Source organism: Microcaecilia unicolor, chromosome 9 (genome assembly GCF_901765095.1).
Source record: "Microcaecilia unicolor chromosome 9, aMicUni1.1, whole genome shotgun sequence".
In the NCBI taxonomy this organism is placed as follows: Eukaryota; Metazoa; Chordata; class Amphibia; order Gymnophiona; family Siphonopidae; genus Microcaecilia; species Microcaecilia unicolor.
The window spans coordinates 157,216,012-157,288,100 of record NC_044039.1 but is presented as its reverse complement, the minus strand read 5'-3'; the positions used below and the strand labels follow the sequence as shown (position 1 = coordinate 157,288,100).

Below are 72,089 nucleotides of genomic sequence, written 5' to 3'. Positions count from 1 at the left end.
TTGGTGAAGGCCCCAGTACTCACTTCCATGGCCACTATATATTACTCCAGTTCCACCCCCGCCCCAACACACACACACTTGCTTCTTATTATTCTATTCGTTTTCTTATAGTCCACACACTTTCCCACGGATTCCTGGGCAGATTACACTTAAAGAAGCCTTGACAAAAAGGGAATAACATGTCATAATAAACTACTGTAACTAAATAGTATATAAGTAAATCTTCAAATCTTTCCAAATAAAAAATAAGAAGAAATCTGTCTTATCCCATTGATCCCTCTCTTCACCCTGCAACTGACTCCCTTATCAAGCTAGAATTAGCATGTAGGCTTAGGGTGATGGTTTTTGTGTGTGCGTGGTGGTGGTTGGGGAAATCTGTTCTGTCCAGCATCCATACTTCTGTACCCATGTTCTTTCCCTTCCTTTGCTCCTAGCTTCCTTTTCCCTCCACCTATTATCATCCTTCTTCATTCCCTCTTCCATTCCTAGGTATTTTCCTCCTGCTACCCAAAAATGAACTTGGCCTTCTCTTTGTCCTTTTCCCTGTGCCTGGAAATCACATATTCTTTAAATCTCACTCTACTTGATGTCATAATCTTAACCTGTACCCCAGTACATCTGCTATCCAAGTTTAAATCTTAACAAGAAAATAAACCATCAGAGGTGTTCTACCTCACTCTTGAGAGGAGAATCAGTTTGTTCCACCTTAAATCTTCATCAATCCAGTTAGCTCTTAAATCATTTTCATGTGACTTAAACACCCAGCATAGATTTGTTTTTATAACACACTTGTATCATTATCATAGTAAATTGTACTTAGCTTTATATATTTTTTTAGGGGAATCGGTGCTGACGTGTTTTGCCTGCTGCTCATTCTTACAATAGTTCAATTCTATAATGTTATATTTCTCTGCTGATCCATTTACCTTAAATAGTCCCACAAACTGCACTCTATATTTCTCCTGTATAAAACATGACTGTGGCGTCTTTGAATATTTATTAAAAAACACCCCAGTCACATGCTGTTGCGCATCCAATCCCAGAACCTGGTTAGACTAGTGTCATCCACTCTCTCTCTTTGTTCAGTCTGTTTGGTTCAACTGTGTTAAGCTTAAATATCCAATTCTGTTCTTTCTAATTCAAATGATACTCAAAATTCCCATCCTCCCCCCCCCCCCCCCCCACACTGCTCACTGAGTCAGTAACTCTCCATATCATTGATTGCATGGCCTTTGCTCCACCAGTGTTATACCAAAGGTGTCTCTTTGTTCCTGGTGGTAATTTTAGATTTATGTTCATTTAACCTAATTTTCACAGGTCTGCTACTTCTACCCACATAAACTTTTCCACAAGTACATTGAATAATATATAAAATATTTTTGATGCACATGTAATATTGGCTATTGAATATATTTTTAATGCATTTATGGATCCATCCACTCAGAACCTTGGATAGTACGATCACACCATTGGCAAGACATACAGCATTTATGTGAAACATTGTTTGGTCTATCATCCACCATTCCTCTATACTTCACCCTTTCCCCTATCATGCGTCCTTTTTGCAGTGCCAAGATCGGGTGATTCTGAAAACCAATTCTTATGATTGGATTGTGTTATACAGCCAGATATATGAGAAAAAGGTAAAACACATGTTAATTTATCATCCATAGGAGTAAGTTGGTATTGAAGCAATAAAGAGCTTTGTCCATACCGTGCCCTCAAATAGGCTTCCCTGATTACTTCTTCGGGATAACCCCTGCTTAAAAATCTAAGCTTCAGTTGTTGAGCTTGCCATTTGCAATCTTCCTCACTCGAACAAATTTGGCATGATCTCAGAAAGTGACTTATTGGAAGACTGGTCTTCAACCTATAGGGATGAGAATTATGAAATTTTAGAAAATTATTTCGATCAACCTCCTTCCAATAAATTGTAGTAATGAAATGGCCATTTCTCTTGACAATTAAAAAAAAATTTCCTGATGATAACGCACCTCAAACTTAAGATTAGAACCAGATGATTAAGCCATTCCACAAAATCCAGTAGTTGTTGTTCTGTACCATCCCATTGAAAAAATATCCAGGATATCTCTTCCACATGTGAATCTGTTGAAACTGTACAGCCATATATATTGTGCTTCAAATCTGGCCATGTATAATGTGGCAATTGAGGGGGCCAATGTTGCCCTCATGGCTACTCCATAGACTTGTTCTGAGTAATCGCCTTCAAACCAAAAATAATACTTATGAATAACCACCAATTCAGCTAATTCCAGTGTGTAGTCTGGATGGACCTACTAGAGCATTCAATGTTATTTCTATGATGTCAAGTGCGGACTGTTGAGGAATGTTTGTATATAGAGCGACCACAGAAGAGTACAGAGTGTAGTCTGGGACCATTTAAGGTAAATGGATCAGCAGAAAAATGTAACTTTATAGAATTGAACTATTATAATTGCACAGTGGAGGCCTTGGAAGCTGCTTGACATTTCCAATGGCCATGGAAAAGGACAAAGAGGTGATCATAGAAGAAAATTGTTTATCGTTGTCAAATAGAATAGATGAACCACCTTGGGGATAAAAAGAAGGAACCATGCAAATCAACATGAGCCCTCTGAAAATGAGAGGAATAGGTTCCTACACTATAGGATCTGCAAGACTTTTTGAGCTGAAGTAATTGCAACAAGGAAGACTGCCTTGATTGCGAGGTCCTTAATAGTGGCTGATCTCAGTGGCTCAAAGGGAGCCCCAGAGATCACTGACAGAACTAAGTTTAGGTCCCATGATGGAAAGGAAGGTTAAATTGGAGGACGCAAAGGTGCAGTCCCTCTTCAAAAACTGGGCTATCCCTACTGTGTACAGCTAGGGAAGTGCCCAAGATCCTTCCCTGAAAACTGGAGAGGGCAGCCCCCTGCACCTTCCATGAACTTGGCACTAAGCTCTGTTCCAGGCCCTGCTGCAGAAAAGCAAGAATGTTGGGGATCTATGCCTTTCATGGAAACATCACCTGCCCAGCACACCAATCTTCGAACACCTTCCAAACCCCCACCTAAGCCAGGGACTTGGAAGACGTTCAAGACTTAAACATAGTAGAGAAAACTGTGGGTGAGAAATCACAACTCACTATGCGCCTCCTTTCAAGTGCCAAGCCGTAAACCAGAAGGAATCTTGATCTTCTATTTCTACTAGCCCTTGCTGGCGAACACCATGTTCCCAGGGCAGCAGGAGTGGCTCTGCCACCAACAGATACATCAGGTCTGCATATGACAGCTGACAAGGACAATCTGTAGTTGCAAGCAGGAGGAAATGATGCAACACAATCCTGTGCAAGATCCAACCTATCAGAAGCCACAGAGGGAGACATAAAGGGGCTTCTCTGCCGGTCATGACTGGATGAAGGCATCCATCCCCTGAGGGCCACCTCCCTTCTGCGGCTGAAGAAACACACTTTCTTGATACTGGAATGTGTTGCCATCCAATCAAACACAGGTGGATGAGGTGGAAGGCTGCTACCCCCATCCTGGATCCTGGAGAGACTGGCTGAGAGGGAATGCCTGAATATTGTTCTCGCCCAAATGTGGACATAAATACACAAGTACATAAATATTGCCATACTGGGAAAGACCAAAGGTCCATCAAGCCCAGCATCTTGTTTCCAACAGTGGCCAATCCAGGTCACAAATACCTGGCAAGATCCCAAAAAAGTACAAAACATTCTATACTGCTTATCCCCGAAGTAGTGGATTTCCACCAAGTCCATTTAATAATGGTCTATGGACTTTTTCTTTAGGAAGCCGTCCTAATCTTTTTAAAACTCCGCTAAGCTAACCACCAAGAGAGCCTGCAGATGCTTCTCTGCCTACCCTGCAGTGGAGCTTTGCCTCCAGCACCACCACCTGGCTCCTGGTGCCACCTTGCTTGCTAATGTAGGCTACCAACATGATCTTATCTGCCATCACTTGGACTGCCTTCCTCCAAACCATGGGAAGGAACTTTCAGAGCTAGGCAAACTGCTTGAGTCTCCAAGTGGTTGATGGCCATGAGGCTTCCAGCTTGGACTAAGTTTCTTAGGTCACCTCTCCCCTTCAATGGGCTCCCCATCCAAGGAAACGTGTCAGTGATCACTACGACTTATTCAGGAGAATCCAATGGGACCCCCCCCCCCCCCCAAAGATTGTGAACAGGATTGACCCACCAGCACAGACCGGCTGGTGCTCGAAGTACTGAGAGCTCAGGGCCCAGTGGGATAGAAGACCTGACTGTAGAGGCTGTAAGTGTGCTCATTCTCAATGCACTACCTCCAGTATCACTGCCCTAGAGCCGTATATAGTCCCAAACCCTGGGAGTTGACAGCCCACCCAGTCTGCGCTTCTGGGCCCAAAGTGGTGCCCAAGCACACAAAAGCAGAGGTACTGCTAGTGATGGTCCACTATGGCAATGTGAAAATAGGGTTCTGTGAGGTCCAAGGAAAGTAAGAATTCGCCTAGATGTACCAAGATGATCACAGAATGGAAAAACTTCATACAGAAATGTTGCACCAGAAGGCAGGCATTGATCCCTAGTAAATGAAATGAAACATTGTAACATAGTAAATGACAGCAGATAAAGACCTGTATGGTCCATCCAGTCTGCCCAATAAGATAACCTCATTTTACATTGTATGTGATACTTTATATGTATACCCGAGTTTGATTTGTCCTTGCCATTCTCGGGGCACAGACCGTAGAAGTCTGCCCAGCACTGTTCTTGTACTAAAAGTTCTGAAGCTAACGTTGAAGCCCCTTAAAATTTACACTCCAGCCCATCCATATCTATTCAGTCACGATCAGGGCACAGACCATAGAAGTCTGCCCAACACTGGTTTTGCTTCCCAATTACCGGTGTTGCCACCCAATCTCTGCTAAGATTCCGTGGATCCATTCCTTCTAAACAGGATTCCTTTGTGTTTATCCCACGCATGTTTGAATTCTATTACCGTTTTCATCTCCACCACTTTTGAGGTTCAGAACAGGACAAAAAGAACCTGTCTTCTTTGGGACCACGACATAAAAGGAAAATGTCCCAGCCTCATTCTGCTTCTGAAACAGGCTCCACTGCCCCCAGCATGAGGAGATGCTTTAAGGAAGAACAACAGCCTGCCATTATAGCACCAAACCACAGGGAAACACCCCGAAGGCATTGGGAATGGGGCAGGCCAGCTTCAGGGAGAAGCCTTTTTCTGATTTGAGGTGATGTGGGCCCATTCATGGTGGAAGAGAGACAATCTGTCCCCTAACTGAACCACCAAGGGGCCTGGCACTCCCTCATTGGGCAGGCTGAGCAGCTCTGGTCTCGCTACAAGAACTGGAGTTTCTGGATCTTTGGGACTATGAAAGAAACTCAGCTAAAAGGGTCTACCTGTGCCAGAGGCCAGGGCCGCCAAACACCTTGAAACTGGCCCACCCCCTTGGGGCATCCTGTAGCCACCGAGGATCACTGAGAACCTTTCACTTGAGCTTAGGGAGTTAGAGTGTCCTTCACAAAGTTCTCCAGGTCCTCCCCAAACAGCAACCGCCTTCGAAAGGGTAGTTGGCCGAGGAACTTCTTGGAAGCTGTATCAGTGGCCCAATGGTGCAACCACAAACAACAGCAGTCCACCACCGAGACGGCCACTGACCAGGAGCTGTACCAAACCATAAAGGACATCAGCCAAAAAGGTTGTGCCTGACTCCAGGTGAGAGACGTATAGGGACACTGGCAGCTAGTGTAACCAATGTAGAAGAGCCCTAGCTATGTAACCTCCACTAATGACTGCTTGGACACTGGATGCTCCAGCAGAGAAACCCTGCCTAAGCTGCTGCTCCATTCACTTCACATGTAGCCCCTAAGGGCTGAACTGGTACAGTGGTCTTTCTCATGTCCACTGTGACGATTGCATGTACCCTGGGGTACTTCTAGAACTGTTCAACTTCCTCATGAACAAGAGTGAATAAGCACTTAAGGGCCTTAGCTCCCCTGAAATCCCCATCTGTGGACTCCCACTCTGCCAACATCATGCAGGAAGGAGCCTTATGAATTGGAAAATGCTTCAGAGGCCACATAAGCCCTGCCAACAGGGGGCCCTTGTCTGAGGGCCAGTTGTGGGGCTCCGGGGAGCCTGAGAGCCTCTCAGACCGCATCAAGACAAGATAGCTTCCTTGCTTAAAGAGTCTGAACACATGAGCGTTCCTCTGGCTCTTCTCGCTGAGGAGGGCCCTGATCTGAATTAGAATCTGAGGGGAGGAGGGTCTGAAAGACTCTCTGGATCTCCCAGAGGACCACCCAGCACCACTCGGAGTCTCTGAACCCTTGTGGTCCCCCTACTGATGCTTGGCCTCATCATGGGGGCCAAGCCACTCGGGGCCCCTTCTGGTCAATGAGCCAGCTTCAACTTTCAGGGCTCACTTGACCATCTGGGTCAGCTCTGCAGCCAAAAGGCAGGAACATTGCAGCAGAATAAAACACAAAATACAAGATGGCTGCTTTTCCTGCCAAAAACAGCGGGACTGTGGGTCCTAATGACTCTGTGCAGGGAACATGAGAAGTGGGGTCGAGCTAATGCCTCACCTAGTGGATGTTAAGGAGTGCGACATGGGCAGTGGAACCAAGCTCTACATTGGACCAGTTCCAATCTGGCACCAAGAACCTGGGAGCAGTCATTAGGCTCAACCTCGCTGTGTGGCTGTGACTGGTAGAGCAGGGAGCTAGGCCAGGGACCATGAACACCAGCCTGAGAGACCTACTGTCAGCTAGAGGTAGAGAAATACTGGCATTTTCCATCAAGCACCAGTGAGATCATTGAAGAGAATTTTTTTTCTCTGCTTCCATCTCCTGGTAGGAGGGGATGACCCCAGCTACTCCAGAATGGTATGGCCAGACACTATGGAAGATTGTATTGAAACACCCTCTTCCCACACTTGGCATGCCTCCTTCCCATGACTCCTCTTCACATTAAGCCTCTCCCAATTTTCACTCTTCCCCCTAGCCTGAACCCACTATACCTCCGTTCCCATCACCATCTCTCTGTCTCCTATCCTGCTTCTGAAGCTCTGCTGAGTCCCTCCTCTAGTCTGCATTGCTAACTCGGTCAACTGTATAACTTACTGGAGTCTGCACCCCGTGCCTCTGCTCTTGCTTGGTATGTTTATTGCAGGCCTTTGGGGCTATATGACTCTCTGTGCTTTTGGGTCATTCAAAGGCTCTACTACCTTGTCAACCCCTGCTTCTGGCCATACGAAGATAAGACTACCATCTTACTACTATCCCTGTGGCTCATTCCGGGTTAACTGGGCAGCAGGATTACTGATGTTGGAGGGCGTACCCATTTGAGCATACCTTTAAACTGGCAGTCGATAGTGCCCAAAGAATCAGTGGTGTTTAGCAGATCAGAGCCTGTGTGGTGGGATGATGTGTATGCACATCCAAATCATCCTACTTTGTGTGCCAAGGTTGTATGGGAAAGAAGCAATAGCAGAGCAGGGTGTGCATGTGCACGCCACACTTTGTACACAGAGCTACACTCTTACTGCTTATATATACATGAAGAAAAAAAAAAGCACCAGGCATAGTTTTGTCTGCTGTGAATCTTGGGTAGGTTCATCTGGGGAAACTACAATTTCAGAGCACATCAACTAGAATTTTAGATGTGGTTGAGTAAGAGCAACATACCAAGATGTAAATTGGGCCATTAGGTTGAAAGTATTGACCTCCATCCAAGTATTTTTCTGGGGTGACGGTTTGAATCAGGATCTCACTTTTATGGCCTAAAAATATGTGACTATGGAGTGCGACCTAAAATAGAATAAAACCCTACAGAATGTATTCAGATGGAGTTTTTGCCTTAAAACCAGCACCTTCCTAATTCTGCAGAGTAAGAAAATGCAAGCTACCAACATCTAAGTGAGGGTACATTGCTTTAGTACATTACAATCTCTTTTACTGTTTATTTGCTAGTTAAAGCAAGACATTGTTTTAACTTGCTGTGTTGCATTGATGCTGGTACTATGGTCCTTGTAAGCTGATATCTGTAGTAAACATTTTTTATTTGATTAATAGTATAATGGCCAGTGTACTTTCCTCTTCATAATACTCCAAAAATCTGCTATATTATCAAAGGTGCAATAATCTGTACTGTCATTTAAAAAGCCATTTATTTATAAGTATATTGTGTGCTGTTAAGAAAGTACTTAATTTATTCTTTTTTTACGTGTGCTCCTTTCTATATAAACTGCAGTCTAGGAACCTGCCAGTTTTTCCTTGTTCTTCCATTAGCTGGCAGATTTACACGGAGAAGATTCCTGGCACTGTCTATACCATAGAAATGTCAATCATGTTTAACAGATGTTTACATAAAACATGTAGTCCTGCCTATATTCTTCAAGGTAAAATTAAGTTAGCAGAATTTAGCAGGGCCAGTAAGCAAATAAATTTTAAGATGAGCATTTTTTTGATATTGCTTGTTTAAATGTATGTGTAGATACATAGCAATAATAGCATTAATTTATTAACAGAATGTATTAGCAGAATATTTCCAGTGATATTTCTACTAGCGGCACTTTTGAAAGTGTTGTGGATGCTTGGAGAAAAACAGATTTTAAGACCGAGACATAAATGCTTGTGAACAACCCAATTCATTGGAGTCTGTGGATTGCCTTTCTGTTTGTAATCTGTCCAAGGTTAATGTTTACATGTGCTGTTTTGCTCTCCAGTTGCGATTGCACAGTGTAGAGGTAGCACGGTTTTATTGTCCGAACTGGAGAATGTTGTTCCTTCATCCCTGTTTATGGTAAGAGATTAGGATACTCAAGGGACCATTCTGCAAAATGTTTATTTATACATGGTAAACAAGCTTGTGCCTGGTGAATTTTGCAGCCCTTCTGTAATCCTACTTAAAAATAGACTTTGGTCTTAAGACTTTGCGGCTAGATCTAATGTAATTTACTTGTGTTAATCATCAGTGGGAGTCGTGTTTTTGAAAACATTGGTAAATTATCAACATTCACAACAAATAAGAATTGGTACTGTTTGGTTTCTGAGTCACAACATGAATAATCGACTTTGGCTTCTCTATATGTAGATACAAGGGCAACAAATTGAAATGCACTGTGCTAGGCATTTAGACTAGAGGAGGTGGTTAGAGCCTCTTTGCTGAACTGAAAGTGGTAACCAGCTTTAATACAGTTTTGTTGACAGAATAATGGAAAATGTCCTGCACTGGTTAACAGGAGGATGCTTGTCCTTCTAGGTTATAAAACTGTTTGGCTAAATAAAAATTGGCTTTTTTTCTTCTCCAAGAGACACGAACTTGTAGGGTGCAGAAGACTTTGAGGATATCCTCAAGTTGAGTCCTATTTTATAGAAGCTATTAGAAATGTTTGTATGAAACATACCATTTCTGTTTTGAGCACTCATTAATCATCTTTTTCATCTAAGTGCTCATTTGAGGAAGACTGGACTAAACAATCAATGTAATATTTAAATATAATAAACATCTCCAAGGCTGCTTCTTTCTTGCAGTCTCTAAAATGTAACTGATTCATACAAGATGTCACTTTTCCAATTATCATCCAGTTCTAGTTTTTCACTCAAATTGTTTTCTTGTGCAAGCACTTTAAGCAGGTGTAATTTAGTTTGTGGACAAACACAAGTCAAAGTTTCAAATAATTGTTTCTAAGTAAGTAATTGCACAGTAAAAATGAATACATTCCAGTTTTGACAGGCATGTTTCTTAGTAGAAATTAACTCTGGGAAATATCCATTTGGCTCTCGTGTTTTCCAACATGTTATTTTTTATATTATGAATAGGTACGATTAATTATAGTGGGAGGTACCACGCTTAGCTCTGTGGCATTACCATGTGTAAGTCCCATTCTTTGTTTGAAATACAATGCAAAAAGATCCCAGTTTGCCTTAAATTCACAAAGACGTTTTAATTGAAAGAACTGGATGATAATTCCTATATTTTGCCTTATGCGCTGTGTTGTACTTTAAATCCAAGATGATATTTAATTTTTAACAGGATTTTGTAGATAGAGTACTACATTTGTACTCCAGTGTGTGACGCTGAGTGATCTGGTTGTGAACATTCTGTAATATGTTTAAATGTAATTGTGTCTGTACAGTGTTGTGTACATCTAGCAGCAAACGGTTTTGTTTTTTTTTTACTTAAGTAGTATGTATGTGTGTGTGTGTGTGTATATATATATATATATATATACACACACACACACATTATTATTAGTTTTTTTTTTTTTACAAAAACTGCTGAGTAACTTTTTCCCTTCTTTTTATAGTTGCACTCAGGATGTGTGTGCTATTGTTGTAATGCTATGTACAAATTATTGTTGCAACAGTATTTCATTTAGTGTGAAAAGTTTACTAAATAAACCTGAGAAAACTTCACCTTTGACTGGTGTTTGTTCTAATGAAGAATGTTCTCCTGAAAGGCAGATGGACAGGTATAGTTAGGCCTTTTCCCATCCTCCAACTGCTTAGACTTTTAGCCCAAGGCAAACTTGCCCCAAACTCCTTTACAATCAATGTAAGTGAGATATCCCCATATTTGTAACCAGAAAGTAGTTCAAATTACTCCCTTTCTTCTTTCTAGTGTGGCTGCAGTCCTCGACTGAGGAGCATGCACTGTAACACCTTTCTACATCTGGTACAATTATAAACAGATGTCACTGCTGTGATGGGTGTCATTTTTCAAAACATTTGCAGTATCTGCTCTCCCTATGAACTGATGTTGTGTATGAGACTCTTAACTCAATGCATAGTGCTGCTCTTCAGCTATTTAGCGGTCCTTAATATTTAAATCAACAGTGTCAGGTCCACTGGAACCAAAATAATTGGGAAAGAATGGCATGCAAAGGAAAACACAGGATTTCTTTTTTAAAAAGCAACGGGCAGGAGAAAATGCCTTACAAATCTTTCTGAAACATACAATAATTCCTGTAATAATATACATAGTTAAGATGAAGTGGAAATGTTAGCTTTGAATCTGCTACCTTCAATCAAGTTTCCTGTTCCTCTCCCCTGCCATTTATATTCTTACAATATTAGTCACACATGTGGCAGGTTAGACATGAGGCCCCATAGAAGCTGTCAGCACAATATTTAAAGTCTGAGAAGGTAGTGACCTCAGCTCTCACAACCAATGTCTTTATTTGCTATTTCACATGCCAAGCAGTATATCTCAAGAATTTTGCTGTGGCTCTAACAAATAAGGATGGCCATAAGTTAGCTACAGCCACCCAGGGTTACAAGACAACTAAAAAAGCTGCAGTAGTTTTAAAATTTATATTCAGAGTTTCATTATAAACCCCTGATTTTTTTTTCTACAGAGCTAAACTCTGCACTGCAGCTCTATTATTCAGATGAATATATGTAATCTCATAATGTTACCCACCGTAGAGTTACTTAATCGATTACCATCCTTGCTAGTTTTAGAGATGCCAAGCTACCCCATTCCAGGCTGAAGATTTTGGGAGTGTCCTGGATTTCCAACTGTCCCATCGGTGCAACATGGGACTTGCAGCACAGATTTCAATGGACAGGATCAGGCACTACAAATCCCACACTGCTTTATGATGTAAGTTTTTAAAACAAAGACTGGCCAAAAAGTCTCCAGCCTGGAACTGCGTAACTTGGCTTCTCTGGTACACAAGCACATCGAATTCTAATTACACCATATAGTTACTGCTAATAAAATGGAAGTAAATAGCCAGAGCAAACTAGGGGCCCTGTTTACTAAGCTGTGCTAGAGGTACGCTAAACCCTAGAGACATCCATATGGGTGGTTCTAGCGTTTAGCTGGTGTGAACACATACCTTTCACTTAAGCACTAGTGTTGCATGTGAGACAGTTGAATTATCTACGAGTATGTTTTTCACACTTTGACTTTTTTTTATTTTAGGTTTTAACTAATAAACCCTGAAACAGCTATTTTATTTATTTGCAGCAGGGGTGTTTTAATAGATAAATACTGGAACAAACCACATCCTCTAGTACTGTAACACCCCTCCCCACCTCTAATTTTGTGTCGTTTCCATACTTTTCAACTAGCAAAAATGTACCAACCAGCAGTACCAGTGCCACAAGAAGATTTAAACACCAATTTTTAACTCCCTCATGAATTCCTAATTAAGATTATATGTTTATAAACATTTATAAATAGAAACTCCATTTTTATCTAGCGATTCAATTTCCACTGAAGCTATCAGAAATATTTGTTTTAAAGATGGTGATGGGAGAAATGTATTCATTAGGCTGTCAGTTTTATTTTAGTATGGAATCAAGAGCAATTTAACCAAAACTCAATGAGGGAGCATGTCCAAGCGCACTGCACAGCAGTCAAGCTATAATACTACCCAATAAGCTGCTGAACAACTGCACAAATCTTAAAAAACTACTTTTGAAACTCAAACGCCAGAAGATACAAGGAAACTACGTAAAGAATTCAAGTCATTTGGTGCTTGATAGAAAAATATTTAATAAAATGTACAAAACATTTTGCATAGTATTCCCCTCCCCCCCCCATCTGAAACAGTTATATAAGCAAATCTATTTCAGAATGAACTGAACTACTGTAGTCCAAATTCTTCTTGGATGCCAAGTATATACGTATTTTAGCCCTTAATAACTTGAGGAAAAGATCAGAAAGTAACTTTGCATTATTAGTCTCTAATTCAATCGAATGGATCATTTCTCTGCTGCTCGAATGTAAACTAAGGATGATAACAGAAGAAATTCTGGAGGTTTATTTAATAAAATTAAGTTGAGGTGTCTGAGTCCATCATAATGCATCCAACAACCATCAATTTGGAAAGCTGCTGAATAATGGTGTTCTTCTTTACTAAAGAATGTGGCACCTTCCAACAAATATCTAAGATTAAAAAATAAAACATTTAAAACATCAAAAGAAACATTCTGTCCTTTCCCCCCACCCCCACTTAATAGCCAAATTAGTCTGATAGCATATACAAATTTCAGTTCTGTTTAAAAGAAAACTGGCCATTGATGTCCAAATACTATACCTACAAATAATAATTTTTACATTCAGATCAATTAAAAACACTACTACTATTTTCATAACATTAATTTCAGTTGTTGCTAAGAGGTAGATTGCTAAAATAATAAAAAATATTGCATGATGAAGCCGATTTATCAATACAACCATGACATCATACAAATTACATGAAACAAACAGTGCTATGTAAATTGAGGGTCTTCTGGGCAAACAAAGCAAAAGTAACACAGCAGCACAAACACAAAGAAGGGGGTAGACCAAATGTGGGTCCAACAACATGTGTTGGAACCACAATTGAGACTCTTCTACACATTGCAAAACAGCAACTTAAAAGTAACATTCAAATTTCACCTTTACACTTAATACTGCAAAGTGTTGCAACATATCACAGGTACAACATAGAGGGTATGCTTTCCTGTGAAGAAAGTTACCTAGTTGTTGAATTTTCTACTGTGAAACAAGTATCTGTGATTAAATCTTAAAATGAAAAATAAAAGTACAAAGGTCCAACATTAAGGCTAAAGGCCATTTTCTTTACTTGGTTTGCCACGGAAAACAACCCCCAATGATCTGAACATTCCTGAACATCTGAATTAGTTAATACAGGTTAGTTAACAACTCAGTCCTGAAGGCAATGTTCCATTTTAGATAAATGCCCACAAGAAACACAGTCCAAACAAATTATAGGAGTAAAAGGTAAAATATGTTGTGTGTATTATAAAGCACTTTACTTACTTGTGATCTGATAAACCTAAGTAATAAGGTACATATGCCAGCTCTTCTGATTTCCACTGCTGCATATTTAAAATAACAAAAGGAGGAGGACCATGACAGAAAATCCTCTGGGAGAATTCTCTTAACCCATCACAGCTACAGAAACAGAAAAGTGCAATTATTTCATTTATATCACTTATATAGTACATAGAGAAACTATTTACATATATTATGATTGATGTTTCCCATTATCCTTATTGTTATCCCATATCTATTCTTCTCCATCTTCCTACGCCTACCTCCTAACGCTCGTTTCCTTCTGCACCTAATTCCTCCTTTGTTCAATTTACAAATCCATTAACCCCATTAATATTACGTTGACCACAAATTGTATATTCTTATGACTTGTAATTTTTTTATATTGTTACTATGTAAGCCGCATTGAACCTGCCATGTGTGGGAAAGCGCGGGGTACAAATGTAATAAATAAATTGTGTCTGATTTCACTGTATGCTGTAGCCCAGTGGTTTTGAAACCTGGCCTGAGGAGACCACCAGCCAGTCGAGTTTTCAGGATATCTGTAACAAATATGCATGAGAAATTTGCATATAATGTAGGTGACAGGCATGCAAATTTGTCTCATGTATATTTATTACAAATCACTAGACTGGGTAAAAATATATATGAATAGCTGTACTCTGTGTGTCTAATTTTCAACCAAATATCAACAATTTTTTTAATTGCACTTTATTATATATCACAAATATCAAAACTTTGTAAAATCATCTATCACAAATAAACACACACACACAAATTCATCCACGCCTTGCACCGAACCTTACTAATACATCATGTAACTGCCTACTATATTAAACCCTGACAGTTAACTCTTGTTACAATTAACAGTTCCTTCAAAACCTTCATTTAAATGGTTTGCATGCTTGTCCATATTGTCAGCCCACGCTGTCATCACTGTTCTTAATTAACAGTTTCTCCAACAACTTTCCTTTAAATAGTTTGCTGATTGTCCATATTATTAGCCCACGCTGTTATCACTGTACTCGTTACCGCTTCCAGAACACTCTCCTCCACTCCACTTCCCATTTGGCTTTCCTCAACCAGCAGGCTTCACTGTAGTTTAGCAGATTTCAATACAACGTCTGGATCCTCAAAGTCAATCTTCACAAAACAACCCTTCATCGCACACAGTTTCCCGTTCCCTACACAGCCTGTGTTTCGCTACATGAGCGTCATCAGGGGTCAGATTCCTAAAACACATTAACCATCATAATGCATATGTATCTGCTAATGGAAGTGCTATGAGTTCCTGTCCGCCTGATATCCACGAATTGGATGGAATCAATAACTGTAAGTTGGGAAATGTTATTTACATAAAACGTTTGAGTGTCAGATTACCAGATACATAGTCACTAGTTTTCACAGTAGAATCTACAACAAGTAAAATACACACTTGAAACACCAAAAGCCAGCCCAGCAGCAATGTGGGAGTGAGAGTTGTGTGTGGACAGTAGAGGAAACAGAGAAATTGCATCTTTCAAATTGCCTAACTGCTGGGCTTCAGTACATCAAAGTTACTATTTTATTTTTATTTTATTTTTGTTACATTTGTACCCCGCACTTTTCCACTCATGGCAGGCTCAATGCAGCTTACATGGGGCAATGGAGGGTTAAGTGACTTGCCCAGAGTCACAAGGAGCTGCCTGTGCCTGAAGTGGGAATCAAACTCAGTTCCTCAGGACCAAAGTCTGCAGAAGCTGGAACTTCTCCCATAGAAATGCACTAGTCTTTTTTTTTTTTTTTTTTTAAGAGCCTATTTCTCTGGAATGCATCAGTGTCATATAGCCCATTTTCAAGTTAATGCATTTTTCACTATATTTTTCCTTTGCCAAATTTCATTCTGTTATATCCAATTTTCAGAGCTATTTTCAGGCTTTTTTGAGGGGGTACTTGGGAGTACTGAGTACCGGCACCTTTTCCATTATCTGCTAAAATTGACCCATGGACCCCAAGTTTTAATGAAAGAACTTAGGCTCTACACACCAATTCTGTCTTGTCATAGATTCTATGACTGGTTGCAGGGGGCCTGGCAATTGTGGGGTGGTTCCCTCAGTGATCACCCCACCGTTGAAGGGTGGCATAGCATTTGAGTACCAGCAACATTTTTGCTAGAAAAAACGCACTGGCTATTTTGCCCCTAGCTCAGGCTATTTTGTGCTTTTCTTGACTCCTTATCTATAATTTCTTTACAATATTCCATGGGTTTGGAAAGAATAAAATTGAAAAACACACAAATGAAATTAACACATATGCCCTAAAAAAAAAGGTCCATTATAAATGCCAAACTCCCCAAAACTTAGGCTGGTGCCAACATTTCTGAAATACTCTTTAGCCCAATTTCTAGTGTGCCATTGGCCTTATGGTTTCATGTATTGACTGCTATTCCATTAACTTGCTCACATCTAAGGATTTGGCATTTTTTTGCTTTGAGAAAGGACTACAAATAACCTTTTTATCAAACAATTGTTTTGGAAGATTTAAGAGGATTCATTTTCTCATCTTGGGCATCCCTATCAACCAGCTACAAGGAAAAGGATCAGCTGTCCCCGTTAGCACCAAAAACACATCTCAGTACCAAGCACCTAATCTTGTAAGGGGGGTGATGGTTAGATAACTCCTTTCATTCATAGCTCATCTCCTTTTAACACCATGCTAGCCTCTTCTTATTTATTTACATCTGTTTTTACCATTGTCAAAGAATACCGAAGTTTATCATTTTTAACTGGAACAGGTGCTACATTCAGTTATCAGAAAAGGGACCCATTTACTTAGCTGTATACTAACTGCATCAAGTTATCTGCCATTCAGTTAACACATGGTAAAGAATGTTTCTCTGCAGTAACTGAATAGCAACATGTTGGGAACTATCACAACAGTTAATATGGAAGCTTTGCAGTCATCAAATGTTAATTTTAGCTGCAAGCCCATTCTAAGTGCAAATTCTTACTGCACTTTAGTAAATAGGCCTCTACGTTTTTTCCAGAAGGATGCAATATTGTACTATCAACTCCATGATTTGTGAGATTTGACAATCTTATCTAATATTCCTGATTCTTTATGCAATCAAAGTGTACTAACAATGGTTTCACTCAAGGAATACCGTATATACTTGAATATAAACCCATCCAAATATAAACTGAGATAACATTTTTCCTCTAAAAAACAGAGGAACTTATATATAAACCGAAGTTTATATGCCAGCATTTCTCCCCTTCCCTCCCTCTCCTGCGTTGCTGACATTGACATAGAAAGCTTTGCAGTCATTCAGTGGGGGGCCTTGAGCAATATGCATGTTCAAGGCCTGCCAGCTCCCATCCTTTAATAAAACCTCCTGATTCAGAGGGGTGAGACCCAGCAGGCTGTGTCCAAAGTTCCCATCAATCTGTTCCCATATGGCTTATTACGGGAACATTGGACACTAAAGGGTTAAACGTGCAGATGCTCAAGGCCCTGCACTGGCCGACCACAATGCTTTGAGTCAGCATCAGCTGACCTAGGAGAGGGAGATAAAGGGAGAAATGCAAGACACCACAGAAGAGAGATGAAAGGAGAGAAATGCGAGACACCATGGGAGAGGGGGAAGACTCAAATATAAACTGAGACGCAATTTTTGATGTTTTTTTGGGAAAAAAATTTCTTAGTTTATATTTGAGTATATACAGTAATTAAGCTGAGGAATTTGTTGTCAGGGATGGTGGTGATGGCATTGAGCATAGCTAGGTTGAATGCCTTTCATAGTCTTTTAGTAATGGAGGCTCAGGATGTACATCTCACATTCAAATGGAACCCCCCCCCCCCCCCCCCCCCCCCCGTTTTGGTCCATTTGGGAACCGTATATACAATCTTTGCCCTCTTGTGCACATAGTTTAATAATAAATAACCTTGTGCTGCAATTTGGTTCTTGTAGTTTAGAAGGGTGGGATGGCTGTGTGTGTGTGTGTGTGGGTGGGTAGGTGGGGTAGAAATGATGCTTTTGCTGGTTTGATGGCATGTTTATGTATTGTATCTATTTGCAAATATTGTGGGGGAGCTATAAGAGCCCAAGCTCACCCGGGATTTTGTCAACTGCTTTCTGCTTTTTCACTGGATTCAGACTGTAGTGTTGGTGTTTACAATCTCAATAAACAGATTTCAATTAAAAAAAGGATTTGTTCAAATTCTTAGATGAGAAGTCCATAAACCAGGGGTTCTTAACCAGTGGTGCCCGAATCAAGAGGAAGTCAAACAGGGTACAGAGAAGTGTCCTGAAATCTGAGGCAATTTATTGAAGCTTTCTAAACAGAATGCAGGCAGTTAGTGGTAGTGTAACTGTGTACTATTGCAACTTTAGCAACAAAGCAGTTAGCACTATTAGCGGCTAACAGCACCAGATATAGCTGTCTGTAGTCACTAGTGGATATGTGGCTTAGGAAGGGGTGCATGGACTTCATTAATCAGTTAGGGCTCCTTTTCCTAAGCAGCGGTAAGCCCAATGCAGGCTTACTGCTCACTATAACGGAATTACCGCCAGGCTACCACAGCAGCCCGGTGGTACTTCCCACCCCTACCGTGCCTTCATTTTCAGCGCTACAAAAATGTATTTATTTTTGTAGTGCCGGACTGTACCTGGCGGTAAACAGGCAGTACCATGCGCTGCCCGGTTAGCATGGGAGCCCTTACTGCCACCTCAATGGGTGGCAGTAAGGGCTCCCCCCTTAAAATGGCCGCCTGGGCCTTGCCATTTCCTGCAGAAAAGCGAGACCTTCCCTTTTACCAGCTACACTGACGCCAGCCCCCTTTTTGCCGCAGCTTGGTAAAAGGGGCTTGTGGGAACCAAAAGAGGTTAAGAACCCCTGCCATAAACAATGATTAGTCAAATCTCAAAAAGCTACTGCTCATCCCTGGAAGGCAGCTGCAAGAAACAGATCTAATCATTAGGATCTGCTGGACACATCCTACTAACCTGGATGAGGCACTTTCTGGGACAAGGTGCTGGCTTTCATTGCCCTTTAGTCTGATCATCTCTTATGTTCTCTGGTTCAAGGACAAGGCAATATATTCAGCGCCCTCCCCAAGGAATCTTAATGTGAACTCCAGTTTCCACCCAATAAAAAAACTGCACACAGCACTGCAAATTTAAATGGCAGCCTCAGTTTACTACAGCCAGTCGGAAAAATATGTCATTGATTGGTCAGTGCCACAGACAGTGAATTCATGACTTTAATTACAGTGAAACAGTACTCTCTCATTCAATGATAATCCATACATCCATGTTATATCCCTTCGTCAGATATCTTTGGTGATGGGTAAAGACAGCCGACCGGGTAAAGACAGCCGACCAAAAAGGATATAGTACAGATATACTGAAAGAGTATTGTTTCACTACAATTAGCTAAAGCCACGTATTCAGTGTTGGTCGTAATGACCAGTATTTCTCTGATTTGGTTCAATAAGTTAAGGCTGCCATTTTAACTTCAGTGTGTGCTTCACTTGTTATTTAAACAGAACTTTACAGTAGAACAGGCTGAGGATGTTATTCCATTATTCTTGAAACAGAGAAACTGAAACACAACTGGTCCAACAGGGGAAAGATGGACAGTGTGCCCCTTACACTAAGTAATGGAGATTTTTAACTGCAAATATATATATATATATATATATATATATATACACACACACACACACACCCCCACTAGGGCTGGACATTGAGGAGTCAGTTCTGTAAATGGCTCCCAAATTTGGGCGCCAAAAAGAAATGCACACTAAGCAGTATTCTATAAACGGCAATTGGGCACAGTTTACAGAATAATGCTTAGCTCTGGGATCTGTGCCCAATTTTGGGTGTGAGGATTTACACCAACTGAACTTGGATTTACACCATGCCTAAATTAGGTGTAGATCCCGCAAATTCTATAACACTACGTGCAAATTCTAGGAACGCCCCTGACCCTCCCATGGCCATGCCCCATTTTCATAAAAGTTTATGTGCACATCTTTAAAGAATAGCAACTATAAAGATGCATGTGTAAATTTTAATTATTGCCAATTAGTGCCCAATTATTGGCACTACTTGGCTCATTCAATTAAATTATATGCGCAAACTGGGCACAATTTTAAGCGCCATATATAGAATTAGGGGGTTAAAGTGTTAGTGATTAACATGTACAATTTTTAACATGAATTAACAATTTTAATACGATTAATAACAGGTCTGTCTCCTCCACCCTCAACCATCCAGCATTGCCCTATCTGTCTCCATTTCCTCTCCCCCTCCTGCTGGCTTATCATGTAACTTCTTGTTTCTGGGGCCAGTGGAGCAATATGTAAGATATGGGGAGACAAGGCACTAGATGGTTGTGGTTGGGGGAAAAAGACAGAGATATGGAGCAATGTGGGAAGATGGTTTTGTTTTGGTGGTGGTGATGGGGAGAGATGGAGTGATGCTGGATGGTTGGGGGTAGGGCAGCGACAGTGTGATTCTGGATAGTAGTGGTGTGTGTGAGAGAGAAGAGATGGGGCGATACTGGATGGTGGGGGAGAGAGAGGGATGGGTTGATGATGGAAAGAGAGGAGCCATGCTAGATGGTTGAGAGAGAGAAAAAAAGAGGTGATGCTAGATGGCAGAAGAAGAGGGAGAGATGCTGGAATTGGGAGATGCAAGAAAGAAGATGCTGGACATCAACACAGGAGAAGAAAAGAGAGTGGAGGAGTGGCCTAGTGGTTAGGGTGGTGGACTTTGGTCCTGGGGAACTGTGGAACTGAGTTCGATTCCCGGCACAGGCAGCTCCTTGTGACTCTGGGCAAGTCACTTAACCCTCCATTGCCTGCCGCATTGAGCCTGCCATGAGTGGGAAAGCACGGGGTACAAACGTAACAAAAAAAAAAAGAGAGAGGGGAAGTTCACATGGTTGGCTGGGAAAGGAAGGGAAGAGCTTAGAGAGGAGATGGCACTCGTGGATGGAGAGGAATGGAAGAGATGGAAACTAGATAGATTTGAGAAGAAGGCAGAAAATGAAGAAATTTGAATGTGAAATACGGATATAGAGCAGGAAGTCAAGAAGAAAGGAAAGAAATGCATGAACAGGAGACCCTGGAAACAGAGTCTAGAGCAAAGGTGGCAAGAAGCAGAACAAGATGATTAGAAAAATAAAATCACCAGACAACAAAGATAAGAAAAATTATTTTATTTTCAGTTTAGTAATTAAAATGTCAGTTTTGAGAATTTACATCTGCTGTCTATATTTTGCACTGCACAGGAGGAAATGCAAGGAGGAAGCTTTATGTGATTAATCATGCGGTTTAAAATTTGTAATCACAATCGTGCAAATAAAATTTTTAATCGAAATGCAGCCCTAAAAACATAAACATGTTAAATGGTCTGGGCCTATGACTTTAAGAGTAAGAAGCAAGTAATGGATAACAAGTATGGTAAGATTCTCTGAGGGGAGGCTAAAGGCAGTTTAGAGGAAAGCAATCAAAATGGTACGAGATCTGCATCACAAGACATGAGAAAGATTAGTGGTCCTAAGTAAGTATACCCTAAAGCAGTGCTTCTAAAACCTATCCTGGGAGACCACTAGCTAGTCAGTTTTTCAGGCTATCAGTAATGAATATGCATAAAAGAGATTAGCATACCTATCATTTCTATTATATGCAAATTTCTTGCATGCATATTCATTACGGATATCTTGAAAACCCAACTGGCTGGTGGTCCCCCAGGACAGGTTTGAGAACCACTGCCTTAGCGGACATATACATACCTTCAACTACATGAAAGGTATTAGTAAACAAACAAGCTTTTTCCAAAGGAGGGGAAGCTGAAACTAGAGAACATATGACGCTTCAACGAGACAAAATCAAAACGAATAGTGGAAATATCTTCTTACAGAAAGGGAGGTGGATACCTGGAATGCCATCCTGGAAGAGATGGTGGAAGCAAAAACAGGTTGGAATTCAAAAAGGAGTGGGATTAACACACTAGATCCCTAAAAGGCAAGAGAATGGAAACCAAGCAGAGTACCTCGACTCAAAACATCTGTCAAATGACTTTTGCACTATCTAAGAAAGAAGGAGGGAGGTAACCTGCACAGTGCGACAGTTTCAACTCTAAAACTAAAAGCAGAGGAGAGGTAACATGCACAGTACTGCCATGCATCAGACTTGGGATACAATTCCCAGGCTAGGTTTCTGCTTGGTCTAGCTGGTGTTTGGGATGTAGAAAAGGCAGCATTCACAGCACATCTCAGCCATAACATAACAGATTAAGTATGAATGTGTCGAGTTCTGGATGAAACCAAACTGTGACCCCCCCTGGTTAAGGACTATTTACATTATGTTTTGTCTACATGGAGGGAAGTGATGTGTGTGTGGAGGGGGACCTACTACTACTATTTATCATTTCTATATCGCTACAAGGCATACGCAGCGCTGTACAACACACAAAAAGACAGTCCCTGCTCAAAGAGCTTACAATCTAGATAAGACAGGTAAACAGAGAGAACAATTAAGGGTAAGGGAATAATAGGTGAGGTTAAGGACAGGGCAAGTGAGAAGTGGTTAGGAGTTAAAAGCAGCAGTAAAGAGGTGGGCTTTAAGTTTGGACTTGAAAACGGCCAAAGACGGGGCCAGATGCACAGGCTCGGGAAGTCTATTCCAGGCGTGGGGTGCAGCAAGACAACCTGGGTAACTGTGAATGAAAACGCATAGTATCATAGATTCCACATGGTCTAATATCAGTCCAAAAGGAACAGGAAGAAACTGCTGAACCAAAATAAAACTGCAGGTGCATATTAATATAATCCAACCTTAGTGACTCATTTAAAAATAAAAATAGAAGAAATAAAGAGATGAAAAAGTATATGATTGCTGGTGAGAGACGGTCAAGTGTGGCTGTTGAAGACCATAGTGGTAAGGCAGTTGCATTATTTGTGGTTGAGATCAAAAAGAGATGCTGCAGGTGAATCTGATGTGCATTATAAAGATCCATATAAGACAAGATGCAAAGTGACAGAAAATTCACTAACACTTGATACTTCTAATGAAAACTGGTGACCAATACTTAATGGTTGCCAGCAGCAAAATGGCCATTAGATTTCTACCATATCGTACATACTTATATATGGACTGTACATTGAATATAGGGACAGGCTAGAGTCAGGTACCCATCCTGTCAATCATCCTTTAAAACTACTAATGTTTGCACTCTGCACCAGGTAAATAAATGTTCACTGGGCATGAATTACTGTCCTCACAAAGTAGGCCATATTCTCTTTTAGTTATTATTTTTATTTTGAGTAGGTTGGATTTTTATCATGCTAGACCTGTAATTATGAACCATTTTATTTGATATTTTTCAAGAGATGGTAAATCAAATGCCATAAAATTAATAAATAAATCGGAGTCCAAGGATCAGCAAACTTTGAGGGGGACCAGTCTTAAAAGACGATGGATAAAAGATATAGTTAAGATTCTTATTGTTCTCTCTTGAATTATATGTACACTGTGCAGAACTGCATGGTAATACTGAATAACTTATGTACTTGTGCCTGGACTTTGACTAATACTGTGTATTTTGAAAGCCATATACTGTGTGCACCTACCCATATTCTTTACACAGTTCTATCCTGGAACAGAACAGCTCATCCACTGCCAGCTGAATCAGATCTCCATGTGGCATTTCATGAAGAGGACTGAAACACACAATTATGTGCAGTTCAGAAGACCAGTTCCATGCTCACACCTCAAAGTTCATTTCACCACACTGCTCTGCCACTAATTTCTGTTTTACAGATCAAACCTGTGGTTTGAAAAGCTTCATAAGCATACATATATGAATGGCACAAAGGAACATAAGAATTACCATACTAGGTCGGAACAAAGGTCTATGTAACCCAGCAGCCTGTTTCCAAAAGTGGGCAAGCCAAGTCACAAGTACCTGGCAGGAACCAAAATGTAGCAGAGTCCATGCTACTTAAGCCACTGCTTATCTCTCTGGGGGTATCTGTGTACACACACACACGCGTATTTTGCAAGGACACGCAACTCTGATCTTTTGGATGTCTATTCATACATTTCCAACTATTTTGCAAATAGGAAGTCACACTCAATTACAAAAACAGAAATCGAAAAGGTAGGGTACTTGGATTACTTACAAGGGCAAGGCAGAAAAAAGCCCATTAAAACCCCTCATCCATGAACTAATATTTATACTTGCACACATTTATTTACTCAGGGCCAGCTCGGTGGCTCAGCAGGCATGTGCTATGCATTGCCATGAAAAAAGTCCCAGGTTCTTTCCTCTTTCTCGGCCTTCCAATCATGTCAGCTGGAGCTGCTGCAGAAGCAGCATTCACAGGCACCCTCCAGTGGCAGGGAGGAGGAGAGAAAGTTACTTAAGGATGACACATAGTGGCTGGTTTCAGGGCCTACAATTGCAGGGTTCTAGATGCATCCATGATGCATGTCCCCCACTGGTGGGCTCAACAGACATAAGCAGGCTAGGTGTGAGGGAGAGGACTATGGAGGTGTAAAATAGGAGAGAAAATCCTCACATAGATGCAAATGAAAGCATATGGTGTCCACTTGCAGTGTTACTTCTGAATGAAAGTTTAAAGGAGCAGGAGAAACTGCTGAGTATGCATATATGTATACAGTAATGTGAAAAAGTCCCCCTCTCCTGATTGCCCCTATAGTCCAAATTCCATATGTATCACACTGAATGGTTTCTGGTCTTTATATTGTATGAGACAAAGGGAACTTGAGCAAACATATAACACAGTTTTTAAGGAACAAAGTTATCCAACACCCATATCACACATATGAAAAAGTGACTATCCCCTAAACTTAAATAACTGGTTGTACCACTTTTGGCAGCAATAATTGCAACCAAATACTAACTATAATTTGATATCAGTCCTTCACAGCACTGTTGAATCTTAATCCATTCTTCTTTGCATAATTGCTTTAAATTCAGACACATTTGTATGTTTTCATGCATGAACAGTTAATGTCATGTCCTGCCACAGCAGCTCCACTGGGTTCTAGTCAGGACTTTGACTAGGCCAATCCAAAACTTGAATCTTGTTTCTCTTCAACCATTCAAACATTGACTTTCTTTTGTGTTTTGGATCATTGTCTTGCTGCATAATCCCAATTACAGATAGACGACTGGGCATTCTCCTTAAGGTCTGGTAGTTTTAAAGTCTTGAGAAAGCAGAACATCACTACACCATCACACTACCACCACCATGTTGGTATGATGTTCTTACTGTGGAATGATGTATTTACTTTAAGTCATAAGACATAGTGAAACCTTTGTTGTCCAGAGAGTTCCACTTTTGACTCATCTGTCCATAGAGTATTCTTCCCAAAAGGCTTGGGATCATTTGCAAATATGAGATGAGCACTGATACTAGTCTTGAGAAAGCAGTAAGGCAGAAACTACTGCTATCTATGAATCCCATTCCCAATCTTTATACTGGATTTATAAACACCGACCTTAGCTGAGGCTAGAGAGGTCTGCAGTTCTTTGGATATTCTTCTGGGATGCTTTTGGGCTCATTTTCGAAAGAGAAGGACGCCCATCTTTCGATATAAATCAGAAGATGGGTGTCCTCATAGGGTCATCCAAATTGGTATAATCGAAAGCCGATTTTGGTCGTCCCCAACTGCTTTCTGTCACAGGGACGGTCAAAGTTCAAGGGGGTGTATCGGAGGCATAGTGAAGGCGGGACTTGGGCGTGCCTAACACTTGGACGTCCTCGACCCATAATTGAAAGAAACAAGCACGTCCATGACAAACACTTGGACAACTTTACCTGGTTGTGTTTTTCTTATGACCAAGGCATAAAAAGGTGCCCGAAATTACCAGATGACCACCGGAGAGAATCGTGAATGTCCTTCCCTTACTCCCCCAGTAGTTACTAACCTCCTCCCACTGTCAAAAAACGTCTTTAAAAATATTGATTGCCAGCCTCTATGCTGGCCTCAGATGTCATACTTAGGTCCATTACAGCAGTATGCAAGTACCTAGAGCAGTTTTAGTGGGTGCAGTGCACTTCAGGCAGGCGGACCCAGGCCCATCCCCCCTACCTGTTACATTTGTGGAGGAAACAGCGAGCCCTCCAAAACTCACCAGAAACCCACTGTACCCACATCTAGGTGCTCTCCTTCATCCGTAAGGGATATGGTAGTGGTGTACAGTTGTGGGTAGTGGGTTTTGGGGGAGGTTTGGGGGGCTCAGCACACAAGGTAAGGGAGCTATGTACCTGGGAGCAATTTCAGAAGTCCACTGCAGTGCCCCCTAGGGTGTCCGGTTGGTGTCCTGGCTTGGCAGGGGAACCAGTGAACTACAAATGCTAGCTCCTCCCATGACCAAATGGCTTGCATTTGGTCGTTTCTGAGATGGACGTCCTTGGTTTCCATTATCACCGAAAATTGGAAACGACCAAGTCTAGGGACGACCATCTCTAAGGACGACCAAATTTCAGGATTTGGGCGTCCCTGACCGTATTATTGAAACAAAAGATGGACGTCCATCTTGTTTCAAAAATACTGGATGGGGACGTTTTGCGAGGACGTCCAAATCGAAACAAGGACGTCCTTTTCAATTATGCCCCTCCAAGTGACCTCCCAGGTGAATTGTCACTTTGCTCTTAATTTTGGCAGGCTGGCCAAGCCTGAGAAGATTCAACACTGTTCCAAGTCTCCTCCATTTGGAGATAATGGCTTTCATTGTGGTTTAGTTGGGTCCCATAGCTTTAGAAATGACTTTTTAACCCTTTCCAGCCTAATAATATTTCAACAACTTTTTTTCTTATCTGTTCTGGAATTTCCTTTGACCACAGCATAGCGTTTTTGTAGAAACTTTGTGGTGACTACTTCACTTTCATGGTAAGGTTCAATATATAGTGAGGATTAGATTCAACAGGGCTGTCTGCAATCAAGCCTGGCTGTGTTAGAGGGGCAGCCTTCTATACCAGTTTTTCTTGAGAAATCCACCTTTTTTACAGATTAACTGGCTGTGCTACAGCTCTGTCTGTACATTTTAGACTTAGATCCCTCCCACCCACCCCTCTACCCACCCACCCCTAGGGTGATAGTTCTTATATACCCTCCCAAGCAACCTAATCTGCCTGCAGATAACTGCTCTGTCTCTGTGTTCAGGCTCTTCACCTCCTTTCCTCCCACATTTTTCAAACATAGTGGGTGTGACTTGTTCTTACTGGGCAGTGCCTACCTGCCTGCTGCCTACCATTCCAGTTTTAAGCCTCTAATCCAGCTCTGCCGTTCTATCTATCGCTTAACACCTCAGTCACTACATATATACCTGTAACACCTCAGTTACTACTTATGGCCCCTTTACACATTCTCTTCCTTGCCCTGTCCCTTCCTAATCTTTTTCCCCTCCCCCTACCACTGTCTACCACTGGAACTCACTGCCCACCCATGTCCTCTCCTATCTTGCTCACTACTGCAATACCCTACTCACTCCCGTCCCTCACCACCTCACCATCTCTCCTGTCCCCCTCCTCCTTCCTAGCTCTCAACCTTCAACACTTCCTTCCTGCCATTAACCCATCCCCATTCCTCCTAAGCGCATCCCGTCTTCGTCGCCCTACCTCCCCCACCCTCCTCCGCACTCTCTTACTCCTCCTCCTGCTATCCGCAGGAGACATCAATCCCAATCCAGGTCCCCCACACCTGTCCTCGTCCTATCCATGCAAACGTTTCCGGGATGTCTCCAAACTCATATCTATTCCCCTCCTCCCCCACTCTTCCCTCCCCTTCTCATGTGCACTGTGGAATGCCCACTCGGTCTGCAACAAACTTCCCTTCACCCACGATCTCTTCATCTCTCATTCCCTTCACCTGCTTGCCCTAACTGAAACCTGGCTCTCCCCTGACGACTCTGCCTCAGTTGCGGCTCTATGCCATGGAGGCTATCTCTTCTCCCATACTCCCCGCCTAGTTGGCCGTGGAGGAGGCGTCGGGTTACTACTCTCGCCCTCCTGTAGCTTCCAACCCCTCCTCCTACCACAGTCTCACTGCTTCTCATCCTTTGAAGTCCACTCCATCCGTCTATTCTACCCGTTGCCACTCAGAGTGGCAGTCATTTACCGCCCCCCTGATAAATCCCTCCCTTCCTTCCTCACCGACTTCGATGCCTGGCTTTCTGTTTTTATTGAACCCTCATCTCCATCCCTCATTCTCGGAGACTTCAACATACACGTTGATGACCTGTCCAACTCTCACGCTTCTCAGTTCCTCACTCTAACATCCTCCTTCAACCTCCAGCTATGTTCCACCACCCCTACTCACCGTGATGGCCATTGCCTTGACCTCGTCCTCTCCTCTTCCGGCTCACCCTCCAATTTCCACACCTCAGCTCTTCCTGTCTCTGATCATCACCTGATCACCTTCACACTTCTTCACCCTCCCCCTCAGCCCCGCCCAACATTAACCACTACTTCCAGGAATCTCCAGATTATTGACCCTCCCACCTTATCATCTAGTATTTCTAATCTCCTCCCCTCCATCATGTCCTCCGAGTCTGTTGACGAGGCTGTCTCCGCTTACAATGCCACTCTCTCCTCTGCTCTGGACATCCTTGCACCATCCACCTCCCGTCCCACAAGGCGTACTAATCCCCAGCCCTGGCTGACCCCTTGCATCCGTTACCTTCGCTCCTGCGCCCGATCTGCTGAACGCCTCTGGAGGAAATCTCGCACCCATTCAGATTTCCTTCACTACAAATTCATGCTATCCTCCTTCCAGTCCTCACTATTCCTTGCCAAACAGGACTATTACACCCAATTGACTAATTCTCTCAGCTCTAACCCTCGTCGTCTCTTCGCCACCCTTAACTCCCTCCTCAAAGTGCCCTCCGCTCCCACCCCCCCGTCACTCTCTCCTCAATCACTGGCTGACTACTTCCGCGACAAGGTGCAAAAGATCAACCTTGAGTTCACTACCAAGCCACCTCCTCCTCTTCACCCTTCAACCCTCTCCCTCAACCAACCAACCCAGACCTCCTTCTCCTCCTTTCCTGATATCTCCGAGGAGGAAACCGCCCGCCTTCTTTCCTCCTCAAAATGCACCACTTGTTCCTCTGATCCCATCCCCACCAACTTACTTAACACCATCTCTCCTACTATCACCCCCTCCATCTGTCATATCCTCAACCTCTCTCTCTCCACTGCAACTGTCCCCAACACCTTCAAGCATGCTGTAGTCACGCCACTCCTCAAAAAACCATCACTAGACCCTACCTGTCCCTCCAACTACCGCCCCATCTCCCTCCTACCCTTCCTCTCCAAGACACTTGAGCGCGCAGTCCACAGCCGCTGCCTTGATTTTCTCTCCTCTCATGCCATCCTTGATCCGCATCAATCCGGTTTTCGCCCTCTTCACTCGACAGAAACAGCACTTTCTAAAGTCTGTAATGACCTGTTCCTTGCCAAATCCAGAGGCCACTACTCCATCCTCATCCTCCTGGATCTATCCGCCGCTTTTGACACTGTCAATCATGACTTACTTCTTGCCACACTGTCCTCAATTGGGTTCCAGGGCTCTGTCCTCTCCTGGTTCTCCTCCTATCTCTCCCACCGCACCTTCAAAGTTCACTCTCATGGATCCTCCTCCACCCCCATCCCCTTATCTGTTGGTGTTCCCCAGGGATCGGTCCTTGGACCCCTTCTCTTCTCAATCTACACCTCTTCCCTGGGCTCCCTGATCTCATCTCATGGTTTCCAGTATCATCTCTATGCTGATGACACCCAACTGTATCTCTCCACACCAGACATCACCGCGGAGACCCAGGCAAAGGTATCGGCCTGCTTATCCGACATTGCTGCCTGGATGTCCAACCGCCACCTGAAACTGAACATGTCCAAGACCGAGCTTATCGTCTTTCCACCAAAACCCACTTCTCCTCTTCCTCCACTTTCTATCTCAGTTGATAACACCCTCATCCTCCCCGTCTCATCTGCCTGCAACCTCGGAGTCATCTTTGACTCCTCTCTCTCCTTCTCTGCGCATATCCAGCAGATAGCCAAGACCTGTCGCTTCTTCCTCTTTAACATCAGCAAAATTCGCCCTTTCCTCTCTGAACACACCACCCGAACTCTCGTCCACGCTCTCATTACCTCTCGCCTGGACTACTGCAACTTACTCCTCACCGGCCTCCCACTTAGCCATCTATCCCCCCTTCAGTCTGTTCAGAACTCTGCTGCACGTCTCATATTCCGCCAGAACCGATATACTCATATCACCCCTCTCCTCAGGTCACTTCACTGGCTTCCGATCAGATACCGCATTCAATTCAAGCTTCTCCTTCTTATCTACAAATGCACTCAGTCTGCTGCCCCTCACTACCTCTCTACCCTCATCTCCCCTTACGTTCCCGCCCGTAACCTCCGTTCACAGGATAAATCCCTCCTCTCAGTACCCTTCTCCACCACCGCCAACTCCAGGCTCCGCTCATTCTGCCTCGCCTCACCCTATGCTTGGAACAACCTTCCTGAACCCTTACGCCAAGCCCCCTCCCTGCCCGTCTTCAAGTCTTTGCTTAAAGCCCACCTCTTCAATGCTGCGTTCGGCACCTAACCCTTACCGTTCAGTGAATCCAGAATGCCCCAATTTGACTGCCCCTATCGGACCGACCGTTCACTTGTCTATTAGATTGTAAGCTCTTTGAGCAGGGACTGTCTCTCTTTGTTAAATTGTACAGCGCTGCGTAACCCTAGTAGCGCTCTAGAAATGTTAAGTAGTAGTAGTAGTAGTAGTAATATAACAGAAGTAGACCAAAATTCGGTTTTGGTGCCAAAACCGGCATAAAATCCTTTTTCAGCCTGCTTTCAGCTGAAAGAACATTTGAATTTGCAGACAGGTTTTCGGTTTTGGCTGAAAGTGAGCATGTGTTTTTAGTACAAGCCAAAAATGTTTGGTTTGTCCCATTGTTTCCCTTGCTCACGCCCCCCCCCCCCCCCCCCCAGAGCAGGAGCTGTTCTTCCTCCCTGACCCTCTCCCCCAAGTGGTTACTCCCCACCCATCCTTAGGCCCTCTCAGCTGCATTCCATTTATGTGGAGGCTAGTATGCTTGGAGGTAAAACTTGGTCTTTCATTATTTAAATTATTATATTAAGCTTGGCTTGGTTGCTATTTGGAAGATTCTAAAGAATTTCCAGGCTCTACTGGGTATGATGAAGATGCAGCACTTTAATCAAACTTGTAGCATGAAGAAGCTAGATTCTATGAGACCCAAACCTGTGATGATTGTTTTCAAGCACAAGTACTGCTCAGCTTATAGCGGTAGTAGGGAAATAATATTACGATGAAATGAAGTTTATATATTAGAAAATAAATTGAGAACTGTAGCTTTTGCTTGTAATTTTTCAGAGCACACAGTCCTCGCATCTAGCTATCAATCTGCTTTTTAATTCTGCATTGGGCATCAAGCAGAATATAAAGATATGATTCAACACACTAGCTCCATTGTACACTTAAGTTTTGTTGCATATATTATACTTGTATAAAACATCTTTGAATGAAAACATCTTTTTAGGAAGTATATGAGCATAAACAGGACCAAGCACATTAGAGAGTGTACTAAATTATCTTTTACCTTTTGAGAGCATTTTATACATTACTAGCCGTTGAGCCCGTAAAAACGGGCTGGTATTGGGGTTTTCCTTCCTTCCTTCCTTCTTCCCCCCCCCCCCCCCCCCCCGGAGTCGCCGCCGCCGCCATCCCTCCACCGGGCCCTCTCTCTCTCTGCTACTAAACTTACACATCCATTCGCCGGAACGCAGCACGCACATCAGCTGAGCTGCCGTCGGCCCTTCCTTCTCTGCCTGTGTCCCGCCCTCCTGTGACGTAACGTCAGCGAGGGCGGGACACAGGCAGGGAAGGAAGGCCGACGGCAGCTCAGCTGATGTGCGTGCTGCGTTCCGGCAAATGGATGTGTAAGTTTAGTAGCGGAGAGAGGGCCCGGGCTGGGTGTGGGTGTGGGGGGGGGGGGGGGGTAACGGTAGCAGCGACCTCGGGTGGACAGGTGGGGGGGGGGGAGCGGTATCAACCTCGGCGGCGCAGTTTCCCTCTCTGTCCCGCCCTCGTCATCACGTATTGACGCGGGGGCGGGACAGAGAGGGAAGTCACTACTGCGCATTTGTGAGTGAGTCGGTCACTCGCCGTTTATATGTTTGATAGTAGGGATAAGTATATGTAAATGCTATGGCATAACAAACTTATAGGAATGTGCTTTTGAAGTACATTTTCAGAGCTAGTGGTATGAGTGATGAGAATAAAAAAAAAGTTTGAGTTTATACATAGTTTTGTAAGAATTGGTAAGAGTGTGTTTTCATGGAGAATATGGGTAGATAGACCTTTTCTATTAGTTGTGATTATTGGTCACGTTTTAGATTGGGAGCACAGGTTTTGCTCAGTTCTCATTGGGAGACTTTCAATGATTGAGAAACTCATTCATCCTTAGGAGTAGGCTTTCCCTTCGGGAACTACTCCGTCTTTTGGGCGCGTTAACACTCTAGAATTTTTTTCATAACAGAATTTCCTTTTTTATGTACAGTATTAGTTGTAGAGTGTCTTAGGTCTTACTACTCATATTCTCCCTGAATATTTATATTACTCTGGTTTGTGTTTTGGATCTGCAGTTTTTATATCAGAGACAGTGTTGGGAATTGCATTTATAGTACTTAATTTATTTTGTTCAGCAGCATGGTTATTGTATGCACAAGAATTCAGCAAATCAGAACCTGCAACACACATATAAAAAAAAAAAGTAAATCATCAAGCAGTTAATAGTTGCATAAGCTCTGGTTGGCCACCACAACAGTGGCTAGCCCTAGCTTGAAGTATTATGTACTAGCTACTGACAATGCAGCACCAAATGAAGCAAGAGCAGACCTGCAAGGCTTGAAGGCAAGGAGGGCTGCAGCGGGAAAAGATCTATGGTCAGGCCCTGGAAATCTTTTAACTGCCAAGTGCCAGCCTTCCAAAAAGCGGAGGAGTGGCCTAGTGGTTAGGGTGGTGGACTTTGGTCCTGGGGAACTGAGGAACTGAGTTCGATTCCCGGCACAGGCAGCTCCTTGTGACTCTGGGCACGTCACTTAACCCTCCATTGCCTGCCGCATTGAGCCTGCCATGAGTGGGGAAGTGCGGGGTACAAATGTAACAAAACAAAAATCATCCTGCATCCGATAATGGCTGCTCAGTCACAATTTACAAAGAGCCTTCAAGAACTGTATTTGTCAAAGGGGTTCTGCATGACTAATAGGCTCATTTTCGAAAGAGAAGGATGCCCATCTTTCGACATAAATCGGAAGATGGATGTCCTTCTCACAGAAACGTCCAAATCGGTATACTCAAAAGCCGATTTTGGACGTCCCCAACTGCACTCCGTCGCAGGGATGGCCAAAGTTCAAGGGGGCGTGGCGGAGGCGTAGCGAAGGCGGGACTTGGGCGTGCCTAACACTTGGACATCCTTGACCCATAATCGAGAAAAAAAGGACGTCCCTGACGAGCACTTGGACGTTTTCACCCGGATCTGTTTTTCTTACAACTAAGATACAAAAAGGTGCCCAAAATGACCACATGACCACCGGAGAGAATCAGGAATGACCTCCCGTTACTCCCCCAGTGGTCACTAACCCCCTCCCACCCTCAAAAAATATCTGTAAAAATATGTTGTGCCAGCCTCAGATGTCATACTCAGGTCCATGACAGCAGTATGCAGGTCCCTGGAGCAGTTTTAGTGGATGAGTGCACTTCAGACAGGCAGACCCAGTGTGCAGACTGGGGCGTGCTTAACACATGGGCGTCCTCGGCTGATATTAGAAAAAAGAAGGGCGTCCCTGCCGAACACTTGGCCGACTTTACTTGATCCTTTTTTTTTTAACGACCAAGCCACAAAAATGTGCCCTAAATGACCAGATGACCATCGGAGGGAATCGGGGATGACCTCCCCCTACTCCCCCAGTGGTCACTAACCCCCTCCCACCCTAAAAAAAAACTTTAAAAATATTTTTTCTAGCCTCAGATATCATACCCAGCTCCATGACAGCAGTATGCAGGTCTCTACAGCAGTTTCAGTGGGTACTGCAGTGCACTTCAGGCAGGCGGACCCAGGCCCATCCCCCCCTACCTGTTAAACTTGTGGTGGTAAATGTGAGCCCTCCAAACCCACCCGAAACCCACTGTACCCACATCTAGGTGCCCCCTTCATCCCTAAGGGCTATGGTAGTGGTGTACAGTTGTGGGTAGTGGGTTTTGGGGGGGTTAGGGGGGGCTTTAGAAATGTCAAGTAGTAGTAGTAGTAGTAGCACACAAGGTAAGGGAGCTATGCACCTGGAAGCTTTTTCTGAAGTCCACTGCAGTGCCCCCTAGGGTGCCCGGTTGGTGTCCTGGCATGTGAGGGGGACCAGTGCACTATGAATGCTGGCTCCTTCCACGACCAAAGGGCTTGGATTTGGTCGTTTCTGAGCTAGGCATCCTCGGTTTCCATTATCGCCGAAAATCGGGGACGACCATCTCTAAGGTCGACCTAAATGTGGAGATTTGAACGTCCCTGACCCCTTTAGATTGTAAGCTCTCTTGAGCATGGACTGTCCTTCCCCATGTTTTAACTTGTACAGCGCTGCGTAACCCTAGTAGCGCTATAGAAATGCTAAGTAGTAGTAGTAAGTAGCATATTATCGAAACGAAAGATGGCCGCCCATCTTGTTTCGATAATACGGGTTTCCCCGCCCCTTTACGAGGACGCCCTCAGGAAAACTTGGGTGCCCCGTTCGATTATGCCCCTCCACGGCTTCCTGTACATGCATGAAGTGAGGCATGGAGATCAGGGTCAGAGACTTAACTGCCAATGGGCATATCCACAACTAGCAAGGGAGAAGCCACCTTACACTGAGATAAGGTGAAGAGTGGTAGCTGGAGGGAGACACTGAAAAGGGAAGGCAATTATAGAAAGAGATTTCCTCACCTTATTAGTCAAAAATCTTTCTTGAAAGAGTTGGGAAAAAAAACAGAAGATCAGATACCTGCAGCTAGAGAAACAGAAATGGAAAAGCCACGTAGGAAACAAGCAAAGAGCACAACAACCAATAGGAAAGCTGAGTGCAGAACATAAGACTTCACAGACTTCCCCAAGGAAAACAACCAAACAGCAACACTATTACAACAGTGAACACACATTATGTACAGAGATGTCTATTTGCTTGAAATATGCCTCGTTAAAAAAGAATGCCATTGGTGCTCCTGGGCATACACATATCCACCCTGTTTGAGGACAGCAGTGGACAGAAAAAGAGCATATGGTATGCTCCCAGCTTGTTTTATTTTTTTTCACACAAGACTAGAACCTCTCCTGAATGTACTCTCTCATGTAGCTGCAGGGCTTCAGGAAGCACCCTCAGCAAGACTACTACATTATTCCAAGTACTAATGTACAAGTTAGTTTTTTGGTTTTACTATTGCCTCTTTAATGCAAAGTTTCCTTTCTTTAAGCCCAATTTTCACAATGTTTGAAAGAAGACATGCACCTTTCAAAATGGCCACAACCAGCTTTTAACAATGTAATTCAAATCCACCCTTTAGCTGATAATTTTATATTTGCAGGTTTCTATGCAGCACAGGGATTTCAATCATATGCTGAGGAGCACCTGAATATTTACACCGGAAGCAGCTTAGCAGGAGGAATTTTCAGCAATTGTCAATGTTAGCAGCCCCAAAGCATTTTCATACATTCTTTCATTTATTAGTCTCATTTTTTAAAGCTAATTGAGTAAAACATGTTTGTTTCTAACTGTGCTATTTTAACGATTATGCTTCAACTGTCAGATAGCTTTCTTTAAAAAATGGTTGTTGCTTTAAAGTCTGGTACTACTACTACTACTTAACATTTCTAGAGCGCTACTAGGGTTACGCAGCGCTGTTGCTTTAAAGTCTGGTACTACTACTACTACTTAACATTTCTAGAACGCTACTAGGGTTACGCAGCGCTGTACAGTTTAACAAAGAAGGACAGTCCCTGCTCGAAGGAGCTTACAATCTAAAGGACGAAATGTCAAGTTGGGGCAGTCAAGATTTCCTGAATAGAGGTGTAGTAGTTAGGTGCTGAAGGCGACATTGAAGAGGTGGGCTTTGAGCAAGGATTTGAAGATGGGCAGGGAGGGGGCCTGGCGTATGGGCTCAGGGAGTTTATTCCAAGTATGGGGTGAGGCGAGGCAGAAAGGGCGGAGCCTGGAGTTGGCGGTTGTGGAGAAGGGTACTGAGAGGAGGGATTTGTCTTGAGAGCGGAGGTTACGGGTAGGAACGTAAGGGGAGATGAGGGTAGAGAGGTAAGGTATGAACTCAAATACACTAAACCAATACACAACACTTATGAAAAGATATCTTTATGTTTTATTTTCTTGACTTTTCAGGTTCAATCCCGCCTAAAAATAGATATGTATCACTCTATTACAGAACTTCAGAAGTAAGTACAATAGAAAACTGGAGGGATATGTGATCACTTTCTCACCTAAAATAAATTTCACTCTGTGTCCTTATGGACAACAGAAGCCTGCCTACTTCATTAAATCTCTGTGGTTGCAGTCCTACATTTCTTAACAGAACCAAAGTACCTAAGGGCATGGAACCCCGGAGTGGGGGGAGTGTGAGAGAAAGAGAAGCTAGTGGTCACAAAACAAAAAGTTTCATAACTCAAGGAATATGGGACAAAAGGCAGAGATCTTCTCTTCACTTGTATCAACTGCTCAGCCATGCATCCTTCATGGCAGATCCACTGCAAAGCATAGCAATGGAGGAGTTAATACACTAGAAAGGGCTCTGTTTACTAAGGTATGCTAGCGTTTTTAGCATGCGCTAAACACTAGAGTCGCCCAAGTTTCTATGGGTGACTTTAGCGTTTAGCGTGTGCTAATCATTAGTGTGCATTAAAAACGCTAGTGCGCCCTTATCTCTGTGTAGTAAACAGAGCCCTAGATCTCACTGCTCCCCCCTCTGTCCGTTACTTTTTTCATTTGTTTCATGCATAAATGCAGATTTTAGGCCCATAAAAAATTTGCAAGCTAAAGGCAGAAATCAATGCATATCCCTACCTCAGTGGTGAGGGAACAAAGTTTAAGAGGCTCATTTTCAAAGCACATAGACTTACAAAGTGTATTTTCAAAGCACTTAGACTTACAAAGGTGCACAGTAACCTATGTAACTTTGTAAGTCTACGTGCTTTGAAAATGAGCACCTACGTTTTTTACAGGCAAGAGCAAATTTTGACCAGCTATATGAGATCAGACAGCAATTTACATATATCCTGAATAAATTATAAAGAATTCTAATCTAATGTTTAATGAAAGCTCCATGGGTTCTTTAGCCCTGAACAGACACACACTATTGAAATTGTATCTACTGTTATAAGAGAGTTTTTACACATGTTCTATGCTGCAAGATCCTCTTGGATAAAATATAATTTTTTTTAAAGATCAATAAAATATCAATTTTGATATGACTGAATATTTACACAGTGTTTGATTTTCTTGGTTTTGTAAAAACCGTTAAAAATTAAAAGATCAATAAAATATTATGTACAATTCATATTTAATAGTACTAAAAAACTGATTGTGTGTGAACTTACTTTATACTGATAGTACTTTGCTGTTCTTCCTGAAGCCGAGTTGGACATCTCCAGTTTGAACAGTAACTTTCTTGAATGGTGCACATAAGATTCTCTAGGTTCTTTGTAAAATTCTCATGCTCATTTCCAGACAAGTCAATCACTAACGATGTTTTGTGAACTTCAGATTTGTACTGCCGTTTTCTCATCTTGTCCCAGATCCATAGCAACTTGACCAGTGTAAAACTGTATGAATCCATTAAATGAAGAAAGCATTCTACAAACTCTCTCCCTAAGTAATGGGAGACCTCCCTGGGAAAGCTTTCATTTTCTCGAAGAACAACATATAGCAACATTAAAAAGCCATCAACTGTACAGGTATTTTTCAGCATTATCTCTACATAAAGCGGTGTGCAAGATACTGCTTTTCGGCCAGCTTTGATTGTAAAAACCCCTCCCCAGGGTAGCACAGGCCGCCAAAATGAACGGTCCTGGTCATAGTTATTCTTAACTGATACTTTGATGTCTTCAAACAATGTCTTCATCCTGTAACTTTCAAAAACAAATAGTGAACTGCATGCATGTGTAGTTACAAGCACAATAAATTAATGAAAACATAACATATAAAATTTGGTTCTGTTCATATGCAACTGTAAAGTCTTGCCCAAAACAACTTCTAATAGGAAGCTATATCAGTGGTTGTTGCCTCCACCAGGGGCTGAGGGTCCTTGAATCTCTAGTGGAGGATCTCTGCCACAAACCCTGCTGCTTGAAAGAAAAACTCAAAGAATCAGAGAGGGGGGGGGGGGGGGGGGGCAAGCAAAGAAAAGAATCCAGCTGAGTGGCTTTTCCTTGCTCTCCCAATATTTCTTTTTCCCCAATCAATGCCAAAAGCCAAAGGATTTACCTGTGCATCCATTGATGCACTATACACAAATGCCCTGACACATTATGAGATGTCAGATGAAGACTGCCATTGCATGTTTCCAAGCTGGCCCTGGAATTTTTTCCCTGTAAATAGCTTTCTTGTTTTTGCTTTAAATTGTTTCGGGCTTGATTTTCAGATATGTACATTGGAAACAGCTTAGCGGGAGAAATTTTCAGCAACTTTAAATGCAGATATCTCCATTCACTTGACTCTCGTCTGGTTTTATCTTCACCAAAAACGTCTCGCTATGAATCTACTTGTCACTCTGCATTCTACTTTCTGGCACCAAAATTAGAGAATGACCTCCCCCCTGTCCTTCGCTTTGTAACATTGGGGCACGCTAGGAAGGTAAAATTCCTTGATGAAATCAAGGACAGCTTTATGGAGCAGCTGGTACAGGAGCCGATGAGAGAAGGAAAAGTTCTAGACTTAGTCCTTAGTGTAGCGCATGATCTGCTGCGGGAGGTAATGGTGCTGGGGCCGCTTGATAACAGTGAGTTTAAAAAAGGTTTGGACGGCTTCCTAAAGGAAAAGTCCATAGACCATTATTAAATGGACTTGGGGAAAATCCACTATTTCTGCGATAAGCAGTATAAAATGTTTTGTACTTTTTTGGGATCTTGCCAGGTATTTGTGACCTGGATTGAACTGTTGGAAACAGGATGCTGGGCTTGATGGACCTTTGGTCTTTCCCAGTATGGCAATACTTATGTACTTACTAGTAAAAAAGGCCCGTTTCTTAACGCAATGAAATGGGCGCTAGCAATGTAATGAGTTCCTGCCATTAATATTTCCACGGTTGTATTCTTAATATAATTGTTGTTTACATGTGTAAGATTTCTTTATATACAATAGTTTTTGTGTAAACTGTGTTACAATGTGGTAAAAGTTTTCCTTGTTCAGGCCCTTCAATCAGTTTAACAATCACATCAGAAGAGCTCCTTACTCGTAAGAATGCAACATACAGTTGCCCATGTGAGAGACTGAGTGACAGTGTGTTTTACAGACAGTGTAAGAGAGAGATACACAGAGTGATTGAGTGTGTGTGTGATGTCTGTATGTGAGTGACAAAGTGATTAAATGTTTGTCTTCCCTTCCGTACACTTGCCTCCACTGATGTTTGTACCTCCCTGTATATGATTGTTTGTTAGAGATTCAATCCACTCCACTTCCCTCCTCCAAGTTCCGTTCTGTCTGATTGGTTGTTCGTTCCTGTGACGTCACGCTTGTTTGCTTGGCAACTATGCAGCATTCCATTTCCTCGACGTGAGGGTGGGGACAGTGAGAGCCAATGAAACGCTGAACTACAGACTTACGAACCCTACACTGCCAGCTTCAGAATGTTGGAGGTGCTTTTTATTATTTAGGATAACTGTCTTTTTCACGATTTAAAGACCTTTTGAAAACTCATTTTTTTACTCTTGCATTTGGTTTTTCACCTCCAGCACGTTAGACCTGGGTTACCTGCTCAGTTGGACTGTCGAATTTGTATATCTGAATGAATCTGTCCTATCAAATTATGGAGTTCCTTTCTGTTTTAATATTTGTGAACCGCTGCAATCTGTTTCTAGCAGTGGTATATTAAAAAATGTAATAAACAATGTCAGTGTTAGATCACTGTATACCAGGGGCGTAGCTAGACAGCAGATTTTGGGTGGGCCTAGATAAGAAGTGAGTGGGCAGTGTTCTACACCCTTCCCCACCAACTTAAAAATATGTCTCAGCTGGCGGAAAAACACTGCTCTCCACCTTGGCAGCCTGCAGCAGGCATGCGCCAAAAACTGAGCATGTGCAGGTGCCAGCTTAGGAAGCTCAGACTGCTGAAGTGGAGATCAATGTTTTCAGCACCATCAGGGGGAAGTCTTCAACTGGCAGAGCTTGGGATCCCCACCAGCTACCACTAAATGAGTGCTGCTGTTAGTTGGGCCTGAGTCCTAAGTGGGTGGGTCCTGGCCCACCTGTGGCTATGCCACTGCTGTATTCTTAACCCAGTCTTTGTGCCACACCTAGCTAGTCAGGTTTTTGGGATATATATAATGAACTTGCATGAGATTCCAGGAGGGAGACTTTTTGGCCAGGCCTGGTTTTAAACTTACATCCCAAAGCAGTGTAGTATTTGTACGCCATTATTTTATCCATTGAAATCAGTGCTGCAGGCCCCATAATGCAACAGAATGAGATTGGCAGAAATCCAGGACTGGCCAAAAAGTCTCCCTCCTGCAATGGGTAACTTGGCAGCTCTATTTTGGCCCTCTAGAACCGTGGTTGCCAACCCTTCCTCGTGAACTCTGTTGATCAAGCAAATCGCGCTTATCTGTGCCCTTCCACTTTTCTGTGCTATATATCTGAAACAGACAGCTTGAGTCAGTGCGTCACGGTCCATTTACCAATATACAAAACTCACTTTTTGGACGCTACTTTTTAAACACTTTGAAAAGATTGTAAGTTTTTATTGCATTTCAGAAGTAACAAGTAGTAGTATATGGTGATCACGCTAAACTAGCGCTTACCAAACTTTCAAACTTAATTACGCAGCTGACCGAAAGCAAGCAACCCACCCTCCCCTACCTGCAGAGGCGTGGAACATGAGGATGACGCCTCTATGTAGTGGCCGTTCAGTGAGGTCAAGACCTACAGTTTGGCAACCCTGCACTAAATAAACGGTAATACTTCATACTACATTGGGAGTGAAATGTATTTTCTAGTGAAGATTATAAAAAGATGGGCTTGTAAAGGCCAATACTAAATGTTGCTACCTTGGAACTTAACATATCAAAGATATCTGTGGCGTGGGCTTTTTTTTGTTGATACTTCACTGTAATAAACATCAATCCTGATGTCATTTTAAAGTAAAATTCCAGAGAACTAATTCCTCTACAAAGAAAGATATTAGCGCAGAAAATACCAGATTTGACTGCCATGAGGACCCCTCCACACCGGGGCTACCGTCTCTCCCTCTCTCTTTCGCCCTCCTCTAATCAGCATGTCTGCCCTCTCCTTCTCCTCCCTATCCACAATCCTAGGATTCACCCCCATTCTAAAACTCCCTATCCCCGCTTCTACCTTCAAACTTATCTTTCAGATCGCCCGTGACGATCCCACCACCTGTGACGCAACGTCTTCTCTCGGCTGGGCCGCGGGTCACCCTGCCGCCGGAAACGGGAAGTGTATCAGAGGGGCGAGAGTGAGAGAGACGCGGCTGAGTGGAAGAGCTGCAGCTGTTGCGTCAGAGGGAGTGGGGGACGCCGGAGAAGGAACTGCGGGGTTGGCCACGGCTGTGACCAGGCCTGAAAGATAAGTTTGAAGGTAGGACGTGAGAGTAGGAAGTTTTAGAACGAGGGGGGAGAGGCGCTCGACCGGAGTTAGGTTTGAGACAGATACCAGACTGGGAAGGGATCCGTCATCCGTGTGTGGTTTGTTGAGTGTCTGCTACTGCTTGTTCCACTTTGCCTCTCACTCACCCCAACTTGATACTACGGCGGGCAGCATCACCACCACCACAAAGATTTTTAAGGCCGTGTGGTTTAGATCCGCGGGTCCACAGGATCTACGTTTTACCAGAATCTATGGCTTCGACCTTGTTGACGTCCCTGTGTTGTGATTGGGGACGGTGTAAAAGACGGATCTCCTGGGAACTCGTCCACAGCGTTACCAACGTCTTATGGACTAATAAAAACAACATTATAAAAACATTTTGAAACTCCCAAAATCTACTACGGAAGCAGAAAAAAAAGTCAGTTTTAAGATTTTATAACAGGATCCGGGAGAAGCAGTCCTTTACCGTTGGGGTTGTCTGGGAGCTAGGTAGGGTGCACTAACCGACCCTGAAAATCTCAAAGTGTTCCCAAACTTTTTCTGTTCAGGGCCATAAGTCATACACTTCCTCTCAGGCCACCCTCCCTCTGAAAGCCCACTATATAAAAAAGGTCTGCTGCATATGCTCCATGCTATCTGAGCAGCGAGCAGATCGGAGGCGTGCTTTGAGGCTGGCACAAGTGCCAGATTCAGTGGCTGAAGCATGCCAGCAACTTCCTTGCTACTCTGGTAGTGTGGAACTTGTGCCTTAGCCTGTGGACCTCTTCAGCTGCTGGGGCTTGGGCAGCCCTTCCAGCCATAATTTTGGTGGGGGTCGTAAATATGCTGCAGCACCACATTTGGGAATAGCAGCCCAAACATTATCATGTTGCCCAAGATCCTTCTGTAACACTAAATGTCTATTTTCTAATATATTTCCACCATCCATGATGTCTTGTAAGCCACATTGAGCCTGCAAAGAGGTGGGAAAATGTGGGATATAAATAAGTGGAGAACTCCCTTGTAGTCCAGAGCTATAGTTTGAGACTGGCCTTGTATGTGTCCAGTAAAGGTCATCACGAACCTGGGAAGCGCCTCTTACAGTCCTATATGGTATTCAGATTTATTCACACATGCGTGGACTTGCACATGCACTGTACCTTCCCACATTAACTGCCTTTGAATCTGTACATGCAAAGCCTTTCTATGCCCAGTGGTGTTATTTTACTACTGTTGCACTTTGAAAAGGATTTTCCCTTTTAACCACTATAAATATAATTTCCTACAGATTTTCTGTGTAAGGTATGTTGTGCATGTGAGAATGGCTTTTATAAAATCACTAGTAAAAAAGGCCCATTTCTGTTTTAAAGGAAACGGGCGCTAGCAAGGTTTTCCTTGGAGTGTGTATGTTTGAGAGAGTGTGTGTGAGTGACTGTGTGATAGAGAGTGAATGTGTGTGTGTGTGTGACAGAGAGAGAGTGAGACTGGGTGTGCGTGTGTGTGTGAGAATGAGAGTATGTGCCAGGGTCCCCCTCCCATTTGCAGGGTCACCCCTCCCTTTTTCCCAGTTGCAGGGTCACAGCCCCCTCCCTTTTTCCCAGTTGCAGGGTCACACCCCCTCCCTCCCTCCCAGTTGCAGGGTTTGTGTGTCTCCGCCCCCGTCCTTTTGTCCTCGACGGTTAACGGCACAGTGTATCCAGTGGAAACAGCTTTAAAAACGACAAAGAGAAACAGCAGCTCCTAGGTTTCCGTTTTTTTGAGTGTATGCGAATGACGGCTGCGTAGGGGAGTGGAATCAGAGATTAACCAATGGGCTTCCTTGTTTACCATACACTTGCTTTGTTCACTTCCATTCCTGTGTATTGAAGGTGCTGCAGCATGTCAGAGGTTTGCTTGTTTTGTTTCGAGTCAACGGGGATGACGGCCGCGCTGGAATGGGAACTGCTGCTCTTTCCCTCCCCCTCCTCCGAATTGCCACTACTGGACCCTGACCCCTGCCCTCAGCCGTCACCCGCCTCCTCTACATTGGACAGTCGCTGGAGGCACTCGCTGGCCGTCTCGCCGCCCTCCCTGTTCGTCGTTGCCGACAGTCCGAATCCGGACTTGGAGAGGGAGGGTGGCGACTGCGCGCGAGTGGTTCTGGAGGTTGGAAGCTGGTGTCCAGCGATTCCTAGGCAGGGGGAGGAGTAGGGAAACACGCCTCCCCCTGCCTGGGTCGCTGTTTCCTGCTGACGTCAGTGATCTACTCCATGAAGCAGACCACCTCCAGCGGAAGCCACGGTCCCAGGCAGCCTCAGAACGTTCGAGGTGAGAATTATTATATAGGATGTGAATGTATGTGTTGTACATGTGTCAACAGGAGTGTGTATACTTTTAAGAGGTCTGCCTGTAGGTGTTCTTGATGTCCGCATTTGGGTAGAGCTGTTGTATACCAGTGCCTTTTATTTTATAAAATAGGGGAGTTCAATAATTGAACACAGAGGTGAATTTAAAAAACCTGGCATTTTTGTTTTGTAAAAGATTATTTCTTGTTGTTCCATTAGACTAATCAACACCAATGGATTGTGTTCCTTCCAGCCAGCAGATGGAGGTACAGAATATGAACTTTGCTAGTGACATCACCAGTGTGGTGGCTGGTGCCTACTAGAATCCTTTAGTATTTCTGTCTCAGCAGATGGTAAGGTTTGGTTAGTGCTATAGGTAGATGAGGTAGGCTTGATCCTCTGAGAAGCAGCTCATGGTCTGTGTCTCTGGGGATAGTTTGTGGGCCATTTTGCTCCTGGAAGTTCAGACCAAGGACCTTACCCCTGCAGAACCAGGAGTACTGCTTACTCTCCTGCCCCTCGCTTCAGCCCATGGACTGTAGCCTGCTGGGCTAGCCAATGTGGAGCCTTAATGTGGGAAGGGGGTTCATCAGGTCGGTTGCATTGGTGCAGCTCAGTACATTGCCCTTTTGGGATGCCTTCTCTTTTAGGAAGACCTGAAGAAACTAGTGAAGGATCTGGGCAAGATGAAACTTCAATAGCTTCCAGAGAACAGGCTGAAGGCATCAGCTCGTCCTGGGTCTGGCTCATCATGGCCTTGAGATTAGGGAAGATTTCATCAGGGTAGGAGCCTGGGTGGTGACTCCTGGGGCAGTCCTTTTCCAGGTGAGAAGACCCAAGGGCACTAGGGGTTGGGAAGCAGGCTGTGCCTCTTCAAACACGAGTGGGCACTTAACACCTCAGACCAGTAGGTTCTAGAGGTATCAAGTCAGGGTTATGCTTTAGAGTTACAAAACTTCTTCCCATTGCCTTCATGGTTTCCCCTTGCAACTCCCATACAAAGAGGGGATGTGGTCCATTCTACACTTTCATGCTCGGTGGACCATGGGGCTGTGGAGCTGGTTCCCCTCCTGGGGAAGGTGCTGGGCTGGTACTCCATGGTCCCAAATAAGGGGAAGGGGCTGCTCCTGCCCCATTCTAGACCTTGAGAGTCAACATGGCTCTACAGGTCCCTCATTTTTGCATGGAAACTAGAGAGCTGCACGGGAACGGGGTTTCCGCGGGGACAGAACCAGTTCTGTGGGGTTCCCGCGGGGACAGAAGCAATTCCTGTGGGGTTCCCGCGGGGATGGAAGCAGTTCTGCGGGGTTCCCGTGGAAGTGTAAGCTACACCTGCACCAGCCTCTCATCTACCGAGTATCAAGTTCTTTGAGTGCTGTCTCCTCCTCCTCCTTTTCCTCCTTGCTTTAACAGCACAAATGTGGAAAATTTTCCATTGAGGTGGTAGAGACACAAATGATGATGGAATTCAAAAAGGCGTGGGATGAACACAGCGGATCTCTAATTAGAAAATGGAAGTTATAAAAAACCTAACCTTAAATGGCTGCATGTGTGTGTGGATGTGTGAAGTAATGCTTAGATGGTGACTGGCTGTGATTAACTAGGGCCGATACCGGGCAGACTTGTATGGTCTGTGTCTAATATATGGAAGTCTGGTTTAGGATGGGCTAGAAAGGGCTTAAACAGCAACTTCAGTGGCTGGAACATAAGGACAGTTCTGGACAGGTTTTTACGATCTGTGTCCCACAAATGAGAAGATGCATATGTAGCATGATATAAGTTTAATTGTGAGAGTTATTAAGTTTGCTGCATCAGATCTAAATCATATAAAATATACAGCTTCAAAGACACTACCCCCCCCCCCTTTCCTCTGGAAAACTACTAGCTGGGTGGTTACCTAAGACCATCAACACCTATCCAAAGAATCAATCACAGAACAAAAGACAGTGAAACTCCACCTATTACTCAAGACTCAGAAAAGCCCATCAGACAAAAGAAGCTCAATCACCCTCAGACAATGGACCAGCAGATGGTCCTTTCAAAGACAGCTATCTCAGAGACTGCAGTAACAAAAGACTACACCTCCACCTATTTTCAGACAAAGACTAAGCCCATCTAAGCTCAATCACTTTCAGACAATGGACTAGCAGATGTCCAGGCAGGAAGTCTTGTGATGTCATTGAGCATGTGACCTGTTGCCATGCTCCATCTCAAAGCCAGATGCACAGGATTCAGCTATCCAGGAGCTTTCCAATTGGACCAAGGGCAACCACCTGACATGAGTCTAATGCCCAGTTCAGACACTTTAAAAAGCAGGGACTCTTTCTTTAGAAAGAGAGTTCTTCCTGGCTGTTCCTGAGTTCCTGATGCTCCTGTCCTAGTCGCCGCTGTCCTGAATTGATTAAATCTAAAAGCAAGCTAGAATCCTGACTTCTCAAGCTGGACATCACATCCACCTTAAAAGAAACTGCTTCAAGCTCCATCAGACAGCAAATCTACAAAGAAACCTTTTGTTCCAGCAAGATTCTCATGCATGACTCTCCATAGCAGCCTCCATCAATGTGAGTTATCCAGCTTAATTTACAATCAAACCTGTTATTTTGTAGCATACTTCTATTGGTAAAAGATCCTTTCTAAAACTACCTCTCTATTGTAAACTTATTACCTTGCCTGTACTAGAAATAAACATTTTCTTTTAAAGTTAACTATCTGGCCTTTATATTGGGAAAAGCACATGTTCTCACATGTGCAAGCTCCAAATGCTCTGAGCACATGTTACCTTTTAAAGTTACACTGATACCACATGGTCGCTTTTTAAACTTAGTGCCATGCTTTGAGCACATGTTCCAAAACGTACAGTGCAGGTTAATGTAATTAATTCGAATTTAGTATATAAAATTCCCCTCTATTCTTACATGATTATTATCTTTAATTGGAATAGAATAGAATGGAATGGAATAGAATAAGACTAGAGAAATATTATATTATAAATTTATTCGTTTCACATAGACTGGAGTGGGCTTCAACGACAACTCCAGCAGTTGGAACATAAGGATAGGGCCAGATAGACTTCTATGGTCTATGTTCCAGAAACACAAAAGAAAGACCATAATCAAGTATATAATATTACACTCGATTTAATCATGAATTGATAATGAGTGTGACTATTGGGCAGACTGGATGGACCATTCCGGTCTTTATTTGCTGTTACTTACTATGTTACAATTAATCCTCTTTGCTCCCGGGCTGATGCGCAGACCTCAGCTCTGACACAGGCATGAGCATCAGATGTCACCTGACCTACTGGCGCGTGCATGTGGTGACCTCTCAGCACACAGTGCCAGTAAATCAGAGACAAATCTTACATGTGCACACCAGAGTGTTCCAAGTTTCAGCTTCCATTCCTTCCTTACTTACAGTGCTGTGGCTCAAATCCAGAGGGAGACTGAGGGAGCTGACTGGAATTTTCTTTTATGTACCATTAAATTCTTACAGTGATGGGTGGGGATGGGTTAAATTCTTACGGGGACGGGTTGGGATGGGTTACATTTATGCGGGGATGGATGAGGATGGGTAAGATTCCGGTGGTGACGGGTAAGATTCCAGCAGGGACGGGCGGGGATGGGTAAGATTTCTGTCCCCGTGCAACTCTCTATTGGAAACCCTGCAGTCTGTTGTCACGGCAGTGAAACCAGGAAGATTCCTCACCTCCTTGGAACTCATGGAGGGTTTCCTGTATATTCCTATTCCGGAATCGCACAAGAACGTCCTCTGGTTCTGTGTGTTGGGTAGCCATTTTCAATTCAGAGCAATGCACTTTGGGCTGCCACAGCATTCAGATCTCCAAGATCATAGTGGTGGTGGTGGCCTTTCTTCACAGACAGTGGGTATGGATCCACTCCTATCTGGACAACTGTATCATAAGAACAAGTTCAGAACAGAAGTCCAAGGAGTCGGTGACTTTGGGTATTACACTGCTGGAACATCTCAGATGGGTAATGAATTATTGTGGGAGCCAGTTGAACCCCTCCGATGTCATGGAATATTGGGGATTCACATCAACCCATGCAAAGGCATAGCCTTCCAGAGAGGATCTGCAAGCTTCTGGCACATAACATGAATTTCTGTGAACAACTGGTTGCCAGAGCATGGAAACTTGCTGCTGATTCCAAGTTTATTCAACATTTGCTACCCCAAGAACATGCTGAATTTGGAGAGCATTTTCAGTGCCCATTTGACATCAATAGCAGGGACTACTGTGGATAGACTCTGGAGGACCTCTGTGACATCAGTAGCAGTTCCGGCTGCTATATCTGCAACTACCTTCTGTGGAATTGTGGGTGTGTGCCCAAAGCGGCATGCCGGGCCACTTGGGAGCCCTTTAGGAGCAGCAGGAATAGGGGGTTATTAACTTTTTTTTATACACATGAAGAAAAGAAAAGCTAAGAGAACCCTAGCAGTTCAATCTACCAAATTTGTGGACCATCATGTGATACCTCAGTCAGTTTCATCGCAGAATTCTATGAGTACGTGATCTCCTGCTAATACTTCCTCGAGTTCGGGAGTAAGAATCCCCTCTCCCTCAAACTTCTGGTATATTGACTTCCGATGTGGCCCCCTAATTGATAATTCATCACAGCGAGCCAGGCTACCCATAAATTGAGAATCTCTCATTAATGCTTATGCTGGGGATAGGTCAGATCAGTTAGTAGTAATGCCTACAACTGCATTTTCCAACTGATTTGGGTAAGACTATGCATTCTTCTGTCTTTCACCGGATTCTGAAATAACTATTAAAGATGTTACAGGTCAGAGTCACTATTGAAGGAGACTTCGAAACAGCTGTATAGGTTCTCAGAAGAAACAGTTTAATGATCAGAATTGAACTGAATCCCAGATTAACACTTCAGAGTGTTATTTCATCAGCTGTAAATAATCTGTAATGCATAATAGATTGGAATGGATAGAAAATTGAATGCAAATTAGAAATCTTTGTTTTTTTAATTTTCCTGAAACACATTATCAGCTCCCTTGGAATTATTGAAAATCCAAAATCACCGATGCTAAGACATAACGGCCCAAAGGGTCCGCTATCACCCTCTGTGTGACCAGGGGTATACCCTTTCTTATTAAAATAATGATTTCTGCCTTCTTCCCTGCTGCTGGAGAGTCAAAGAAATGACCAACCCACCAACATAATTTAGCATGCTGAGTAGCACTAAGATGGTTCTCTTGCAGAAAGGCAGTCGAGACCCCTCTGTATCAGGTTTTCAGAATCATTTGGCAGTGGCGTTCCTAGGGGGGGGGGGGTGGGTGCGGTCCGCCCTGAGTGCACGCCGCTGGGGGGGGTGCTGTGCGCCTGTTGGCGCCGCTTGTTCCGTGCTCCCTCTGCCCCGGAACAGGTTACTTCCTGTTCCGGGGCAGAGGGAGCACGGAACGAGTGGCGCCAACAGGCGCGCGGCACCCCCCAGCAGGTAAAATGCACCCCGGGGGGGGGGGTGTCGCTTTGCTGGGGGGGGGGGGGAGAAGGTATCGTTTCGCCGGGGGGGGGGGGGGGGGGGGGGGGCACATTGCCGATCCGCCCCGGGTGTCAGCAGCCCTAGGAACGCCACTGTCATTTGGCACTTGATAAGTGAATGGATAACCTACATGCCATGTGATCCATTTAAGAGATATGAGCACTCCTGAATTGCCTACACAAATCTATGTGCTTATTAACATCAAAAAGACCCAGGGGGCATTTCCCATATTTGGCCTCAACTCAGATACTTTTAGTCATTCTTTGATTTTTTTCGAGTGCTAAATTTAATTCAAGAAGTAGGCAACGATTAATATTAGATTTTCCATCTTTGAAAAAAGTAAGTTGTAAATTTATTAGAGAACGATCTATAGATTTTCAAAGTATTAGATTGGAATAGTATTCCTGTTAATGTTCATCAACTTAGCTCATATCTCTTATTTAGGAAAGTGTTGAAAACCTGTTTGTTTTTAGAGCAGAATCTTTAGTTTTCAAAGCAGTATTATGTATGCTGTAGTTTTGTATTGTATAGATTATATAATCAAACTTTGAGGCTGAATAGGTCAGGGAGGCCCCAGAAGGAGGGAAGCTACCCTGTAGCGTAGGGGCTCCCTAGCTGACGTGTAAGCTACCAAAACTTGGCTGAGGTAGGCTACTTTTGCTATTGGACTAAGACTTGTAAGCCCTGTTTGAGGACTGGCTGGAGCCAGATCTGGGACTAAGAAAAGAACTGAGAACTTACGGCTGTGTTTGGGGTGTTGCAGCTCACCAGCCACAGACAGTTTGGGCTTGTCGCCAGATGCCTGCTTAAGACTGTGTTTACTGAACCACAGAGATTTTTCCTTATGTTCTTGGCCTGTGAAGTAACAAGTGTCAAGGCTCAGTTAATAAACCAGTTATTTTCTCATTTACATACTGTGTCTGGCTTGGTTAATTTGTAGGGCCACCCACAGCCCTCGGCCAGGGTGCCACAGACCCATTATAATATTTCATCTGCAATGATGGCTGAAGTAAATGCAAACTAACAAAAAGAGGAAAAGGCAATTCCCTTTCAAGTACAAAACCATAAACACCAAAAAAGGGAAGCAGATGCAATGGAAGTGCGTGGTAACAAAATAATCTCAGTAAAAATTACAAAAATATGGAGGGTTGATATCATAAATATGAGTGTTATCATAAATATGAATGTTCGAGGCTTTAAGACAAGGTTATAATCATTTATCAGACCTGCACCACCCTAATAAAACTGACTTTTAATTACATTTCAAAAACTCTTTTTGCAAAACTGCACCAGAACCAGTAAATCCTCAATTCAAAATAAAAATAGTTACACTTATATAGAAAATCAGTGCTGAGGCATGTGGAAACACCCGATATTGACAGAAAATCAAAAGCATTTCGGCATCAAACCTGCTTCCAGGGTTGACAACAAGTAGAGGCATTCACCAGCAGCTTTAATTAACCCGGGAAATACCCATTAGCCTTTTTCATTATGGCTTCAAGAAGGTCAGTTGGTATTTCCCGGGTTAATTGAAGCTATTGGTGAATACTTCTGCTTGTTAATGCAATTTGCCATGCAGCTTTACTGACTTGAAGGAAGTTTTTGTAGTTAGTTTTAGTTTGCTGTAGCTGGTATAAGCTAAGCAGGTTAGTTGTAGCCGGTTGGAATGGACAGAGCACCTGCCTTCCTAAAAGGACAGGGTATTTTACATATGTAAATTTCTGACTTTTTTGTTCAGAACTTCTTAAATAAAGTTGTGAATGAGGTAGATGTTTTCTGATATTGACAGCTTTCTATTAAAGGTCTATAACAGCGGTGGAGGAGTGGCCTAGTGGTTTGAGACATCCAGAGGTGACTGGTTCAAATCCCACTGCTCCTCCTTTTGATTTTGGGCAAGTCACTTAACTGTCTATTTCTCAGGTACAAACTTAGATTGTGAGCCCTCCAGGGACAGGAAAATACCCAGTGTACCTGAATGTAACTCACCTTGAGCAGGAGTGGGGATCTTTCCAGCCCCAAAGCAAGCCACTAGACCACCAGGGTGACGAGGTATGAGTGTAGAGGGCACCCAGGGCTAGAGGGGAGATGAATACAGTCGTGTATGTGGGTAGGAGAGAGGGGGTTGTAAAAAGGGTGGGAGTGTGCAGGGAAGAGGGGAAAAATTTGTAAGGGACAAGGAGGTTAGATTGAGAACAGGAGATGGTATGAGGCTGTCTAGCCCATGGGGTTGAAGCCAGTAGGCAGAAATTACCGCCACCCTGGTTCACCCAAAGCATTAGCAAATGCTATTGAAAACAATAGTAAAAAAATATTAGAAATTAGGGACTATCTTTACGTGGCCCATCTGTAAAAAGTCAAAAGCTGTTCCAGTTAGATAGGCAGAGCCTACTAAGGTGGAGGACAAAAGATATATATTTTTAAACTTGACAGCTTTTTAATTTATTTGAAAGCTTCTCATATGTAGATATAAATATCATGACATCAAAACTCAATATCACTAAAACAGCTTCAAAAATTATTGTAGCTGGTAGAAACAGCACTGATAAAGGCTGTATGTTGTGCTCATTTTTTTACACTCTTCTATACAATACAGTAATACATGGCCAAATTTCAGTGAGGGTATCCTGTTTACTGATGGGTTCATATTACTACTACTACTACTACTACTATTTAGCATTTTTATAGCCCTACAAAGCATACGCAGCGCTGCACAAACATAGAAGAAAGACAGTCCCTGCTCAAAGAGCTTACAATCTAATAGACAAAAAATAAATAAAGTAAGCAAATCAATTAATGTGAACGGGAAGGAAGAGAGGACGGTAGGTGGAGGCGAGTGGTTATAAGTGGTTACGATGTCAAAAGCCAGTGTTAAAGAGGTGGGCTTTCAGTCTAGATTTAAAGGTGGCCAAGGATGGGGCAAGACGTAGGGGCTCAGGAAGTTTATTCCAGGCGTAGGGTGCAGCGAGACAAAAGGCGCGAAGTCTGGAGTTGGCAGTAGTGGAGAAGGGAACAGATAAGAGGATTTATCCATGGAGCGGAGTGCACGGGAAGGGGGTGTAGGGATGGACGAGTGTGGAGAGATACTGGGGAGCAGCAGAGTGAGTACATTTATAGGTTAGTAGAAGAAGTTTGAACAGGATGCGAAAACGGATAGGGAGCCAGTGAAGGGTCTTGAGGAGAAGGGTAGTATGAGTAAAGCGACCCTGGCGGAAGATGAGACGGGCAGCAGAGTTTTGAACCGACTGGAGAGGGGAGAGGTGACTAAGTGGGAGGCCAGCAAGAAGCAGATTGCAGTAGTCTAAACGAGAGGTGACAAGGGTGTGGAGAGGGTTTTGGTAGAGTGCTCGGAAAGAAAGGGGCGGATTTTATGGATGTTGTAAAGAAAGAAACGACAGGTCTTGGCAATCTGCTGGATATGAGCAGAGAAGGAGAGAGAAGAGTCAAAGATGACCCCAAGGTTTCGAGCTGAGGAGACAGGGAGAATGAGAGAGCCATCAACAGAAATAGAAAACGGGGGGAGCGGGGAGGTGGGTTTGGGGGGGAAAATGAGAAGCTCGGTTTTGGTCATATTTAATTTCAGGTGGGCGTTGAGACATCCAGACAGCAATGTCAGACAAGCACGCTGAAACTTTGGTTTGGATGCAAGGTGAGATATCAGGGGTAGAAAGGTAGATTTGGGAGTCATCAGCATAGAGATGGTAGGAAAAGCCATGAGATGAGATTAATGAACCAAGGGAAGAAGTATAGATAGAAAAGAGGAGGGGACCAAGAACAGAACCCTGAGGTACGCCGACAGGCAGAGGGATAGAAGTAGAAGAGGATCCACCAGAGTGAACACTAAAGGTGCGGAGGGAGAGGTAGGAAGAGAACCAGGAAAGGACAGAGCCCTGGAATCCAAGTGAGGACAGGGTATCGAGAAGTATGCTGTGATCGACAGTGTCAAAAGCAGCGGAAAGATCAAGAAGAATGAGGATGGAATATTGACCTCTGGATTTAGCCAGTAATAGGTCATTGGAGACTTTAGTAAGCGCAGTTTCGGTTGAGTGGAGAGGGCGAAAACCAGATTGTAGTGGGTCAAGAATAGCATGTGAGGAGAGAAAATCAAGGCAGCGGCGGTGAACAGCACGTGCTGCTCAAGTAATTTGGAGAGAAAAGGAAGGAGGGAGATGGGTCGGTAATTAGAGGGACAAGTAGGGTCGAGTGAAGGCTTCTTGAGAGGTGTGACCACAGCATGTTTAAAGGCTGTTGTAATCTGCCTTGGAAGCCTGGTGTTATTGGAAGTAAAATTAATCTCTCCTTTCATTGAGGCACATGGAATCACATCTTCACCTCATCTCTTTTGTACAAATGGATTATTCTGTTTTGAGCATGTTTCAGGGATGAGTGGTTTTCATAAGTCAAAATAATAAAAATATTTCATGCAGATCTCTTTCTTGGTGCAGCGTGCATGGCAGGGGTTGGGGTAGAAGAGATTACTTGGAACGGGTTAGATTCCTGACGGTTTAAATTCCGGCAGAGATGGGTTAGATTTCTGTCCCCGTGCAACTCTCTGTTTACAATGCAACAGCAACAATTACAATATATCTTTAAAAAAAAATGACAGTGTTACTTCAATACATATTATGAATGTTCTGCTGAAGAGTTAATAACACATCCAAGAATGACTAAACACATTTTCACAATTACTCAAAAGAGCTTATATAAGCCAAGTTTTCAAGGATTTGTGAGACTGCAGATAACTATTTGTACTTCTTGTTTCTTCTGGCAACTGATTTTACAGATAAGGGTCAGAATAACAAAAGGCCTATTCATAACTACGGACAAAGGCAGAAGTTCCAACAGGGTTTGCTATGAGGATGGAAGTTGCCTTTTAGGAACATAACTTTTGATCACTTCAGAAATATAGCCAGGCACCCCCCTTCCTCCCCATTCGAAAAGCTTTAAATAGACAAAAAAATTTAAAAGTCATTCATACAGTTACTGGTAGCCAATGTAGCTCAGTCAGGACCGGTGTTTATATGATCAGTTTTCTTTTTTCCTGTAACGGGCTGCAGTATTCTGTACCAGTTGTAGCCTTTTCAAGCAAGTCTGGGACATACCCTGGAAAAGCAAATTGCAGTAATCCAATCTGCTGGTCACCAAAGCATGTGTAATTTTCACCAAATTAGCTTTGGTTAATAAAGGCCTTAATTGTATCATCCTTAATCGAAAATGACAAGACTTAACCACATTCACTGTCATGAAAATTAAATTTCATTTAATTTTCACAGTGAAAACCTGAAGTAACAAGATCATGGACAATAGTAAACTGTTTTCCTTGTAACAACGGCCTAGACTCTACGGATTGGACTTACAAGAAATCTACATGACTGCTGATTTGTCCATATTTAGAAACAGTTCTTACTACTTAACCAGTCCCCTAGAACTTCGTTTCTTATTGAAGTTAACAATGAATCATGCTTGTCATTCTTCATAAAGTCAACCAGCTGGATGTCTTTGCAAAAAAATGAAAATTTAAATTTTCCAACAATTTTGCCAAAGGGGCAAGATACAGATTAAACAAAAGTGGTGATAAAAATGATTCCTGAGGAACACCCCTAACCAATTTCTTAGGCACTGAAATTTCTTGATTCAAATTACCACCTGTGAACTATTGGGCAAGTAAGAAATAAAAAAACATTTCAATACTGTTGAACTGAGCTCAAGGCCTCAGTAAATCAAGTAACTTAGGGTAGGACACAGTATTGAAGGCAGCACTTTTATCTAATTGAAAAGGCATCAAAGCCCTGATCTGCTTTTATTAGCACCTTGTTAACTATAGATAACAGAAGAGATTATAACATGATTGACGTTCATGCAAAACCTGATTTCTCTCTACAGAGTCTGCTAACTGATCTACTTCTTAGAAGAGACATGTTGGAAATTGGATGATAACCCGAATAACCTTCTGCTTCCCCCCCTCCCCTTTTTCAAGACTGAAGTAATTTCTGCCCTCTTTAACTTATCAGGAACCACCCCCTCACTCAAGGAAAGATTAAGTAGATTGGTAATGAATGGCAAAAATACTTTGCTAGCCTGATTTACAAGCAGATGATCAAAACCCTGCGCTGTTCCAAACAGTGCTCCAAAAATAGTGCTGGAACAGCGCGGGGCGTTATTAGACCTATGATCAGAGATAATTGCATGCAAATTTAAGCATGTAATTATCTCTGATCATGGGGTAGAAGTGCGGGAGAATTGTGCCTGAGCATGCGCTCAGCACAATCCTCCCGCACTTGTTTGAACCCGTCAAACACAGGGACTGGAGGTCCATGGGATCACTAGGCCCCAACTACCCCTGCCCCGAGCAACGGAGGGCTAGAGGTCCGGTGGACCTCCTGCCACCCCCCCTCCCAGGTTCAGGGAGGGCTGGAGATCCGGTGGGTCTCCAGCCCCCCCAACTCCCCTCAACATTTCCAAAAGAGTCCCTGGAGGCCCAGTGGGCGACCCCCCCCCCCCCCCCCCGAGTGACAGGGGGGCTGGAGGTCTGCTGGACCTCCCTACCTTGTGGATTGGAGGAGGGAGGTAGCCTGCCTCCCTCCTCTTCCTTTGACACCGCAAAATGGCGGCGCCCAGCCCTGCCCAGTGTATCCTGGGGTGCACAGGGCAGGGCTACCCATTATATAAGGGTCCCACAAGGTAGGGGGTGGGTAGGGAGGGGGGGGCTGTCGCTGGGGGGGGGGGGGGGGTTCTTCAGGTTTGCTTTGTTGGGGGGAATGGGGGCCAGCTAGCAAGCAAATCATGCTGGACAGGGCTCACCATTCTTCCCCAATGATCTGCAAACCCTAATCTTTGGTGCGCTGGTCGCAGATCATTGGGGATGAATATATTTAGCCCTGTTTTTGCATGCATTTGCATGCTAGTTGTGTTCAGAGGCCTCGAGCGCGGGGACTCTGATCATTGGGCGGTAGCAAATGCCGGCGCTAGTATGGCGCTAACAGCCTCTAGCGCCGGCGTTAGCTTTTGATCATCCCCGTGTTAGAATTTAAAAGGAACATTATCCATTACAATTGATGAGGAATTGATACCCTGAATTAATTTGGATACTGTTTTTTTCTTTGTTCTTGAAAAATCTTTCCAAAGGACCCTTCAAAGAATAGTCAACCACCCCTAAATCATTTAATTAATCACTAACCAAAGGCATATCAATTGTTTTCTTTTCAAAAAAGTGAGAAAAGCCAGCACTAGTCAAAAATCATTAAATGCTACAACGCGAGATGATAGTATAAGATCAATTACTACTTTAAAGAGTACATAAGTACTGATGATTGTTACCAACCTCCTCTTAATTTCTTGTTAATAGATTATTTTTTGCTTTTTAGAATTTCTGAATGGCAGTGCCTAGTAATTTCTTGACATTTAGAGGCAGATGCACTAAAGCTAAATGAGCCTTTAATGACCCTCCAACGAGGAAAATTTGATCCGTTGCATGCATCAAAGGGCTTTTACCGAGGAAGCCAGCAGCTAACGAAAACGGAATGGAGATGAGCAATTAGTGTGAAAACCCCATTGAAACGACATGCACTAACCTTTTCTGATTGCCTTTACGCAGGAAAAAGGCAGGAAATCTAACGAGAGGTCTGGACCTCTCGTTAGGACAGCTCTGTGCCAGGAAAAATCATTAAGTGAAAAAATAAACAAACTTTGAGCCAATCCCAGCGCATTAGCAGAGCTAAAAGCGCTGTGATTGGTCCAAAGGACGTCAGAAAACACATCAAATAAAAAAAATTAAAAAAGGATCGGGAGGGGGCAAGGGCGCTCATCAGGAGCGTCCTGTATGGACGGCCTTGCCCCCCCCCCGCTGCTCCCCACTTTCCGCCGCTTCCCCCCCCCCCCCCGAAAAAGCAAAATGCTAGCTGCCCCGGTCCCCCTCCCTTCCTGTTCCTGTGTTCTGCAGAGCTAACTCCGCCTCCCGTCATTCTTTCGCCCCGTGCCCCGTCGCCCCCCCTGAGGTCGACTACGCCGCTCCCCCCCTCCACCGAGACCCCCCTCCCTATTAACGACCCGAGCAGCGCCTCTCACCTCTTTCTGAAGCGCTGCACGGGCAGGAAGATCTATTGTGTTGGTTGTAGAGTCTCCATGACGTCTCTTCTTCCCTGGCCCAGGCCCCGCCTCCTCCTGACGTAAGTAACCTACGTCAGAAGGAGGCGGGGCTGGGCCAGGGAAGAAGAGACGTCATGGAGACTCTACAACCAACACAATAGATCTTCCTGCCCGTGCAGCGCTTCTGAAAGAGGTGAGAGGCGCTGCTCGGGTCGTTAATAGGGAGGGGGGTCTCGGTGGAGGGGGGGAGCGGCGTAGTCGACCTCAGGGGGGGCAGCGGGGGCGGAGAACGGTGCGAAAGAATGACGGGAGGCGGAGTTAGCTCTGCAGAACACAGGAACAGGAAGGGAGGGGGACCGGGGCAGCCAGCTAGCATTTTGCTTTTTCGGGGGGGGGGGGGGCAAGGCCGTCCATAAAGGACGCTCCTGATGAGCGCCCTTGCCCCCTCCCGATCCTTTGTTTTTGGATTTTGCTGACCGGGTAGCCACGTGTATGTGTTGTGGCTTTTTTTTTTTTGTTGTTTTTACGTTTGCAGCATGCGCAGAGCAGCCAGCAAAACGCTTGGCTGCTCTGCGCATGATTTAGGGGCCGATTACCGATGTGTATTGTGATTCTTTGATACATTGTACGTTTGAATACCGATCTGAGCATGTGTGACTTTTTTTTTTGGTGCATTCTTCGTTTTTTAAAAATCGTTAGGGACTTTAACGATTTTGATTTTTTTACGTTTGGTTGCTGCATCTGCCTCTTAGTCTTTGATTCAACAGATGGATTTTTCCTCCATTTCCGCTTATCTGGTAGCCCCTGCACCGATGGATGTCAGTGGAGCAGGGGTTTAATGCTGGCTGAATTTGCTCATTTATCCTCATCCCCCAGCTGGGGTGACACAGGATGGTGCTGGGTCCCTCCCCTCCCCCCTGTTACTCTCCTTCCCTGGGGTTTCCCCTTAAGGAATGATATGAGGCGAGAACAGGAAAGGAAAATAGAAAATTTCTACAACTTTGTATAACCCCCCTTCAACTAGCAAGTGTATAGTTTTAATTAGCTTTCCCTTTCTCCTACTACTTTCTTTGGAGTTCAGATGAGTGCCCTTTTATTTAATGCCTGTGATCTTTTATGTATTTATTTTTTAAGGAAAAGGGCAACTTTTATTTTTGTACCTAGCGCCTAACCATCGCGGCAGCTTCTGAGGTGCGGTCAGCAGGAAACACCTACAAGTGAAGCTCGATCTGAGGGCTTCTTTGCGCCATGTGGTTGAGTCATTTGGTTGCTATTGTATTAAAATCTTAGGGGGTCTTTTACTAAAACTTAGCTTGAGTTATGTGCAGCAGGGCCCGCTTTATTCCAATGAACCCTGCTGTAGATAACTCGAGCTAAGCTTTAGTAAAAGACCCCCTTAATTATCTTCTCCTTCTGCCACTTAATTTTTATGCGGTCTGGGTTTTTATTTTCCTACCACTTTGTTCCGTGAGGAGCCTAATGGCTCTGGTATTCTTCAACAAAGGAACTTCCTGTAGCAGCAAGCCAGGATTGAATCAGTGGGCATTCTCTGCTGCTCAGTATGGGCATATTTTACTTTTCCCTTTGTCAGCAGTTTTTTTCCAGGTAGGGAAGCAACCATACATTCTTCTGTGCTGTATGCCATTTGTGCAGTGCACTGGCTGTTCCATTTCAGCAACTGCTTACTCACCTTTGTGTTCCCATAATTCTTGCAAGGCGTTATTGTCTCATTTGCAATTTAATGTGTGGGGGTGAGATCTGGTATGGGTTTTGTACCAGGTTAGGTCCCGGGTGAGGTTCAGGGGCTGTGTCTTCTCCTTTTCCTCTTTGCTACTTGTTTTGTACTTAGGCAGCATACTCTAATTCAAGTATGCTACAGCAGTATTTTCTTGAATGCACAGTGATAATGTTCCCATGTCTGGCAGCGTCATTATCTCATGTGTGGCGCAATAGCATGGATGCAGGGAACAAGCTAAAAAACGAATTACCAGGATTTCACAGATGTCTATTGAAATCTTATGTATTAAGGCCTAATTTTTCCTGATTTCATGGATTCCAGACTACCTTAAGTTTGGGATCCCCTGTGCTGAGCCCTCTTCTGTTTTGATTGCAGCTGCATGGGGTCCTGTCAGTAGTTTCCTGCCAGGTCCCACCCTCACAGGAAAAGAATGGCGCTTCATAGTGGGCGGGACCCTGCAGAGAAGGACTGAACACATCAGCTCTGGGGGCTCTCAGCCAAGGAGGTTCATGACAGGAGCCGGCATGATTCTATATGGCCCATTAGCTGGGCTGAAGGCGGTGGGAGGAGCTTGCTTTTATATTGTTTTACTAGCCGTTAAGCCCGTTAAAACGGGCAAGTATTGGTATGCTCTATTTTGATGTATAACTCCCTCCCTCCCTCCCCTCGGCTCCCCGCCCTTCCTCCTTCCCTTCTTCCCAGCTCCAAGGCCCGATTCCCTCCCAGCTCCAAGGGCCCCCCCTCCGTCCCTCCCAGCCAGCTGCAAGGCCCCCCTCTGTACATCCCTCCCAGCTCCAAGGCCCCCCTACTTCTGACCCTCCCATGTCCAGCATCCTCCCTCCTTCCCTGCCAGCTTCAAGGCCCCCAGTCTCTCCCTCCCTCCTAGCTCCAAGGCCCCATTCCCTCCCCTCCCAGCTCCAAGGCCCCCGTCTAAGCCAGCTCCAAGGCCTCCCTCCGTCCCTCCCCTCCCTCGCCAGCTCTCCAAGGCCCCCCCTCCTGAGCATTTCTCCTGCCTTCCCCTCCCCCCCGAGGTCGCTGCTATCGCCCCTCCCCCCCCCCGGGGTCGCCGCTCCCGCCCCCCCCCCCCCGAGGTCGCCACCGGCCCCCTCCACCCGGGCCCTCTGTTCTACATTTAACTTACAGCACCGAAACCGCAGGCAGATCAGCTCCGTCGGCCTTCCTTCTCTGCCTGTGTCCCACCCTCGTGTGACGTAACGTCAGCGAGGGCGGGGGGCACAGGCTGGGAAGGAAGGCCGATGGGAGCTGATCTGCCTGCGGTTTCGGCGCTGTAAGTTAAATGTAGAAGAGAGGGGGGTGGGCGGCAGTGGCGACCTGCAGGGGGGGAGCGGTAGCATTAGCGGCAGCGGCGACGTCCGTGTGGCAGTGACTGCACTCCTCCTCAGCGCAGAGTTTCCCTCTCTGTTCCGTCATCACGTCTTGACGTGGGGGCGGGACAGAGAGGGAAGTCTCTACTGCGCATTTGCAGGTGAGTCGGTCGCTTGCCATTTATATGTTTGATTAAACCCCCTAGGTTTTGCATTCTGCCTGCTAAAAGGGGATGGGGAAATATTGAAAGGGGATTTTGAGGGGTTTGTGAAGGGTGGGGGAGGGTTATATTCCAAATGTTTTTGTCAGTGCTCCAGAGTTTGCTTTATTTGTAATGCTGTATTGTGGATTTGAGTGCTGCGCTATATGCATGTATTGTTGCTTATGATGACAATAAAGATATTTCTATATAAAAACAATAGTAAATGCTTATGACGGCCTATGTATGTATTTTTTTTTATTTGAGAGCTTTTTTTATTTAATTAAAAGCTTCCCATATGTAAATATGTGTCATGAAATAAAATTGGAATCACTAAAACAGCGTTTAAAAAATTATTGTAGCTGGTAGAAATAGCAGTAATTCTCTCCTTTTTTTCCTCATTTTTCTATCCTGTTCTCAACAATGTAGTAATACATGGCTAGATCTCAGTGAGGATATCCTGATTACAACAACAATTAAGATGAGCCCATCAGGAATCTGCCTTGGGAAGCCTGGTATTATAAAGATGGAATGTATTGAAATGAAATGGAAGTAAAATTAAACTCTCCTTCCACTGGGGCACATAGAATCACATCTTCATATCTCTTTTGTATAAGTTTACATTTTTTAGATACACAAATGGATTAATCTGTTTTGAGAATGTTTCAGGGACAAGTGGTTTTATAAGTCAAAACAAAAATAAATATGTGGTTTCATGCCGATATCTCATTTGTTGAAACATAACTAAAAGGTCTATAATTCAGTCCATTGGTTTTCTGATATTTTATAACTGTGATGACTTATATTGTGCTGAGTACTCTTATCTCTCCTTTCTGGTTGATAATAAAAGGAGTTCATTTTGAACACTGTCCATCCAACTGGGCATGTAAAAGTCTGTCCTTTAATGATGCTGCATTTTCAGAAATCATACCAACATCACATGTACATACTGGAACAGGCATCCATACACACCACCAAAATCAACAGCTTTTACAGAGTACATCCTAAACTGTTGGGCAAGCTGATATCTTGAGATATCACACAGCCCTGTTATAAGTCAGTGATACCTTTGCATTTTTTTTTTTTTTTGCTGGCTGAGTAGAGAAACCAGAAATAGATAAGTTGTGTATAAAATTATAGTACATTTTTATAATGTACCACTGCATTCCACAAAACCAAAGGAACATATCCCCCTATACCATTTTTCTCTTTGAGCTAAGCACAGGAACTATTTTTTTTTTAATATTTCCATGTTTCAACCTAATAAAGGTTTTAAAAACCTTTTGTAGTTTAAAATAAAAAGTCTCGTAACAAGATCGCTGTTGTGGTGGCCCTTTTACTAGGTGAAAAACTCTCAGCACCAATCCAACATGTGCTGTGGTGTCCCTATAACCAGCCCCTGGAAATAACACAGTTAGAAATAACACAGTTATGATTTAGAACAAATTACTACTCTAACTGATGCAAGGTTATTCCTTTCTGACAGTTCCTCTGTGTACATCCATATGCTGCACAAGCCAGCACGTTTCTATAACCGATATGAAATAAAATTGCTTTCAACAAGCATGTAGTTGTGGATGGTTTGTTTTGGTGTCACCAATATGAAGGCTGTGGGTGGAGACAGCTTCAGATTTTTGTCATCATGCTGTCTCCTGTCTCCATTAAACTTCCTTGAGAATGACATCAGCTGTTATTTCAGGGAATCCTAGGAAGAAGGAAAGTTTAAAAGCCTGTGGCAACGTGGGGAAGGGAAGAGGGGCATCTGTTGCCCTGGGTTGGGGGGGGGGGGGAAATAAGAAGGATAGTGGAGTTATTAACTAGTAATGGGGAAAAAGACACGGACAATGGGGGGGGGGTGGGGGCAGAGGGAGAAGAGAGATGCTGTGGATAATGTGAGGAAGGGCGGTCAGATATTTATGAGATTAAGGTGCAGTGCAGGAAGAAAAGACATTCTGCACATCAAGGGATCATTGAAGAAACAGGCAGTAAATTGAGGGGGGAATGGAGGAGAGAGATGCTGGAAATCATGGGAGGGGAGGGGAAGAAGAAAGATGCAGAAGGCAGAGAGAGAGAGGAAGAAGACAATGCTGGGCATCATGAGGGAAGGACAGAAATAGTGGGCATCACAGGTGAAGCTTGAGAGATAAGGAGCAAGAGGGATCCTGGATGGATCTGGGTGAATCCAGCCCTTCTGTGGGAATGGGTGTGGATCTACCTGCATCCAGTAGTCATTACCACTTGTATCCACATGAATTCAGCACCCATTCTTACCAGAAAGTCTTATATGGATACAGCCCTTCTGGTCATGACAGCTAGATTCAGCTAGATCCACACTCTGTCCTTTTCAAAAGGTCTGATCACCTAGATCCAGCAGACTTTAGCACCAGAATGGTTGTATCCATATGGATTCACCCATTTCCATCAGTAGGGCTGGATTTACCCAGATCTAGTACTCATACCCCAACTGAAGGCCAGGAAAAACCTAGATCTACTCGGATCCAGCAGTCGTTACAACCAGAAGGGCTGTATCCACATGGATTTGGGGGCATTGAGGCTTTCAGGTGGGAAAGGGTGTTGAATCCATGTAAGTACAGCCCTTCTGGTGGTAATGACTGCTGAATCCAGGCATACATGGGTCGATACAGGAAGATCCTGGGTTTTTGGTATGGAACGAGAGCTAAATCAAGTGCTTTGAGCTGTCATGGTGGGGAAGGGTGCTGGATACAGCCCATCTTGAGGTGAGGAGAGATGGATCCGGGAAGATTCTGGGCTTAAAGTGAGGAATGGGTGCTAGATCAAGGGTGCTGAATCCTGGTGGATACAAACCTTGAGGTGAGGAGACCTGGATCCTGGAAGGTCCTGGGCTTTAGGTGGGGAATGAGTGCTAGATCTGGATGGTTCCAGCCTTGCTGGTGTGATGAGTGCCGAGTCCAGGTGAATACAGCCCTTCCTGGGGTGAAAATAGCTGGATCCTGGCAGATCTGGGAGGATCCTTGGCTTTAGGTGGGAAAGATCAGGGTGGTTCCAGCCTTGTGGGTGGGATGGGTACTGAATCTAGGTGAATACAGCCCTTCCTGGGGTGAGGACAGCTGGATCCTGGCATATCTAGTAGAATCCTGAAAGGTCCTGGGCTTAAAGTGAGGAATGACTGCTAGATCAAGATGGTTGCAAGGATGCCGAATACAAGAGGGGAGAAGATGTGATATTGAAATGGTCTCTTTTTTTTAGGTGTGTTATCTTATGTAGTTGCAGGCCACATGTCTGTCTGAAACATCACATTCAGAACATTTAAATGGTTTGTCTGCAGTGTGAATTATTATATACTAATCCAAACTTTCTTTGTGAAACACATCACATTGAAGACACTTCAGTAGATCCTCTCCCATATGGTTTTAATGCAATTCTTTTAAAATTTCAAATAATTGTTATTTTTATTAGAAATATGACAAAGAAATGAACAATGCAGCAGAAGATAAGTACAGCAATCAAATAGTATTGTAAAATATTTACATAAGCCAAGCAATAAGGCTGCAATATAAAAGCAGAAATGTATCATATGTAAAGGAACCAACAATAAGAATAACAGGAAAAGGTGAGCCAGAGAAAATAAACAAATCCCAGAGAGAGATTTGTGTATCTGGATTTTCATGAAAGACTCCAGAGGAAATTGGAGAGTCATGGGATAGGAGGTAGTGTCCTATTGTGGATTTAAATGAAAACAGAGAGTAGGGTTAAATGGTCAGTATTCTCAATGGAGTAGGGTAGATAGGTTCCCCAGGTGTCTGTGATGGGACTGCTGCTTTTTAACATATTTATAAATGATCTGATCTAGGGATGGGAGTAACTAGTGAGGTAATTAAATTTGCTGACAACACAAAGTTATTCAAAGATGTTAAATCGTGAGAGGATTGTGAAAAATTACAAGAGTACCATACGAGACTGGGCATCTAAATGGCAGATGACATTTAATGTGAGCAAGTGCAAAATGATGCATGTGGGAAAGAGGAACCCGAATTATAGCTACAGTGGTGGAAATAAGTATTTGATCCCTTGCTGATTTTGTAAGTTTGCCCACTGACAAAGACATGAGCAGCCCATAATTGAAGGGTAGGTTATTGGTAACAGTGAGAGATAGCACATCACAAATTAAATCCGGAAAATCACATTGTGGAAAGTATGCAAATAAATTCATATACTTTCCACAATGTGATTTTCCGGATTTAATTTGTGATGTGCTATCTCTCACTGTTACCAATAACCTACCCTTCAATTATGGGCTGCTCATGTCTTTGTCAGTGGGCAAACTTACAAAATCAGCAAGGGATCAAATACTTATTTCCACCACTGTACATAACGTAAGGTTCCACGTTAGGAGTCACCGACCAAGTTGTTAAATCGCGAGAGGATTGTGAAAAATTACAAGAGGACTTTACGAGACTGGGAGACTGGGCATCTAAATGGCAGATGACGTTTAATGTGAGAAAGTGCAAAGTGATGCATGTGGGAAAGAGGAACACGAATTATACCTACGTCATGCAAGGTTCCACATTAGGAGTCAACGACCAGGAAAGGGATCTAGGCATCATCGTTGATTTGTTGAAACCCTGTGCTCAGTGTGGAGCAGTGGCTAAGAAAGCAAATAGAACATTAGGTATTATTAGGAAAGGAATGGAAAACAAAACTGAGAATGTTATAATGCCTTTGTATCATATGGTGCGAGCACACCTCCAATGTTGTGTTCAATTCTGGTTGCGGCATCTTAAAAAAGATATAGCGGAATTAGAAAGGGTACAGAGAAGGGTGACAAATGATAAAGGGGATGGGATGACTTCCCTATGAGGAAAGGCTAAAATGGCTAGGGCTGTTCAGCTTGGAGAAAAGACAGCTGAGGGGAGATATGATAGAGGTCTATAAAATAATGAGTGGAGTGGAATGGGTAGACATGAATCGTTTGTTTACTCTTTCCAAAAATACTAGGACTAGGGGGCACGCAATGAAGCTACAAAGTAGTCAGTTTAAAATGAATCGGATAAAATTTTTCTTCATTTAATGTGTAATTAAATTCTGGAATTCATTGCCAGAGAGTGTAGTAAAAGCATTTAGCTTAGTGGGGTTTAAAAAAGGCTTGGATGGCTTCCTAAAGGGAAACTCCATAGACCATTATTAAAATGGACTTGGGGAAAATCCACTGCTTATTTCTAGGATAAGCAGCATAAAATGTATTGTACTTTTTTGGGATCTTGCCAGGTACTTGTGACCTGGATTGGCACTGTTGGAAACAGGATGCTGGGCTTGATGGACCTTTGGTCTGACCCAGTATGGCAATACTTACATTTTTAAAATTATTCAAATATTTACAATATCAAAAGCTAGAACACAACAAAGAATAAAGGACTATTTGTAGATTTAACTTTGCCATTGGATTCTAAAATGATACAAATTGAAAAAAGTGAATGGTAATTAATTTAGGCCTATAGATAGACACAGGATGGAAAAAAAATTATTAATCAGGCCCTTCATTGGAATTTATTTAATGGTCCTAGTAGATGTGGCTTGTAGTCAAGCACTGTATGAGTAGCATCCTGTTATATTCTGGAAAGCCACTGGATGCCACTGTTGATCCAATATTACTCAAACAATTGATGTTGAAGATCTGCCTAAAAAAAAAAGTAAGATCAAAATTCATCTAAACCCTGAACATAGTGCTGTCAGAATGCAGGAAGCATAGATTCCCCCCACACCCGCCACACACACACAGCCATTGCATAAGCTATTTTGAGTACTATTTTAGTCCTTTAAATGTGTGACAATTCATAGTGCTATTCATACTTCCTTTGGTTAATTTGTATTAATCATGTGAAAGTCTGTTCTATAAATAACATGACAAATATCATACAGAAATATTTTCAAGCCTGTAAGAAAACAGTAGTTCTTGGTTTTCTATCAAGAGATTGTATCCTTCTGCCACTTGATCATTAAGCACAGGGATAGACATGTAATTAAACTAGCCAGTTACTAGTCTAGGGGGCCCTTTTACTAAACAGCACTAAAAAGTGACCTGTGGTAGCTGAGGCCATTTTTAGCATTGCCGGTAAAAGGCAGGTGTATAATGGCCATGCATTAACTTCCCCATTAGTGCATGAGCCCTTACCCCTATTTTGTAGATGGTAGGGGCTCACTAATCCTGCGCTAATCACTTAGGGGGTCTTTTACTAAGGCGCACTAGAGTTTTTAGAGCACGCTAAAAATGCTAGTGCGCCTTAGTAAAAGAGGCTCTTAGCGCACAGCAATGCCCACATTTGAGCATTCAGATTCAGACATGGAGATAGGGAATTCCTAATGACATAAGCAAAAATTCAGGGCCTGTGTGCGTCCGTGTCCTCTCCCCTCCCACAACAATGAGTGCAGAGCAGAAATATTTACCTTCATTACTCACCATATAAGAATAATATTTAAATTTGGCATCACCTAAGTACAAACTCTCTGCTGTTGGGTACATTCTGAGGTAAAACAAAACTTTGTGAAAATTACATTCAGAACATTTCTCACTACAACACACTGCCAGCAACAATTCTACCCATGAAAAGGCAACACTGCAATCATAGCAGTCCTTAAAACCCAATATACCTCCTATGAAATGACTGCTATTAAGATCAGGATCAAGGCCGGAGGGAGCTTCGGTGACAACTCCAATAGTTGGGAAGTAGGACTGGTGCCAGGCACACTGCTATGGTCTGTGCCCCAGAATTGGCAGGGAGAAATAAGAGATAAAGTATAACAGTGTTTAATCATGAGGAGGTGGAACCTATGCAGGAGGAGAGGGGGGGTGGGGTGGGAGGCACCAGGCTGAAGGTTCACCCAGGGCATCAGATACCCTTGGGCCAGTCCTGATGAAACCAAAATCTGCAACAGGGTAGTCAGCCTGGATGGATAGCGTGAAGAAAGATCTAGTGAAGCAAGAATGGGCTAGTCCTCAAGGGCCATCGATGGGTCAGGTTTTTGGAATGTCCCAAATGAATGTGTATAAAAGAGATTTGCATGCCTAATACCTCAACTGTATGCATGTAGGCTTTTCATGTACATTCATTTGAGGATATTCTGAAAGCCTGCCTCTTTGACAGCCCTCAAGGGCTGGGAGTGAAGACCAATGGTCTAGAATTTGGCAGCTAAGATTTTATGCAAAAAAAAGCAGACTCAGTGCTGCAAAAAGCCAACGGAGTAGTACAGTATAGACAAACATGGTTTAATGGGACAGAGTCAACATGGATTCAGCCAAGGGAAGTCTTGCTTCATTTCTTTGAATGTGTGAATAAACATGTGGATATGTGAAACCTTCTGCTCAGTTGGTGATACATTGAAACATTCTGCTTAGTGTGCTGCTGTGGCTAAGAAAGCAAATAGAATGTTAGGTATTATTAGGAAAGGAATGGAAAACAAAAATGAGGATGTTACCTTTGTACCGCACATCGAATATTGTGTTCAATTCTGGTCACCGTATCTCAAAAAAGATATAGTGGAATTAGAAAAGGTGCAGAGAAGGGCGATGAAAATGATAAAGGGGATGGGATGATTTCCCTATGAGGAAAGGCTTAAGCGGCTAGGGCTCTTCAGCTTGGAGAAAAGGCGGCTGAGGGGAGATATGATAGAGGTCTATAAAATAATGAGTGGAGTGGAATAGGTAGACATAAATTGTTTGTTTACTAGGACTGGGGGCACACAATGAAGCTGCAAAGTAGCCAATTTAAAATGAATCGGAGAAAGTTTTTCTTCATGCAATGTGTAATTAAACTCTGGAATTCGTGGTAAAGGCAGTTAGCTTAGCAGAGTTTTAAAAAGGTTTGTACGGCTTCCTAAAGAAAAAGTCCATAGACCATTATTAAATGGACTTGGGGAGAATCCACTATTTCTGGGATTAGCAGTATAGAATGTTTTTGCTCGTTTTGTGATCTTGCCAGGTATTTGTGACCTGGACTGGCCACTGTTGGAAACAGGATGCTGGGCTTGATGGACCTTTGGTCATTCCCAGTATGGCAATACTTACGTAAAAGTATGCCGGTTGATGTAGATTTTCAGAAATCATTTAACATAGTTCCTTATGAGAGACTCATGAGAAAACGAAAAACCTGTGGGTTAGGAGGCAATGTTCTGTTGTGGATTAGGAATTGGTTGATAGAAAATACAGAGGGTAGGCTTAAATGGCCAATTGTCTTAGTGGAGGAGGGTGAATAGTGAAGTGCCTCAGAGATCTGCACTGTGACTGGTGATATTTAACATATTTATTAATAAACTAGAAATGAGAATGAGGAGTCAGGTGATAAAATTTGCAGATGACACAAAGCTGTCAAAGTTGTTTAAATGCCTGCAGATTGTGAAACATTGCTGAAAGACCTTAGGAAGTTGGAAGATTGGGTATCCAAATGGCAGATGAGATTTAATGTGGACAAGTGCAAAGTGATGCACATTGGGAAGAATATTCCAAATCATAGTCATTTGATGCTAGGTTGCACCCTAGGAGTCTGCACCCAAGAAAAAGATCTAGGTGTCATCATGGACAATACACTGAAATCTTTTGTCCAGTGTGTGGTGGCAGCCAAAAAGCAAACAATGCTAGGAATTATTAGGAAAGGGATTGAAAACAAGACAAAAATTTTATAATGCCTCTGTATCTCTCTATGGTGCAACCACACCTTGAGTATTGTGTGCAGTTCTGATCACCATATCGTAAATAAGATATAGCAGAATTAGAAAAGGTTCAAAGAAGGGTGACCAAAATGATTAAGGGGCTGGAACTCCTCATATATGAGGGAAGACTTAAGAGGTTAGGACTATTTAGCTTGGAAAAGATGTGACTGAGGGGGAATATGAAAGCGGTCTACATAATATTGAGTGATGTAGAATGGGTAAATGTAAATCCATGTTTTACTCTTTCAAAAAGTAAAAAGACTAAGGGACACTAAAAAAAAGTTACATGGTACTATTAAAATGAATAGGAGGAAATATTTGTTCATGTAATGAATAGTTGCCAGAGGATGCAGTATCAGTGATTAGTGTATCTAAAAAAGGTTTGGACAATCTCCTGGAGGAAAAGTCCATAGTCTGCTATTAAGATAGACATGGGGAAAGCCACTGCTTGACCTTGGGAACAGTGGCATGAATCTTTCTACTAATTGGGATTCTGTCAGGTACCTGTGACCTGAATTGGTCACTGTTGGAAGCAGAATACTTGGCTAGATGGACCATTGATCTGACCCAGTGTGGCTATTCTTACTGTGTTATGTTAACTTGATCCAGATTTACTCAACAGGGTTGATCCAGGCCTAGATTTACCCCATTTGCCTGCAGGGAGGGACTTGTAATTCTGATTTCCCCATTGCTGTTCCCTTAGGAAAGCAAGTTCCTACATGCAATGGGGTAAACAGGGCTGGATCAATCCTGTTGGGCAAATCTAGATCCAGTTGTTAACCATAACTGCTATAGATTCTTACACAGAAATTGCACACCGTGAGAATACCTCATTTCAGTCACACACACAGAACATAGGCAGACATTCAACAATGAATACCTGACTACAAATGGAAAACCTGAGAAAAGAGCTTCATATGTACAGTAGTGCAGCACTGGAGAAAGTGAAACATATGTGTTTCCTCTTATACTGAGCAAAGTACAAAGATATGAGATATTCAATAGCTGATACACTTCAATTACTACATTGAAAAATAAAATACATTTTTTTACTATTTTGTCTTGAGTATTTTATTTTTCTAATTGTTTCTCTTTTCCATTTGTTTGTCTTCTCCTAACTCTCTATCCAGGGTATCCTTTTTATATTTTTTTCCTTCTCTATATTATTATTATTATTATATCATTCAAATGACTATAACCTTTGACCCATCTCTTCCACTAACTAAGGGGCACTCTGGGAGCTTCAGGACCATTTCTAATTCTCAAGGACTCTAGCCACTTGTCAACAATAGGGAAATTAATTTTCTATGGTGCTTAGGCTTGAACCCTTCTTCAGAATATAAATGAACAAACCGTACAGCAACAACAGACTGAGATTGTTCCAATAAAAAATATTAGGTAGCAAAAAACCTGAGATAATGTTTATAGTTTCTTTCAGTGGTATCCACATAAAATCAAGATTGTCTAAAATCTTTAGTCAGTTATCACACCCCTAACAGCATTAATTAGAGATATTTTCCCTGTATTGTTACCTGGGTGCAGTGACTGAATCACTCCCCAAAGAAGAATCTGATTCTCCTCTTGACTGGAATCCACTTTCTTAGGGTTTTCCTTCTTAAAGAACCCTTTTCTGTTCTCATGAAATCATGATACCCCACTCTAGTATAGCAGCTCCATGAAGTAGTTTTCTACACTTGTCTGCCTTCTTGTGCTCCAGTCTGAAAATTCATGTCTTAAAAAAGAAATAGGTAACCTCCAAGCAAAAAATTCAGTGTTTACTCCTTCGAATTCTCTCCGATGAGAATCCCAAACTTATTCCTTTTCTTTGAAGGTTTAGGGCCTCTACTCTTGAGTTCCAGTTATCTTCCCTAGAGGAAAGGTAAAGAAGAAAAAGAAAAAAACAGAACCTTTTGTATTTAGAACATGTGGAGAAGCATTTTTGATATGACATGTAAATCTGATTTTGGACGTTTTATGAAAAATGTCCAAAACTCCAGTTGTGAACATGGCCATTTTCAAACCAGAAAATGTCCAACTTTTTCTTTTGAAAATGGCCATTTGCAAGACATTTTAGTGCTCAGTGTGTCTATCTTTTGGGACCATTTTCGCAAAAAAAAAAAGGAAAAGTGCACAAAAATAAGCATTGAGATGTATGGAGAGGCCAGCATTCTTAGTAGACTGGCCACACAGACATCCAGGCAGAGCAGTTGGGCACCCTAGGGGACACTGCAGTGGAGTTCACATAAAAGGTCCCAGGTACACATCTCACTGTTACCCCCTTATATTGTATGGTGAGCCCTCCAAAACCCACCAAAAACCTACTGTACAAAACTGTACACCACTACAATAGCCCATATGCCTGCAGGTGTCATCTAAATGTAGGTACAGAGCTGAAGATACGCTTTCAATACACATCTTCAGTGCTACTTATGAGCCAGTGGGGGCTGCCCTCTAATGACAGCAGTCATCTTTTTCACCTTGAGCCTGAATGTGCCGCTTTTACAATATACCCAAGCCAATGCAATGTAGAAACAGCTGTCCCTGCACCTACCATT

General features: G+C 43.3%; 2 protein-coding genes across 4 annotated transcripts in view; one reads left to right on the top strand and one right to left on the bottom strand.

Moving 5' to 3' along the window:
• Positions 1-3,639, top strand: part of KLHL28 (kelch like family member 28) — a 45,416-nt gene extending 41,777 nt beyond the window's left edge. Inside the window, 1 exon segment of the mRNA XM_030214412.1 lies at positions 1-3,639. This exon segment is cut by the window's left edge and continues 1,562 nt beyond it. The gene's annotated coding sequence lies outside the window, so the exon portion shown is untranslated.
• Positions 3,640-12,496: 8,857 nt separating this feature from the next.
• Positions 12,497-41,517, bottom strand: C9H14orf28 (chromosome 9 C14orf28 homolog). 3 transcript variants are annotated; one of them, XM_030214219.1, is made up of 5 exons: positions 41,434-41,517; positions 37,464-37,988; positions 23,416-23,505; positions 13,781-13,915; positions 12,497-12,901 (listed from the first exon to the last, which is right to left on the bottom strand). In XM_030214219.1, exons 2-5 carry the CDS (start codon positions 37,985-37,987, stop codon positions 12,718-12,720), a joined length of 933 nt encoding a protein of 310 aa, XP_030070079.1. In that variant the 5' UTR covers position 37,988; positions 41,434-41,517; the 3' UTR covers positions 12,497-12,717. The 3 variants fall into 3 exon arrangements, with proteins under 3 accessions (XP_030070079.1, XP_030070080.1, XP_030070081.1); XM_030214220.1 differs by having other exon boundaries at positions 37,464-37,994; positions 41,434-41,507; XM_030214221.1 differs by lacking the exons at positions 23,416-23,505; positions 41,434-41,517 and having other exon boundaries at positions 37,464-38,761.
• Positions 41,518-72,089: the final 30,572 nt, after the last annotated feature.

What these genes read in the sequence shown, in the direction of transcription:
- C9H14orf28 (XM_030214219.1), bottom strand. Translation starts at nt 37,987, where the DNA reads ATGAAGACATTGTTTGAAGACATCAAAGTATCAGTTAAGAATAACTAT. An exon ending in GAACTGTGTAAAGAATATGG is followed by an intron (nt 13,916 to 23,415) that starts GTAGGTGCACAC and finishes CTGTTTCTGTAG; the next exon opens with CTGTGATGGGTTAAGAGAAT. An exon ending in TTAGGTTTATCAGATCACAA is followed by an intron (nt 12,902 to 13,780) that starts GTAAGTAAAGTG and finishes TTTTAATCTTAG; the next exon opens with ATATTTGTTGGAAGGTGCCA.